Source organism: Dryobates pubescens, chromosome 16 (assembly GCF_014839835.1).
Source record: "Dryobates pubescens isolate bDryPub1 chromosome 16, bDryPub1.pri, whole genome shotgun sequence".
Lineage (NCBI taxonomy): Eukaryota > Metazoa > Chordata > Aves > Piciformes > Picidae > Dryobates > Dryobates pubescens.
The window spans coordinates 15,495,888-15,567,976 of NC_071627.1; the positions used below are offsets into that span (position 1 = coordinate 15,495,888).

At 39.7% G+C, this 72,089-nt stretch overlaps 1 protein-coding gene across 2 annotated transcripts; it reads right to left on the reverse strand.

Moving 5' to 3' along the window:
- Positions 1 to 2,766: 2,766 nt before the first annotated feature.
- On the reverse strand, positions 2,767 to 32,616 carry ADRA1B (adrenoceptor alpha 1B). Of its 2 annotated transcripts, XM_054168480.1 has the most exons (3): positions 32,512 to 32,616; positions 17,404 to 18,684; positions 2,767 to 3,874 (listed from the first exon to the last, which is right to left on the reverse strand). In XM_054168480.1, the coding sequence occupies exons 2-3, from the start codon at positions 18,374 to 18,376 to the stop codon at positions 3,312 to 3,314; spliced, it is 1,536 nt and encodes a 511-aa protein (XP_054024455.1). In that variant the 5' UTR covers positions 18,377 to 18,684; positions 32,512 to 32,616; the 3' UTR covers positions 2,767 to 3,311. The 2 variants fall into 2 exon arrangements, with proteins under 2 accessions (XP_054024455.1, XP_009902955.1); XM_009904653.2 differs by lacking the exon at positions 32,512 to 32,616 and having other exon boundaries at positions 17,404 to 18,835.
- Between the last annotated feature and the right edge of the window lie 39,473 nt (positions 32,617 to 72,089).

A 72,089-nucleotide genomic window follows, 5' to 3' on the forward strand; every position in this document is an offset into this window, starting at 1 on the left:
CCTAATAGGACAAGGTATATACATGACCTGGAAAAAGCTTGGACAACAGACATATATATTTGAGAAATGTTAGGAATCCTTCCATCTTGGATTTGTAACAGCTACAAGTTGTAGGCTCTCCAGTCTTAAAATGTAATTGAGTAATGATTAAGAATGAGACATAGTTTGTTAGAATTCTTTCTGAATTATATCTCAGATTTTGCCCAAACTTGTTCTCACTTCTTTCTATTATGGTTGGTCTGCTACAGTTTGTCATTTCTTCATCTCTCTGATGCCAGGGAGTGTAAGAGATGATCTCTTAGGATGTAGTTTAATGAACATTCTAAGAGAAATGAGCCTGATGTGTCTGTCTTAAAAACAATGGAGTATATTTGTTTTGATTGCTTGTGATTATTTCCAACTTTCTTGTTTTCCAACTTCAATGTTATGAATAAACTCTTTTCCCCCTTCTTGTTTTCCCTAGTGTCAGAAATCCCCAAGCAGAGTTTCTCTAAGTTTCCTGTTTTCTTGTCAAGGCAGTGTAACCTAGTCATGTCCCTGGGGAGATTGCCTTTAGCATACTTTCAGGACTTGGGCTTGAGGAAGGGAAGAACTACAGAGATCCTGTGGCTCTTGAGCCATATATGTTTTGCGTGCAGTTCAAATATGATTCCTGTGCTAGGCAGGACACAGGAAGAGCTGCAGTGCTGGGGCTGGCTGTGAGGGAAAGCAAGCTAGCATGGATGGGTTGAATCAATGCTGCTGTCCCTGCAGGGTCCAGCAGCCTTCCCAGCTCAAGCTCACAAAAGATCAGTGTAACTCCTGGGAAAAATATTACTGTCTGCCTGTGGAATGCCTTCTCTTCTGTACTCTTAAAGGCTTGTGGGACACTTGTCTTGGGGATTTTGGCTCTCTGAGGATTTTGGTATATGATTGATAAGGTTAGAGGCACTGGATATTCTAAATGTCTTGTGCTACCTTGATACTAATGCTCATCTCCTCCTCCTGATCAGTTACAGTGATTAGAGAAAGCTGCTTTTTTGGTGCTAAAAAGGCTGAAATTATAGAATCATTGAATAGAATCATTGAATCAATAAGGTTGAAAAAGACCTCAAAGATCATCAAGTCCAGCCTGTCACCCAAGACCTCATGACTACTAAACTATGGCACCAAGTGCCACGTCCAATCCTCTTTTGAACAACTCCAGGGATGGTGACTCCACCACCTTCCTGGGCCGCACAGTCCAGTGGCTAACAACTCTCTCTGTGAAGAACTTTCTCCTCCCCTTGAGCCTGAACTTCCTCTGGTGCAGCTTGAGGCTATGTCCTCTTGTTCTGGTGCTGATTGCCTGGGAGAAGAGACCAACTCCTTCCTGTAGATTAAAGATAAAGCAGCAAGGAAACTTTCTTTGCAGTTTTTGCTAAACTGTGTAAAATTGTACAAAGAATGTAAGCACTCATAGGTCACTTCAGCCCAAAAGTGTCTAACAGGCCACTGTAGGTTCCCTCCAAAAATTATAACAATGGGTTAGAAATACAGTTCTCTGCTATTTAGAGACCCAAAGAGGACAGCTTCATGCTGGTATGTCATGGTTAGGTCGAATGTTCTTTATGGCAGCATCAATATATGAGCAACAACAGCTTGTTTGTCTGTTTTATAATACTACATTTTATAAGTGCTTTCCTTTCAAGAGGAAATTATGGCCTGTCCCAGAATCAAAGTACAATTATTAAAAAGGGACATTGGCCATAACTTCAATCAGGATAAGACTTAAAATATGCTGATGTGGTTCATACCATAGCATAGGACCATGGGAAGACTTTGGAACATGACTTTCCTCTTGTTGCTCACTGAGCTGGGGGATAGTTCATCTAACCACAAGTCACATCCACCCTGTCAATTTAATGAGAGAATACACTTTAAGGGAAACGAGAGGAAGTGGCTCTCCCTTGGGGCCTAGCATTGTTAAATTGCCCCCTCATGTTTTTAGTACATCTGTTTATGGCTCATGCTGTCTTTCAAGCTCTAAAAAAAATGACAGTAAAATTCCTAATAAGGAAAGTCTCAGTTGGAGGAAGGAGAAAATACCAATTTCCACGGTTTGTACCACTTCATGTAAAAAAAAATCAGTCACTAGTTTCATGATTCACACTTAATTGAAAGATATGAAAATAACATCCAAACATGACCTAAAATGTCCTAGAAGATATTCTTAGTAATTCTGTTTCAGTGCTGTATTACTGAGCTAAAACGTAGTAATGACAGTGAAACTTACACTACTCCATTGTTTTGACTTTCTCTTCTCATCTGAGTGGCAAAGTAAAATATCTTTAAATGTGTGACACAATGCTCAAAGTGTGCTGATAGAACCACAGGCTCAGCCTATTTGTTCTAACACTGGCTTTTGGGCTTCCAGTGGTCAGTGCTCTTTTGTGCTCTGCCCATGACACTGTTTGTGAGGTATTTGGAGTGATTTATTGTTGCTTTCAGAAATCAGATCCTCTGGCAGCCTGTATGTTTGCAGGGCACTTACTAACATTTTGAAACATAGATTATGAACTCTCTTCACTGCTCGTATTTCCAAACTTTCAAAAAGAGAATATGGTGAAGGATAGAGGAGTTACAGGTGTTGGTGATAGGAGGATCATGGAAGTGAAGCAGCTGCAGAGAGATACAAGAGCGTCCTAGGAGTTACAATGGCTAGGTTAAATGCTATGAGTGTTTTATTTGGAAGTGAAAACTGCAGTGAAGGAAGCAGCTGAATTCCAGTCCTATAGTAAAAGTGCAAGTGTTTAAATTGTTGCAAAATTACTTTAATCTTTGACGATGTTTTCCATTTCTAAAGTGCTAATGTACAGTGAAGTACAACAACAGAAAGAGTTTACAGGAAAAATCAATGGCAACCAGTATCCTGGAGAGGTACAAACAACACTTCATTGCTCATTTCCATTCTCAGCATCCATACATGTGTCTAGCACATGTGAACACACACAGAGCCCATACACGGTGCCCCTGCCCACCCCCATGCTTATACACTCTGTCTATATACAGATTGGTTGGCTTCCACAGCTCTTCCACAACAGCTAAATAATTGTATGTACACTTCCCTGGATTTATGCAGCACCTTCCCTGCATTCTGTTTTTGCTTCAGGAGCCTCTCTAGCAATTGTCTGGGAGCATGGTTAGCCCCTACACTGACATTCTTGTGACATAAATCTGCCTGTTCCTCAGTGGCTTCTTTCTAGTGCCATATGGAGAAACCGTGCAAGAGTCCATTTCTTCCAGTGGGCTGAACATCAAACAGTTCAGAGAGCAGACCATTGAGCATCTGTTCATTCCAGTGTCATGTTTGCTCTACAGTTGGTTTTGCCATTCAGTGTGTCACAGATGGCTTCAGGGTCCCCGTTGCTGGAAACCTGGCTGCTAGCAGGAACATGGCCGTTGCGCTCTGTTAAGAGATTGAAAGTAAAGAACTGGCATGGGTCCTTTTGTCTGCTGCCTTCCTGTAAGGGAGACAAAAAAGAGCTGGAATTTTTCCATTCCTGTAATGTGCACATCTCCATGTGTGGATGAGAGATTTTGCTCAGGTAGCCAGGGCTGGGAGATGCTGAAGACAATGTTCTTTGACTGCCACTTAGGAAACTCCCGCTGTCTTCCAGAGAGTCTTTCCTATGGTGTTCAAAGGAACAACGATTCCAGTTTCTGTAGCTGTAGGTCCAGCACCCAAACTGCTTTCGACGGTGGCATTGGCATTTTAGGATCTGTATAAAAGCCCTCTTGAACTCTTTGCTTGAGCAAGGGTAGATGATTGGATTCAAGCAGCTGTTAAAGTAGCCAAGCCAAAAAATCACCTTGAAGATTGTTTCAGGGGGCTTCAGAGCTGAGAACAGAGATCCTGTCCAGAAAAAAAAACAAGCAAAGACAATAGCTGAGGTAATTGGTTTGTCTTCCTTTAGGAAGAATAAAAGTCCCATCAGATCACTGTTAGAATCTGTTTATTAAAAATGTTTAGTGCCTGTTACTTTAATTTTTGATCTTTTGGTAATAAAACATTACATTTATTTTTTTTTATTTTTAAAGCTAATAAGGAAATGCCTTCTAAGATCTGAAAGCTAAAGGAACACATAAATAATGTAGAATTAAAAAAATAAAAGGCAGTCCTTATGTCTACATGTACATAGCTGCTGCATTAACATGTATTGATCCTAATGAAAAATCAAACTTCCATTGCCCAATCTGCTGCACAAAGCACACATGGAGTAAGGTTGTTCCTTCTTCAAAGGGCCTTCAAATGTCATTTGGGAAGAAAAATACCTAACTGTTCCTTGGCTGCTTGGGAGAGGTATGTTCAGACAGACCGTATAACTTCTAATACATTCTTTGGCAGCTCCTAAACATCACCCCATCTATCTAAATGATTGCGATAGAGCAAATCTCTTGAAACCTATTCTCAGGCATTCATAAAAGTGGTGTAACCCAAACAGGTTACTTTATGAATACTTCCTCAAACAGGTTATTTTATGAATACTTCCTCCTCTGCTCACAACCAAGTAATTTCCCTAAAGAGGCTGCCCAAATAAAAAACTCATACTGGGAAATCCATTTCCTGTACTTTTAGTATTATAAACATGCAATCGATCAGCTAAATTTAGCAATTGGGCTTTATAAAACACTGTATGACATTTTAAAAGCAAAGCAGGCATTCAACAGTTATCCAGCTGGGAAAACACCTTTGTGTCAGGCTCAAGTAGTCAAAGAGTAGGGATTCAGGGGAGAATTCTTATGTGAAGAACTGTAGTGGGGTTTGAAGGGTTTTTCAAATGGAAGGTGAGACTCAAGCCTGAATCTCACATTTCTGAGAAGAATGTCTTTTTAATTGGAGTGGTTTCAGATTCCTTGGGCTGTAAAAGCAGCTGAGTCAGTTGTGGCTGTTAGGATGCCTTAGTGGGGAGGAATATCATTCTAGGCATATTTCCCATCCCATAGCAATGTAGAGGGCATGGCTTGGGCCTCAGAACTATGCAAAAGGTGTCCTAGGTTCTTGGGTAAATATAGCTCTTATGGGATGCAGCAGATACTGCTGTTTATCTAGATGACAGTACTGGACTGGTGCTGACTGTAGGAGTCTGAGACTCCTTAGATCACAAAAAAGGGAAAGCTATCTTAGAATAGAAAGTAAGATTCTGAGATGGCATCAGCTATATGGAGAGACTCATCTTCCCCCTCGGTTGGGCAATAGGAGTCAGGAAAGATCCTGTGAATCCACTAAAAATAGACTTTATTTCCATAGTAGTGTTTTGGGATGCTGCCAGCTAGAGACAGCTCTACCATTATCTCAGAGCTAAACCCTTAAGGTTAAATTTGAGATTTTAAGTTACAAGGCTCATAGTGTTTCTTTCATGACTCCTGCACTTTACTGACTTTTACTCCATACACAAGACTCTTGTAAGTTGCTCCCATGTCCCTTAATTATTTTTTGCTGCTGATGATTTGCAGGGTTTGACTGATGCCTGTTCTGTCCATCTGATGGAGATCCTATGTCTGTCCTAACTGATGCTGCAGAAAGTACAGAGTACAATGTCTGACTTCAGAGAAACTATGAATTGCATTTGATAAATTTCCAACAGCACTAAAAACTGTTTTGTGAGTGTTGCATACTGCTTGATGACAACTCATACGATTCTATATAATAAGCAGGTGTCAAATTCCTATAAACATTCAGGGAAAAGTTGATCTAAGTTTATAACAGCAGCCAAGATGAGGAAGATGCTCCAAAATCTAGATGCATAGTTACAAACATTTTCAAGATTCATTTTCTAATTAATAATCCTTCAGATTAGGGAAAATACAATCTTTGTGACATTACAAAATAAAAACCAAACATTATTCTGTACTATAAGGAACATTTTAGAGCTTGTTCTGAAAAATTTCTTGTTTTGTTTTCTGCAACTCCTTTAAAATGTGAATTATGGAACATACTGCCTAAGAAAGGGTGTAAAAATCCAACCCTGGAGGCTCTTAAAAACAGAGTAGGCACACATTACTGATTTATGTATAGCTAATCCAGTCTTTGACTTGGAGGATGGCCTGAATGACCTCTTCAGATTCCTTCTAGTCCTTTCTCTGATTAACTCTGCAGAATTTAACTGTGATTGTCAGGAAAACATTATGGCTTAAGTTTTGGCAGCTCAGCAGTGTTTTACATTTGGAATAGTGGAATCTCACTGCCACTATGGTCTTAGGTCCCTTAGTAAGTATACCTACTATGTAGGTTGAGGATTAACTGTTACCAAAATGCAATGTTCAAGATAGATATTTATTTTGGTTTTCTTCTCAGATCTTTAGAAAGTTTCTGAGTTTTTGTGTTCAGTCCCTCCTCACTAGGTGAAATCCCAGCTCAAGTTTTCTACAGTGGGAAAAGAGCTGTTAATTATTATCCAGAAGGTGGTTTAGATAGATGTCACCAAGTCACCATACCTGCCCATACTTCTACGTATGGTTTAGCTTGGTGACTGTTATGCAAAGCTCCAACTAGATTTCACTATATAAAGTTACAAAAAATATATTGATAATACTTACTATTTTTAAGATTGTTACCTTTTCCCCTACCTTGTTCTTTGAATTAACAATATCTTTTATTTATGCACACATGCTTTACCCCACAATTAACCCATCAGGAGCACACAGCTGCAGTCTATTTTGGTACCTTGATAAAATGATAAAGCAAAGCCTACTAGACACAGTCTCTAAACATCACACTAATATTTCCTCCCCTAGTCTCTGACTACTTTCCCATTGCAGTCTGATAAACAGATTAACTATTTCCCTGTACTGATTTAGATTGCCTTTCAAAATGGCTGGAAATATTTTGCATGGGATTATCTCCTCAGTGATTTATTTGTGATGGGGGCAGCCCGAGTGACTTCCCTACTCAAACTGATCATCTGCTGATCCTTTATGGCTTCACTCTAAGAGAATGTGTATTTTCTATTCTCTTTTATTTTTCTGCACTAAACTGTGATTTCCTAAATGTAGCCCCACAACTTTGCCCCTAATTGCACCATTGACACTAATGAAGCTCTTGCAAGGCCTATGTCCAGCACAAATGGAGAAGAGGAAATATTTCAGAAACTCAATCAACTTGATCAGTTGTGATTGGCTTTTGACCATGCTCACCAGACCTCATGGAGTTATTCAGTTTGGAAATGCACTGAGCAACAACAAATATCATAAAAAGAAATTCAGTCTTTTACTCAGTAAAAGCTAATTTCATTTAGGGGCTGACTGGTTCTTTATAATGAAGGCTTAATTACACAGAAAGTAGATAAAGCACCCCCAGTGAAATTAGGGAGCATTGTGGGAAACAATTTGCCATATTAATTGTCTTCACATATTCTGCAGAGTATCTGGCCAGAACACCACTGAGACATTGAAATTCAGAGTCCACTAGAGTCAGTGGGAGTCTATGAAAGCCTTTGTAAAGGACAAAGCCTCATAAGGACTTCAGTGAATTTTGGGAGTCCTTAAAATAGAAGGGTGAGCAGCAGGAAAATCTTCTGGACTGGCTTAGTCCCAATACTCTTAATTAAGAAAAACTCTTCACTGAAGAAAGTTTTGAGGTAGCCCTCTGCAGAGGAGAAACACAAAACTCAGATTCTTTTCTGTTCTTTTATTTTTCTTCCATCTCGTTACCTGCTCCTTTGCCACCTCTCATCACTGACTGCTGTATTTGTGGGGAAGGAAGGATGGGAAAGTTAGGACCTTCTATTTGTTATTCTTAATATAATAGTTGGCAAGCTTATTAACAAAAGTGCAATACACAAGACATGTTTGAATTTTGACTTCCCCTTTATGGAAGAAAGAACTTAGCAGCAAATTTAGATCTGCCAGTACAACCAACCAACTGGACCAAACTTCCCAATCTACTTCCAGGAGGAGGGAGAAAACTTAACTGCTCTTGATTATTTTGGTTGTCTCCACTGAATACACTCCAGTTTATCGTTGTTTTCCCTGCATGTATGCAGTGCGCCAGACACAGTCTAATGAGTATTGAGTAAAACAGCATAATGGCTTCACTCCATCTGCTGGCTCTGTTCCTGTTATACAGCCCAAGATGCTCCAGCTTACATCTGGTAGGGACATTTGAAGAGGTTCACAACCTATGTTAATGTTTGCGTGAGCTATCTTCATGGGTGAAGGTTTCTTGGATGTATGCATTTTCAAGAATGCCATTTATGTATTATTTGTACCCCGTGGAAAAATAATTTACACTATTACTGGTTTTAAAATCTAAAATTAATTGCATTCTTCTCTGCTGTCTGCCTTCTTTCTAATAGCTCTGCTTTTCCTTTTTTTGCAGCCAAGCATGTTCACTTTACAGTTACTCATTTCCTCTCTTCTTCTTAACGTTTAAATATTTGTTTCTACTCTCCTTATGTCTTCTTTGGTTTTTAACTCCAACTGCTAATCTCTTTTCTAGTCATTTTTGTTATTATCATTCACTTCCAATTAATGAACAATTGTGTTGTAGTAAGTTGTGTATTTGATACCAGCTAAGTACCTAAATAACTCATAGAATCACCACTTCTGTTCAGAATTGAGTATTTGATACTTAGATAATAGTTGGGCAGAAGTGCTGTGAGTTTCCTGGAAGTAAGGAGGAAAATTTTGAGTGGCTGAGTTTTGGGTTCACAGGTGGTGTGTTTTTCTGCCCGTTACAAAAAAAAACATGTTTCAAAATCTTCTAATTTCAGTCTTGCTTAGACAAGAGCCGACCTAGAGTGAGTGTATGTTCCTGTTTACTGGGACAAATACATGGTTACTTTTTATTGAAACAAACTGCTCTGGAGTTACTTAAACACATCGCAATGTGTCAGTTGATATTCCAGTAATAGTGATCTAGCTACAATAAGTTACGTTGTGGAACAGTGATGGGGTAGAAGGAGAGCTTTGCTGCACAGATTTTTGTCATTGTCTTGAGATGAAAGAAAATCCATAGAATCTGAATCTACTTGTCTTTATATGCAACAGGCAGAAAATGAATGGTTTTAAAACTTGCAACACCGAGTGGGGGTATTCATAGATTCACAGACTTGTAGAATGGTTTGGATTGGAAGGGACCTTAAAGACCATCTAGTTCCAACCTCCCTGACAAGGGCAGGGACACCTTCCACTAGACCAGGTTGCTCCAGGCCTCATCCAACATGGCCTCGAACACCTAGTTTGAATACATAAAAATGAGAAATAGAGAATTTCTAAGTATTTGTAAGTTTCTTAGAATCTGGTCACATTAAAATAATTGATGTAACCTTGGAAGACAAACATGAAATCTTTCATTCAGAGGAGGTAATTATTCCCTTTTAGTGCAGATTGGAGTAATTCTGACTGGAGTTAAACTGGAACTGTTCGACATTCCACACAAGAGAAAATTCCAGTGTTTTAAAATTGTGCTGATGGAAACCACTGCAAAATGCACAATGCTAACAAATGAATGCTGCACCATGGAAAACAGGAAGCTTCAACAATATCAACCCCTGTCTTTCCATTTGTTCTTGAGAAGACAGCTTTTGTAAAAACAATTATTGCTTTGTGAGACTTTTTTTTTTTTTTTTTTTTTTTTATGATGGAGCTCATCCTTTCTGTGAAAAATGACTTGATCTGATTTGTGATGTGAGCAGTGAGAGACTTTCCAACAGCTAAGCAGTGGATAACTGCTAATGGCCTGGCCATCAAACCTGCGCTTCTCTCCTGCAGCTCATGCTGTAATTCCTGCTGCAGCCATAACTGCTGGTAGCTGCTAATGGCTGAGTTATGACCACGTCCTATCAGCAAGGAAACCTCAAATGCTAGATGTGTATAGCTAGTAAAATTCTCCCTGTAAAAGTCATAAGCTGCCTCTGGCCCGAGCTGTTGAGTTTACAGAATGCAGAAAGGATGTGTTTGTCTTTTATTTAAGCTTTCTTTCTGCGGTCCTTTTAACTACATGCTTAGCCAAGTCAGCGTGCCAAGGTTTTAAAGCTAATTGGATTTCTAAAGCTTCTGATTTCTTTCCTTCCAGCATTCAATGTTTGTTTACATTCCCCTGGACTTATTTAATACGGAAAAAAAACCCCACAGTTTACAAACAGTAAAGGATGAAATAGAGACTATGATTATAAAACTAGGAGTTGATCAAGCTAGGAAGGACTGCAGGCTTTCTGGAGAAGAGAATTAAGACAACAGTGAAAAAACATCTTAAGAAATAGGGAAAGCTTCCAAAACCAACAGGATAAAATTAAATAAAGAAAATTAAAGGAAAGATGGTTAAATTATAACTACTACAAACACTAAATGATAGCTAGCATTTGGTTCTGGCTTTAGAGCATGTTGTCTCTGTGGGATGTCTAGGGCTGCATATTCCAGTGGTAATATTGCAGGCTAGAGCACACCGTCGGAATCGCAGGAACCCCACAGACATCAACACAGTGCAGATCTGCACTTCTGTGTTTGGGATCAACTTGTGTGTGTGTTGGGGAAAGAGCACTTTGCAGTTGAGGAAGAAGAAGTATGAAATAAGGAATAACTGGCTAGATAATGGTATTGCAGAAAATAATGTGGGCAAAACAGAAATATAAAATGTTGCTGCTGCAAGTAAGGAGTTCTCATTCTTCATTGTATTAACAGGTGTGTTACATGTATATCTGAGGATCTAGGCCAGCTGTGAGGAAAAATGTCCTAGAATTGAAGTCCTAGAAGTGATCACCTATTTATTTTGCTGAAGCCTTCTAGCCTATGGTGAGCAGACACTTGTAAGGGGTCACTCAGCCAGTCTTTAGCCCCTGAATTTTTCATTTCCCTCTTTTCTATTTGAGTCAAGGAAGTAATACAGAGAAATCTCCCCTAACTGTCCTGAGCCATTCATAGACTGAAATAAATGCCTGCAAATCAATACGGTATTGGTATTAACTAGACTCAATAACTCATACCAGTCTAAGACCTGACCCTGTGTAACAACTTCTTAAGCAGTCAGATGAAAATAGCAGACATAAACAAATTCAGATTCTGACCACAAAGTGTACATCTCCATATGGATATGTTATGAGTAAGAGAAAAGCCTAAGGAAAACATTTTTCTTCCTATCTCATAGACTGGGAAAGATTATTGTTTCTATTTTCTTATCCTAATTAAGATAATTTCTCGCCATCCACACTTTCTGTCCCTGATAAAGGATGCCTCATATTTCAGATGAACAAATCACTCTCTGAGACCTACATGAATTTCATACGCAATGGCTCAAATCTGAGAACCTTTTAAGGGCTTGAAAAATAGACACTTATCTAGAATGTCCAAAATAAAAACAGGACTTTATCTCCCTTGACACTTTGCTGATGGAAGTTGTAGTTGTAGTACATATAGGTATTAGATATTTTTACTAAACCCCAGAGCTGCTACACCATGTACTACAAGCAACTGCAAACCAGAACAGCTATATTTGTATTTTCCAAAAGACAGTGCCTGTCGCTGTACAGGGACAAGTAAGACACGTATAGACAAGTATAGCTGTATAGAGCTAAGTCCAGGTTTTTAATTCTTGCAGTTTTCTCAGCCTCAAACAAACTACACATTCATTTCAGGGACTTTAAAGATATTCTAAGGTACATGACAATGTATTCATTCACGGGTACGTAACAATATTTTCTCACGGATACACAGCAATAGTTTCGAGGTCAATCTCTTCTTGGCCTATCAAAGGGTCCACAGATTCATCACCGTTTCCCACAAGTACCTACATATTTAACCAAAGAACTACTAACGTTAGCATTCCTGGCACTGTAAGATTGTCTCTGATTTATAGACAGAAGAGATAATCTGTCAGTTCCAGAGATCCTGCGCTGGTCTGCAGTCCATCACTCTTCTTTCTGTAGCATCACAGAAAAGATGATTTTAATGCTCTAAATTATTGAGTGTTTAAAATTATTTTTAAAAACTTATGGCACAACAGACCATTTGCAAATTGCTGTTTAGAAGAGCTATAAAAAATAGAAATAGGACCTTTATTTATAGGGCCCAGGAAGAAAAAGAAAGAGGAAAGATGTATGAACTTCCATTATGTTTTTCCTCTTGTGTTACTCAGAGACTTAGCTTTTAGTTTCTGGTTGTCACTTGGAAGCCCATCGAAACAGTTCAAAATCTTGCAGTGGGCTATGGAGGAGTATTTTAGTGAGGATATTAAAAATCTCATAACTTTTTTGTTCATGTCTACATTTCTCAGGTAAGTACACTAAAGAATATGCAGCTGAGATCCTGAGATATGGCCTCAATGCTGTAGAACGCTATGCACATGTACAAGTTTAGTCAGACTACCAACCTGAGCAACAGCACGTATTTGCAGTGTTTCCTCTGAAATGATTACTTCTCTCCTGTCTTTGATTTCAGTAGTTTTGAGATTTCCTATTGCTGCCCAGTGGCTCAGTCCTGAGGGTTATTTTTTCCCTTGGAGCTTTCTGATGACCTGAGATAGGAGTTGCTCCCATCCCTAAGGTTGAATAGTCAATGAGTTGATTCCTTTGTATTTTTCCTGTATTTCTCTACATATTTGTTTTTCTAATACTGAACACTTTAAGATTTCCCTTTGTTCCTCTGACCTGCAAATCAAAAATCTCCATAGGCAGTACTCCAGAATTTGTGCAGTTTCATCTACTTCAATAACAAACAACTCTTGTTCTAACAAATAGAAGTGTGCAAGTAGATGACCACTGGCATTCTTTGCAAACCAAAATGTTTAAACCAGGGCTTAAGCAAGACTATTTTAGTTGTCAAAGAATAATCTTGAAATAATCTAGTCCTCCACTTGTGATGAAATGTGCTGTACTGGTCATGAAATGCCCTTATGATGTTTAATTTTATAGGAATTGGCTAGAACATAGGGGGGAAAGGTTCCTGCTATCACCTGTGCAATTGAACATTGTACAAAAGATTGACCTGCAAGTGGGCAAAGGGTCATATTGCCACACACATCATTAATTTGTTCAAATTTTGTATAACTATTAACCTGAGAGCATCAAATCTAGTGAGCTAGGCTAGTTAGGGTGGGAAGAGGGGACAAGACCAAAATGAGATGAATGACAACCAGATCTAAAGCCTTGCAGAAAGCAGAAACCAGTAACATTGACAGCACTGGACTTAATGCCTTCAAGTGTTTCCCATGGGAAACTGAGTGGCCTAATTTGGTATGTTTGGTGCAGAGATTCAGAGGCTGGCCTGATGTAACATAAATCTACATACTGTACTTGAATAGCATTTTATTTTAAGAATAATTTTGTGTTGCCAGACCGAGAGCATGCAGAATATTTTTATGTTCCTTTTTAAATTATTTTAGAGAGGTTTCAAAAACTTAATATATTTAAGGGTAGTCAAAACAGTTGTGGGACCTTATCCCACTGCCAGTTAAGTTACAAGAATTTTGTTTCTGACTTCAGTGTATAAGGTCACAGGTTTTGTTGGAAGAGAAGGACTTATGCTCTAAACTGGGAAGTGAATAATGCTCTGCTGATTCAACCCCCACAGATCTCCACTGAAGCTGAGCAATAGCCTGGGGAAGTTAATACACTTTGCTTAAAGTACCAGAGGTGGCTAGTTTTCTCTTTGCAGAGGGGGGTCTGTGGGTGTGAGAAGACTGGTAAGCCCACTCTGATATCTCAGTTAACAGGAGTGAGACTAAACTTGTACGTAGAAGATAGGGGAAAACATATGATCCTTCCTTCTATTTCACTCAGCATTTTTCAGCAATGCATGTTTAATATAGTCCTGATGCCTAAGAATGGATCTGTATGAGGGGGGCAGAAACAGTTGTTTTTAAGAAGCAAGATATTTACTCTTCAAAGCTGAGTCACTGGATTTATGGTACAAGAAGTTGTCTCAAAGACACATCTCTTAATTTGATATTTTGTGCTGCACCACAAATAATTCTGAGTGGCAACACAACTGCGTACAAAGCCTGTGGAGCATTTACCAATGTTCACAAGGATATTCTATAGCTCTTTTGCTGTCTGGAAAGAGCATCTGGTAACTACTGGAAGAAGAACAAATTTCTCACATGAGGCTCTTTGATGCAAGTTTTGCTGCATCATCAGGTGCTCAACACTAAAGGCAGCATGGTTCAGTCCTACAAAAAGAGATTGTGGATATTCTTTGTGCTGATCATTTCACAGTGCTCAGTGTGTCATAGTGTCAGTGCTGTAATTCCTCTCTACAGCTGTATGCAGGGTGCTGTCAGAAAGCTTTCCTTGCAAAGCCTTTTGATTCTTGCTTGAAAAACACTCTGTGTCAGTATTATTTCTTTTTCTTTGCCATGGAATTTTTCTTCAAGCAATATCCCTGCTTTCAGCACTGCGTCAGCTCCCAGTCTATATCTGCTGCCTGATGCAGTAAACCTTTGTCTGGGATATCAAAATGAGTAGCTGTGGAATATATTAAAATATCAGAGTAGAAGAGTTATCATTTTGTCTGGGAAAGTGGTAAAAGAGCTGAGAACACATCTAATGTGAAGGAAGCTCCTCTAAATATAAGCAGATTTTCTAAGACATAGTTTCAGGGTGTTGCAGAAATAACACTGACTTGTCAGATGTTTTGTGGTTGCATCCTCAAAAATCCAGAACTGCTCTGCTAACTGCATTCTGCAGAGTCATGGTATTACTGAGTGAAACACCACAGAGCGAAATAAAATGGTAAAGATGCTGATTTGAAGGTATGATTTGGGTTAATGGTGCAAATAGAAGGTGTGGGAAATACAGACTAAGGAAGAAGCCTAGCCTTCCAGTATAGAGAAGGGAAATATCTAGTCTGCACTCAGTAACAGAAAAGGTATTGTAGTTTGCAGGCTTACACTAATGAGCGAGTAGGTTGTGACTAAAGCAGCCCAGGGCACCTATGCAGAGTTTTGCAAATCATCAATCTCTTTGGATTTCATACCATTGTGTGATTTTTGTAGGGTTTTATCAGCATTTCATTTAATTTTGTGATTTCTGGTATGAGGAATGCAGCACACAGCAAGGTCCTCAAGAAGTCTTACTTCAGTGATCCACCCTCTTCTCCAGTTAAGATTGGCTTCATTGTGCACGTCAGGAAAAGGTCTTTTCCCCTCTTGTTTTAGTGAGCAATGCTTTAGTCATCCCTATCATTAATTAACTTTACACTGACGCCCAGAGGTGAAATATACAAGGGTTTGGAGCACGTTAAATACATTTCAAAGAGGGATCAGGGACAAGGAGCAAACCTAGCTCTATTTAATGTCAGCAACAAAAAGGGAAAGTACCTACTATTTAGATGCATTTGGATACTTTAGACTAAAGGCTATTTGTTGATCAAGAGTTGGGCCCTGGGAGGGTTTCTAGACAGAGAACAGGAGATCCAGCAGACTGTGTAATGGCAAGGTGGGTTTTTTTCACTCTTCTAAGTCACACAATGGCAACTTTTTCTGAACCTCATCTCTGTGGGTCACCAAGTACTCACAGCACTGAAATGAGCATCTTGGGGGTTACAGGCACTCAGATGCAGGTCAGTGGTTTAGCCTCTCAGCCCACCCAGGACCTCTGCCAGTAGACAACATGCTGTAGTGAAGGCACTCAGCCTGTCACCTCACTACTGCCTTCGGCACAATTTATATGAGAGACAAAATCTTATTGTGACAAGCAATAAATTCTCCACTCCAGTGTCTCGAGCAGCAACTCATTAAACCTCTCAAAAAACCCAGGGATTTTGAAATAACTTCTCAAAGGGAAAACTGACACTCTTTCAAGAAACTTAATTGGTTCTCACATTGCTTCTGCCCTGTGACCATAATGTTTTGAAAGGTCTGGTCTGCTCTCTTGTTTGTTCAATAGTGTCAGTAGCTATACTGGCTTCTGTGAGCTAAAGATATTCTCTGCTGCATTCCCATTCATTCACATTTGCCTTTTTTTTTTTTCTTTCCCCCAAAGTTCTTTACTTAACTCAAAATTGAGGACAGAGTCTCCCTTATCAAGGGTGATCCTAGTTGCATAGTGACCTACTAGCTGCATATCCAGTACTACTGCTGATACCACATGGTGAAATCATATTTATATCCACAAGTATTTTTGCAACAGGTGGAAACTTGCTCTATGTTATAAACTTTCTTAAAGAGCCAGCAGAAGGTTTTAAACATTAATAGATGAGAACTTTGCTTACAATTTTCCTTCCATTTGGAATTCTTCATATCCCTATCATTACCTTTATGCAGATCTTGAATCATAAAGGTTTTGAAGTTTACAATACTTTGGTATCATAAACCACCCTGCAATAGCTTTAAGGAGTTGTCTTGCAGATAAGAGTCTAATCTAAATATCACATTTCAGTATGAAATTCACATTTCAGTAACCAGGTTGCTGAACTCTGTTTTCTACATTAGTCTGTAAAAATATTTGTTTACTACTCAAAAATGTTTTGGTAGGGTAACTAAGTAAACAGAATACAGAAAATTAATAAATGCTTTTCCTCCCTTTCCCCACCTCTTTCCATATTTAGGTTTCCAGATTGTCTGTGTCTGGACACATATTTTTGAAAGCTTAGCAATTCAATGTCTTTAGCTGTTTCACTTCAGAGGTAGTGCTGCTGTTGAAGGTAATACAAACAAAATTCACAAGGACTTGGGAACACAGAGCAAATTAAAAAAAAGCAAACAAAAAGCCACATCAAATGCTTCAATAGTGTTTTAAATTTGAAAGTGAACAAAGTGGCTGCCAAAAGCTCACATGGCAATCTCCTGAGATGCCTGAACCTGTTGAAACCAATGAGAACCTTTCTGAGGGGATCAGTAGGCTTCTTGTGTTTGCTTTTGGGATTTGATCAATGATGTTTGAACTGAGAATTATAACTTTTTCATCTTCCCAAAGCTCAGGGAAGTTTTACACCTCATCATTAGAGCAGATTCACTTCCATTTAAGACACCTAATAATGCCAGAAGACCTACTATATTATAGTCCAAATATTTAACAGTAAACTAAGCCAAGAAGATTTCAGTGCTGGAACTGTTTTTGTGTTCTTATCTAGATTTTTGTTAAAGTGTTCTATTAAAATGCTTCTGAAACCAAATTAAATTCAAACAAAGACCACAAAGGAGGATGTAATATATAAAAGCTCTGAAGATAATTGTCCCCTGATTTGACTGACATCTGCCCAGTCACTGATAAGGACTACCAGATGAGCAGGCTTTCTGCAAGCTGGACACTTTACAAAGTTTCAGCATGACTCTTTGATAAAACCAACAGCAGAAGTAAATTACTTTCACTTCCCTTCCTTTCACTGCAGCTCTCAAAATGATATCTACTTAGCATTCATCTGATTTTTTTTTTTTCTGTGATATTTCTGTAGTAAACAACTAACCTTCTTCCTCCCCCTCCCCTCACAACCCCTGAATGACCAACTTACCTAGTGGCAGAACAATGAAGAAAGGTAGCCAGCACAAGATAAACATGCCAACCACGATTCCCAGCGTCTTGGCTGCCTTTTTTTCTCTAGAGAATTTAAAAAGTTTGAAAGCTAAGGAGCTCCTGGGATTGTGACCCTTGGGTTTGGTGCTGTTTAGTGTGTCCTCATGGATGTTCTTGTAATGAATCCGTAAAGTCAGCTCCTTAGAGTTGGACATTTCTTTCATAACCCCAGCTTCCAGGTTTTTAGTAGTCCTTTTTGCCACTATGTAGACCCGACAGTACATCACAAGGATGACGATTAAAGGAATGTAAAATGACCCCAAGGAGGAAAATAAAGCATAGAATGGTTCTTCAGTGATACGACACTCTTTATCATCCTTGGGTGCTGGCTCTTTCCAGCCCAAAAGAGGCCCAATAGAAATTACCATGGAAAGGACCCAGACACCTATGAGAGCTAAAATTGCCCTTCTCCTTGTTACCAAAGTTGGATACTGGAGGGAATAACGCACCCCTATATATCTATCTATAGAAATTGCACACAGACTTAAAATAGAAGCTGTACAGCACAGCACATCAACTGCTGCCCAGATATCACAAAATATCCTCCCCAAAACCCAGTAGCCAAGGATTTCCAGTGTGGCAGAGAATGGAAGGACAGTAAAACTCAGCAACAAATCTGCTATTGCGAGGTTAATTATGAAATAGTTTGTAGGGATTCTTAAATGTCTATTGCAAGCAACAGAGAGAATTACCAAGATATTACCTATAATAGCAAATAGTATAAAGGCACCTAGGATAAGTCCCACAATTATTGCCCTACTGATATCCAAGGCAGGTGAATCCAGATTGCTTGCTGTCTCGTTGGAGTTGTTTGCAGAGAGGTTGCCATTATTTAGTGCAGACACTTTCAAATATCCAGGTATTGATGAATTCGATTTATCACCAAGGTAGGTAGTCATCTTAAAAATCATCCTCCATAGCAAGCTGTGATTGGATCCCTTGCACAGCACGCAGATGGTTTGAGTTCTGTTGAGAGTTATCTCTCTACCCAAGAAGTTGCTGCAAAGCCCCGGACAGGTTTAGATTGAGAACTCATCTCTCCAGCAAGCTGTCAGCCACGAGCTTGTGAAACTTGCACAGCGTGAAGTCCTCTGAAGCCTGTCAGAAATAATAGGCTGTGCAAACTTGCTTAATTTCTCATACGAACTCATTTAAACAGAAATTAGCAGGCAGGAGTCTTGGCTGGAGTCCGAAAGTAGCTGTTTCGATCATGACGTCCCTGGAATAGAAGACAGGTTTACTGGTTTCCCTTGTGCACTTGTGGTTCTGTTGGAAGGGTGCCCCTGTCTAGCTGCTGTGACATGCGTCTCCAAGAAGGGTTTGTCAGCATTTAGGCAGCTCTGCATGAGCTGGCTGCCTGTGCTCACACTGCATGTGCTAGTGACATCACTGCGGCCGGCCCCGTCACAGCGCTAGAGGGCAATGCAGTTCAAGTTAAAACTTCCCGTATCAAAATCTCAAAGCTAAACGAATGGAATATATCAATCTTAATTAAAGCATTTGCCACATAAATCTGGATTGGAAACCTTTAAAAAACCAATTTCATTATCTGAGGAAAATATACTCGGTGGGATACGGTGACAAAAGCAATTTCAGTACAAAATGATCTAGCACCCTTAGCCTCTTGCTCACCAAAGAAATGTATTTATTTTGTAATTGAAGTGAATCACATGCATTTTAGAGAACCGATCATCTCCCACCTTCTAAGGACATATAGATAGGTTCTAAAAATCCACAGTTTATTGACAGATTCAGTATTTAGTGATGCCATATATGGAGTAGTTTGTTTCTAATTGTAAATAAAGAGAAATTAACAGATGATCAAAATCAAAATTTCTATTAAGATCTTTATGTTTGTCTTCTTCTCCTGTGCAGCAGACACATCTCTCTGTGGCTCTGGGAAGAGCTGCCCTCTTACAGTATCCTATAATGGAAAAAATAAGTAACAACTGAATTATTTTTCAGAGAATAGCCTTTAATGTTGAAAATAGAGATTTCTTAGTTTCTTCATTTTGTGTAGCTTTGAGTCACCAGGTAGGGAGAAATCTCATGTTTTTGTAGTTTGGTGCCATTAAAAACAAAAATGAAAGATTAGCTGAACATATAACTGCCAAAATACTGTTCTCGACTTTTTGTCATCACATTATGTCCTGCAGCTGTTGTCTGCAGGACTCTGGGTTACTGTATATTGATTTTCCTGTTACAAAATGTACTATGTTTAAAATAAAAGGTTCACTTTTAATGAGGCAGCTATGGCTGGAAGTTGCAGCTGAGTGCAAGTTTTAAGGACAAACCATGTAAACAAAAGCTCTGGTTGAATTTTATTTGAGTGTATGGCTGATGTTTGTATAGCCCTGTCTAGCAGCAGGGACTAGAGCAAAGGACTATAATTCAAAAACTTTTCTTTGAAACATTTACAAGAATGACATGATGCCATGTCATGGAGTCACTGAAGGGAAGAGGAACAAACACTCAGTTTATGAGCTTAGTCTCAGCTTTTCTGCCTCCACTCTCTTCAAGGCAGAGCTTTCACTGCTAATAAAAGCAGTTAGCAGCCTTTGATTTTGGATGTGTACCCTTCACACTTACCGGTCTTGCTATCCTCCACATAAACACTCTTGAGCTTTGTTTGTAATTTCTGATTTTGTTCCTCTGCCTTGTCTGTCTAAAGCATGAATTCCTCAGGCTAGAGGACAAAGAGGGAGACAAAGGTACTGCTCCTCTCTTACAGCCATACCAAGAAGTGATGTGTTTTCACATCTCTGTTTACCAGTCTGTATAATAACATACTGGCTGAATAGTCAAGAGGCTCAGCTGATTAATGTTCACAAATTGCTCTGAGTTCTTCACTGGCAGGTGCTACAATAAAGCAGAGAGTATTGAAACCCAGACATGAATGTTAACTCTTCACCTACCTTTGGATGATTGAGAATAGGTACTGTGAAAAATAGGCTGCTTTTTCTGCCAAGTTCAAGGCAGCACTTCAAGCTAATGCAATCAAAAACATCTCATCAGGGAAGTACAGATAGTGTTCAATGCAAAGTTGCTTTTGTTCAGATGAACAACTTTCAATGAAAAAGTAAATTTTAATAGCCTGGAGATTCTACTTCATATTATTTCAATAATGATGTACAGCAAGATAGGATATCCTGTAGCTAGTTAGTGTACTTCTGCTGGGAGCTTGCTGAAGCAGCAGAAGACTGGACACAGAATGTACATTTGAGGAGACATGGAGAACATCTTCATGTGTTAAAAAACTGAAATATGCTGAACTTTTAAAAGGTATTTTGTTGTATCATGTAAATGATACAAAAGGAGCCCTGTTGTCATGGCTCAGTTTTGTACAGAGCTGTGTTCCTTTTCTTCTTTTACCAAGTGATGTTAAAAATATGTACTGGCATTTTGATATGATTTCAGAAACACAGCACAAGTGCTTCCAGAGCACTTTTGCAACACCAGTGAATAACAGCACAGCCTGCTCATAATTGGGTGTGGGAGGATGAGCCAATATAGAATTTAAATGAGTCTATCTGCGTATAGTTTTATATCATTCCTCTTAATTATTTGATTTAATTAGAAACTCTGATAACTCACAGAAATAAACAAATTACTGAATTAAAACAAGGATATAGTGTCAGAAATAGTTTAGTTTATTCCCTCTGACTTGAAGAGTATCATGAACATGCTATCATATTTGATACAAGTGTTCTTGTCATACCAGCACAAACCAGCAAGCCTTCCTCCCATGACAGTAATATGAAAAGCAAGAATCAATGGAAAGGACATTGGATGCAGCTACAGAAACATCTAACTTCTCTGACTTTATCTCTGATACTAAAACATTCCCAAGTAGAGTGAGGAGGTGGGCTAGGGGAAGGTTTTCATATGATTATGGGTGCATATGTAGGTTCATGTGCATAAAATGCATGTGCAGCTCAGGAAAAATGTAAGACTGATTCTTTGGTACTAGATTATTTGCTTCTCAATGCAGCTACTTTGTAGATAGTGTTAGTCATTAAAAACAAACTGATAACATGATGAAACTCTTGTCTGGTTTTGTAAGAAACTTAGCTACATAGCTACACTTATTTTATTGCTTTTGTTATCAGTTACAGATGATGCAAAATGTTACTACGGTTTTGGCACAAGTATTTGTTCTGAAGTCTTCTTTCTTTTTCTAAGAACCACTGGGCAATGCTTAAAATCCAGAGACAATGTGATCTGCAAAATTTTGTCCTTTCTTTTCCATTACTGCTGATTTTGTCCTTCATAGAAAACCTATTTCATTTAGGCAGAATTGTGAAAAATTTCCATGGACTTTGGAAATACACAGGGTTAGAGTTTCATAATTAGGCAGAAGCTAGTTTCCTGTGAGTGTGCACAACACAAACCCTGAACCTCAGGAAAGAGTCAATGTCTATGATGAGAAAAGAAAAAATGCATTTAAAATGCTAATTTTCAGCTGTCCAGTGATGATATTTAAAAACTTGTGGGTTGTTTTTTTGGTTTTTTTTTGGTTTGTTTTTTTTGAGTAAGAAAAATGTATCATAGGATTGGATTAAAAGCTAAGGTTGTCAGCTTGAACTTGCCAAAAGAAGGTTGCAAACATTTGCTGTTTTGTGCAATCTTTTTTCTCTTGTGATTCAGTGCTTGTCATTTTTGTGTAAATAGAATTTAAAGAGCATTTTCTAAGTCAAATGTAGTGAAGGAACTAAAATATTATGCTTTTTATGTTGTCACTGGCTCTTAAACCCTCTTCCAGATTTAAGTTTTGCAGGCTCATTTCCCACAACAAAACATGCTTTTTCTTGCACTGCTTTGGCTATACAGCTCTGCTAGAGCTGTGCTGAAGGCTCCCAGAATTACTGGTTACTGATACCCATCTCAAAAGCAGAACTGATGAGACTGTTCAACTTTTTTTTGAGCACAGATTAATGGACTATGTGTTTTAAGTCTGTTAAAAATCAGTGTTTGGACATCTGGAAAAAAGTATGTCCCTGTCTTAAAGAGAGAGAAAATAACATAGTCTCTTTGTCTCCAGCAGTGGGAGGAATAAGTGCATGTCTCTGTGTGTGTAGTTCTCAGCTTAAAAATGCTTGAGAAGAAGATGGACCCACTTCATGCTGTCTCTCTACAAAAATGTCACTGAGCAATTGAATTGTAAAAACAACTTATGACAGTACTGCAGATTGCATCCTCTCTAAAGGCAAACCTAGGTGTCTGGGACAGTTTTGGGACATGCTGCTCTTCAAATGCAAACTGCGCTTATCAAAAACCATGGGGCCACTTTAGTGCACAGGTTCCCCTCAGGTTGCCATCCTGCACAGCTCCTGTCAGAGTCACTCCACAGGTGCACTGAAGGGAGGAGCTTTAGATAGGCAGATGCTGTTTTGTGTCTTCTGCTCTGAATAATCTTGCTTGTCTTTCACAACATACACATTTTGCAACCGAACACTGCACTAAACAGACCCACAAAGAGCAGACAGGGGCATAACCTGCTAATCTTTTTCTTAATCTGTTTTTTCCTTTGTGTATCACAACATCATAGTAGCATCCTGGAGGGCCACAGATGACTGCAGGCTGGTCCATCCTTCCCAAAACAAGAAAAACAAGAGTATGGAGGTGTTACATCTGAGTCTCTGCCCTTTCTCTGTATTTTATCTAAGCTAGGCATTTTTTCTGCTTATCTGCCTCTGTTTTCATCACATGATCCATGACCATTTGCTCTCTTTTGCCACCTGTCCTCTGCTTCCTGGAGCTGTGAAGAGAGGGCAGAACACTACTGTTCATAAGACAGTCTCATCACCTTCCTGAAGCTCCAGAAATTACTTTAGCCTGCACACTTTCCTGCTCCAAAAGTAAAGCATCCCCAGACAGTAACACCAAGGAACAGATGTAAACAGGCTCCTTCAAGCTGCTTGAACAAGGTTTGCTGCTTGAACAAGGATTGCTGATATTAAAAAAAAAAAGCTCAGCACTTTTCTGTGCTCCAAGCTAATGTTGTTAGCATCTTCCCAGGAGAAAAGCAGAACTAGTGGAGAAGGAACTATCACAGAGTTAGATAAATATCAGGCAAAATCACCAGAGGATGAGTTAAAAAGTGAGAACTCATGAAGTTCTGACTTTTCTTCATGGTCTGCTGGCAGGCTAGCATACATGTTATAATTTTCTTATTATTTATGATCCTCTTATCAATTCATGCAGGCAGCTTATTTTCTGCTTGTGGTTACACTGGGACTATCAGTGGGATAAAACACATGGTTCCATCCTGTAACATCACCTAACAGCAAAAAAGAAAACGTCTCTTCTTAAGCATTGCCACCTACTGGCATTTCTTGTAGTTTATCTCTTCTCCCAAGCAACCAGCACCAGAACAAGAGGACAGAGTCTCAGGTTGCACCAGGAGAGGTTTAGGCTGGATGTTAGGAAGAAGTTCTTCACAGAAAGAGTGATTGGCCATTGGAATGTGCTGCCTGGGGCAGGGGTGGAGTCACCATCACTGGAGGTGTTTAAGAAGAGACTGGATGGGGCGCTTGGTGCCATGGTTTAGTTGATTAGATAGTGTTGGGTGATAGGTTGGACTTGATGATCTCAAAGGTCTCTTCCAACCTGGTCTATTCTATTCTATTCTATTCTATTCTATTCTATTCTATTCTATTCCAAAATTTCATTTAACTGAGTCTACTTTGACTTTTTTCAGGAAGTCGTGCTGGCCTGGAACTGGTTCCTAACTATGGGGAACTCACAGAGCTGTTGTAAGATAGTATTAGCTGACAAGATGTTCTGACAAATATAATGCAGTAAAAAAATAATCTTACTAAGATACTCATATAAAGTGTAGAGTATTTTTACTGAGAATAATGAAAAGCCATGAAGCTGTGTTTGACATGTGCAGAATGATGGAGTTGGGCTCATCTTTTGTGTGAATGTGAAATAGTGAAAATCTAATATAGAATATCATTGTAAAGGAGCTTGCTTAAATAGCCCTGTTCCTGGTGAGCTGGTGAGATGGAAGTGCCCCTGCACTGCCTGCCCTGGCTGCAAATGTGCAGTCTCCATCCTTTTTGTCTCTATCGAGTAATTTGGTCACTTAGTTGCTGTTACACTGCAGTGCGACTAACCAGAACAACAGGGATTAAAGCCATAAACACAGGAGGAGAAAGGGAAACTCTTCAAAGGGTTTTCTTGTGCCCTCTTGATTGTTGCTTGAGATATGTATCCTTTGTAGAAAATACAGTCTCCACTCCAAAACAGAGACCACAGTCCTTATTAACTATGCCTTCAAAATAAAAGGGATGAAAGTAAACTGGGTTGGATGAGGCCTTGAGCACCCTAGTTTAGTGGAAAATGTCCCTCACAATGCCGGGGGGCAGTTGGAACTAGAATATCTTTTAAGGTCTCTTTCAATCCAAACCATTCTCTGAATCTATGAATTTATGAAAGGAAAGTGTGTGTTAGATTTAGGAATCTCTCTTTAATTCCACAAGACTCAGTTAGTTAAGACCTAATTCACTTTCTCCAAGCACTGAGACAATCTAAGAATTCTCTACTGGGCAGTGGGAGGTAGCAGTGACTTAGCTTAATTTTCAGGAGTCATTCCTACAGGAATCAAACTTTTGGGTTCATAAGCTAAATGGCTTTAATTATGGCCATGGACTTGCCATGGTGAATACTGGCTAACTGTCCATGCAGTGCTCCCTGCAAAGAATTTCTAACAATGGCTGATGGTTTAGATTACCAGAAGTCCTGCTTTATTTCTTCTCAGCTTTCATTATTCCTTAATAGTCAGATTTGACCTCCATCCTAACTGTGACCTTTTAAAGTATATTTAGATTATTTCATAAACCTATTGCTTACAAAAGCAAAGAATGAATCTGAGCTCCAGCAGTCTAACCATTATGTACTCCAGAATTTTTCATGGCTCAGATGCCTGAAAGAAACCCTGGCTGTTAGTCAGTTACCAGATCATGACAGACATCACTTGGTGCGCAAGTGACTGAAAACTTGGGCCATTTGAAATATTCACACTTTAAATAAAACACAGCAGAACAGACAATAAGTACTCTATGAGGAAATTTTTATAAAAAGAATGATTTTATCTTTAGTGACTGTAATAAAATAGACAGCAAAATTGTGCTGGTTGGGTTGGGCTGGCCTGTATCCCAACTGCATGATAGCCTGGACAGAAGCTGCCCAAAAGAATGTTTAAATCCCTTGCAATGCTGTGCTAAACTGCACTGAGGAAAAGAGGATTTCTACCTGATGGAGGTTAGTCCTAAACCTTGGTAAATCTTTGACATGGGCAGTCTTTCTAAATTTTAATCCAATAAGGAGATCTTTATGGGAACCAGATGAGTTTCAGTGTTTGTGTTTCACATGGGCGAACTGTTGGCTAGCTCAGCCCAGCAGTGGAACAGCTGTGACAGCGGAACTGGGCCACTGCTTCTCCCAGGAAGCCTTCTGACACTGACCACTGAGCTCCAGGAGATGGCTGTGTGGCTTCCTGGCAAAATGTGGCTAAAGCCTGGCCAACGTGAAGTAGGAGTGGAATGAAACAAGTCTGTCCATGACTGCTCAGAAGTCACCATGTTAAATGCCATTATGATTTATTTAGCAAGTGTCACACTTTATTTGAACTGTTCTGCAAGGCTCAGAGCACCTTCACCTCTCATTAAAGTCTTACTGGTGTGCAAGAGGGCTTGTCAGCTGCTGGCCTGGGCTTCTTAGGTAAAGCAGTTAACGTGTGGTGGTGAGGCAGGAGGGAAACACCAGGCTCTCCTGAAAGAATCCTTTCTATTCTTATGCATTTAAGCTGCCTCTTAAACTTGACACTTTTCAAACAGAATTACAGTGAAATGTACTTGAGGTTTTAATGTCCATATTATAGCTTGTTCTAGATCATAAACATAAATTAATACAAATTGCACAGTCATTTAAAAGAAAGGCACATGCCTGGATATATTTATTTACATTCAATAAACCCAACCTCATTTACTAAAATATTTAATGTGGCATTAAAAGGACAGTAATTAAATACTGAAAAAAGAAAAAAAGCATTTTAAACACAACACATAACTCATGTTACTCACTGTCATAAAACAACATTGTGGCAAGAGCTGTGCAAGATTAGAAGTAGATTACACATTTATGTGGCTAATGAAACAATCACTCATAAACTAGCAAAGATGACTGCAGCATTATAAATCTCCATGCCTCCAGAAATAAACTTGAAGGTAAATTCAGGCTGGATAGAAACTTCTCATACTGGCAGATTATGTCATAAGCAATTAGTCTCATTTCTATGCCTTTTTCAGAGCCATTTCTTCATTCTAGTAATTCTGTGCTGAGCCTAAAGTACTATTTTTAACAGAACAGAAATGTGGCTAGGAGAGAGGTTCTTTGAAGATATCTAGGGTGGCTCAATGCTCTAGCTGCACCAAAAGGGAATTCTGATGCTTGATATTTTTGACCTTCATCTTTAAACACCAGAATACCTTATGGCCCTTGGAGACTTCTGAAAGCTTCCCTTGATCTGTGCACGAGAGCTAGGATTGCTTCTGAGCCTGATGGTAGCCCTCCCTTTGTTTTTAAATACTGAGATGGTTTATTCTGCCTCTAGCAGATCATAGCAATTTGGGTCCAAAGTGCTGGGGCATTTGAAATCTATACTTGAATTGTACAAGCTGGGGCATTTTAGTGAAAGACCAGTATTTCCTTTTTAAAATAAATAACATAAACTTATTCTTTGCCACTCTCTATTTCATTAAGGTCTGGTCATGGTGTGCACAGTACTTCATTACATCTTTATGACATTCAGAATTTGCAATTGCAGCATAAATATCTTTTTGTCAGTAAGTGGGCAGGGACCCACTGCTGATAAACACTGAAATTCATTTTGCTGTGGTGATATACCAACCCATGCTGATATTTTGCCTTGATAAAAATGCCTGGGAGAGCCAGTAGCTAAATTTTATGTGTGCAGTAATAACAGGACTTAAAATATAGATCCTGGATCTTCCTTCAAAGAAATGGATGTCAATTTATAATCTAATTTGATCTGTTCCTTTCCAGAAATTGGTATTTAGACATATTCCAAAATATCTTTATTGAATCAAGGCAATCTTTTTTTTTTTTTTTTAAATCTATCTATCAATCAATCAATCTATCAATCTATCTATCAATCTGTTTAATTCTTGAAGTATTTTGTGAAAATGTGGATATTTTATTGCTGTCTACAACTACCTGAAGGGTGGTTGTAGCCAGGAGGGGGTTGGTCTTTCCTCCCAGGCAACCAGAACCAGAACAAGAGGACACAGTCTCAAGCTGCACCAGGGGAAGTTTAGGCTCGAGGTGAGGAGAAAGTTCTTCATATAGAGAGTTGTAAGCTGTTGGAGTGTGCTGCCCAGGGAGGTGGTGGAGTCACCATCCCTGGAGGTGTTCAAGAGGGGATTGGATGTGGCACTTGGTGCCATGGTTTAGTTAGTCATGAGGTGGTGGGTGACAGGTTGGACTTGATGATCCAACCTTATTGATTCTGTGATTCTATATCTCTGAGGAAAGAAAACCAGTCTAGGTTTTCTGTCTTACTGGTTCCCTGTTCTAGCAGAAAATCCCAGAAAAAATTGAAAGTAGTATTTCTCCTCCATATCTCAATAATCATCCAGTCTTTCCATTGCTAAACTCATTGCAGTGAAAATGTCAATGTTACATGGTGTAATAGCTTGGAGGAGGATTGTATATGGATATAATGTTTATTTGGTCCATGTTGAAAACATTGAGATAATAAAGAGGTAAAGGACAAAGGGGCCCTCTTTAGTGTGCAGGAGGGATTGAAAGAAAGAGAACTTAGAAAACATAGAAAAAGAACTGAAACAGTGACCTATGTTGTATCTTCTAATGTGCTACTTCCAATAGTCTGTTCATCTAAGCAGGAGGAAGAAAACTTTGCACCATGCCATAGTCTGGAACTTGCTGAGAGAAACTGTGCCTTTTTTTAATAAGGACAATTAGAGACTGCTGCTTGAGCAGTGAACCAAGATATTCCCTCTTCCATATTACTTTATTAAGCCTCAGCTTGTGAGCCAGGTGTTTGTTACAGATTCTCCTTCTTCTCAAGAGTATTTTGAATGCATATAAACATTTCATAATACTTCAAAATATACCCTAGTGGTTTCACACTACTCAGAGTAAATAAAAGAAGTCCATGCTACTCCATCTTTTAAAGGTGGCTTAAGAGGAGAAATAAATTATTTTTTCAGTATTACTCAGTGCCTCAGTGATAGTCAACCACTCAGTAGTTAGAGCATGTACTTGCAGGTGGAACTGTGAGCGTTTCAAAGAAAAGAATTAGAGTTTGGCTTGTATGTTCTGTTAAAATGAGCATTGAACTCTTCTTTAAGCTGATGTTAATTATTCATGAATCTGCTACTTTCCCCCTATTTTGTTCTTGTGAGAAGCCATAAAAATCTATAACCACTCTTTATTTCTCCAGAGAAAAATTAGTTGAAAGGAAGCATCTGTTTCTTGCCTTTTTCCTGTCGAGATTTGAAATAATTATATTGACTATTAAAGCAACTGGGAAAGACCTAATTCTGTTCAATTCTAATTAAGTATGCATTAGATATAAAAGTGAGCTGCACTGAGTATTGTCTAATAGCTGATGGTAGTGTAAGAGAACAGTGAGAACAGCTTTATCTTTTAGAATTGAAATAATCTCTACTGCTTTTATATTCCTGTGGTTTAACAGAGGGACATGCAACATCTGGCTGCTGCTTATCCACACATGTCATGTGGCAGAACAAGTCAAGTGAGTGCAGATGGGTTTAAAATCATTGCATGAATGGATTCAAGCCAGATCCCTCCAGATGCAAAGAGGAGAAAGAATAAAATCCACAAATCACCTTTGCAGGTCCCACTTCGATTATTTAACTACATTGACAGGTGCCTAAGCAGTTTATTATGGATTGCAAAAGCATGTTGTGCCCAGCAATGCAGAGCCCAGATTTGTTACATGTGATTTAGAGTCAGAAGCATTCACCATTATATGGAGTTTATGCTCTGTAATCATTTTATAGCATCAGCAACTAAAACCAGACAGCAACAAGAAATACTCTCCAATAGGAGAAAACCCATCTGATCACTGTCAAGAAGCATGAACAATGCTCCCTATCGCCAGCTCTTCCACCAGGCAGAGAGGGCTGGCTTCTGTGATCAGCCTGACCCTATGTGCTGACCCTCTAAAGTCTCATCACTGGCAAAGTTGCCTGAAACATTTTAGTGCTGAATGTACAGGAGGACAGAGAAGGAAAGCTGATGGAATTCAAGCTGTTAAGAACTTTATAGTCTGTAACCAGAACCTTGACTCTAACCTGGAGGGTTACTGGCAGCAGTGTAGAGCTCAGTGTAGAGCAGAGATTGCGTACTTCAGTAGCACTAGCACTCCACTCTGGGTTCCTCACAGAGCTATCAATAATTTATTAGAGGTAAACACAGTGACTGATTTGTTGTTTTCTTGCATAAACAGTGTAGCTGTAACACCAGGCATATAAGATAAGGGCCTGTTCCCAAAAAGGCCTATAACCGCAGGAATATTTACTCTTGGATTTATTTACCAAAAGCAAAGCAGTGTGGTGCTGCAGAATGCAGCTGCTTCGTGATATTGCTTAACTGAGATAATAAGCAGGATTTTGATGGAATTCACATTTTTTACAGACTCATTGCAAGAGAGATTCTTGAAAGTGTCAGAAGTTACTGTGAGTCAGAAATAAAAGGGAGCTAAAGGCAGCAGTTTTGGTCCATCAGCAATGGTTTCAGAGTTTTCACAAGATCACTCTACAAGCTATCACCCACTGGCAGTGCATGATCCACAGCCAGTCACCTGTTCTGGAGAACATCTCATTATCTTGCCAGTGACAAAGGAAGACCATGAGTAGTACCTGAGAGCTCTGAGTAAAATACCTGAGAGCTCTGTGAGTGACGCCATCTGTGTGAATCTGTCAGAAGTAGTTGAAAAGATGCAACAGGAGTCTTTTGAATAAGCTGAATGCACCAAGGGATATGGCCCACTGCAACATATGGATAAAAAGACCAGACACTTAATATCAGCCTCAGAAATATGTGCTTTGAGTTATGGCCAGTGATTTCTGGTCGCTGACTTTTTTAATTGTACAAAATTTAGGTTTCAAACAAAGAGGAAGTTATCCTTTAGAAATAATGTGTTGATGAGCAGAGATATGGAATATCTTCTGGATAGTGTGTGTCCCAAGAGGCAGTGCCTCTGCAGGCTTTGTCCATTCCAATTCTATTACTCAGGTTAATATTAGTTGTAATTAAGAATGACATTCTTGACTTCAGCACCATACATATCCAATGACTTGGATATAAGGCGTCAACTAGCTTACAAGTAAGTGATGCCAAATGAAGTCATTAGACTTGTCAGTCAGTCTGGCACCACCCTTCTGACTAGCAACTTTCCTTTTGGGGCAGGAATCACCCAATATCACTGTGGCTTCAGAAGATTTACTTGTAACCAGAGAGTACTCAAACAGTCTCTGGTTAATAAATAACTCACCTTTATTTAAGGACATATAAGGAAAGAGCATTCTGACCTACTTCTGACAGGAAACTGGTAATAACTTCTTTTCTTCTGACCTTTTGGAATGAGCATGAACATTTGCCCATTATGAAGATAATGGGAGAAAATATGTATGAGAATGAGTCACTGAAATTTTTTGTTCAAAAGGCAAGATCCAGTAACCCAAGGGATCTGTATTTATAGCTTAAGTGATCTCAATGGAGTGTTGCAGGAGGACAAATGAAACTGTAGAAAAAGCTAAAATAATGAGTAATGATAACTGAAACAGCTATTTCTGTCACAAATTAAATGAGCACATTATGGTAGTGAAACTGGAAAAGAGCTAAACCAGTTTTAATTCTGTGGAGTCCTTCAAGACTTCTTGGAATACATGTTGGAGAAAAGGTTGCATTTCACTTGTTGCCTTTATCTCTGTCTAAGCAGTGCAGCAGATGTCTAAAATAGAAACAACCACAAATCTGGAGAGTGTTCAGAATACTACTATGGTCTGCATCTCATATTTGTGTCTGTCAGTCTTCAATGCTACCACCTTAGGGTGTGCTACTACTCTAAATGTATCGGAATATATTCAGGGATAAAAGTATTTACAATAGCAAGGATAAAATGTAACATGTCTGTCAGACTCATTTGACTGTGATCATAAAGTAACTGCAGTCAGAAAATAGATTCTGGACTTCTCCAGAGCTGATAAAGGAGACAAAAGATCCTGTAATGCATGCTATTTAGTAAAAACAGAGACTCACATGGCTCCATGGGAATTATTTGCCTATATATATGTGCGTGTGTGTGTGTGCATATATGTAACAGAAAGGTACTATCAAGTTAATAGCAGTACAGTGTCACAATACTATTCCTCGACCTTTGGGCTATGGTCTCTTCTGACAAGACTTATTCTCTGATACACCACACTGATGGGGTCTGGTATGCAGAAGCAATGTTGCTATGAGGTAGGGCACTGGCCTGAGCAAGAGGAGATGGTAATTGTAGTCTGAGGTCTTCTAATAGGCTGCTGAGTGAATTTAAACAGTCAGTGCTGAGTTTCTCTGTCTTTCCCACGGAAATTATGATGCCTGTCTTTTAGGTAAAATACTTTCAGACATTTAGCTCAAAAGCAGTGTAGCAGAAAGACTCTATTGCTAGCTAGGAGGAAAATACAATTCTCTGAACACCCAAGCTTGCCCCCTTCCCACATGCATATAGATATAGATATATATGTATATATTCAGAACAACTTTAGTACAAGTGTGATTTTCTTCCTGTTATACTTACAATCATGATTCCTGTGTCTCTGCTTCTGCTAGAGTGATTTTGTTCACAGAGCCTCTGTAGCCTTTTACGCATACTAACAGGGTGAGTGCCTGTTCGTCTGTTGTGTGACTCTGAGGCTATTACAGAGAGAAATAACATCAATGTTTAAAAATAAATGAGCAGCTAGGAACTTTAGTGATGTACCTGTCTCTGTGGTGTCCTTCAGCCTTGGAAAAATGGAGCAGGTGGAAACACACCTTGGGTCTTTTTGATGGTGGATGGATCGGCTGCAGGCGTGCTCTTGCCGGCTGTAAGAGGAGTATTTTTGGAATGGATGAAGGGGTGATTCTCTCGCCTTGCTTTGCACGTCACTGTGATCTCAGTGCTGCCGAATATATGATGCGGCTCAAACTGCAAATCTTGCTTGCAGCAGCTGCATGATGAATGTAAACTGCCACTAGAAGAAATGAAGGTGGCTCCCACGTAGGAGATAATAGCTGTTTTTTTTCCCCTCTCTGTTTATTACTGGTTTGTACTGCAAGAGGTTTCCATATGTATGAAGCTTAAACTGTGTCTCTGTTAAGCAGAGACATTTTACAGATGCTGAGCAGAATTTTCCAGTGAAACAGATTTTCATCATAAATTCTTCGAAATCTTTTTGAAATCTTTTAAATTCTTTGCAATCTGAAGTTTCCATAAGAACATGGAGATTTTGCTGGAGTTTCACTTACTTTGTATGGCAGCATGGAAATTCTGATCAGTATCAGAGAGATAAAGGCCCATCATGAGATAGCTCTGTGACAGTTATTTATCTGAATGCTAAGTCAGCATTCAAATTCCTCTTCTACCTGTCTCAGATTTAACATCCAACTGCTCACCTGTATGGTTCTCATATTTCACTTACTCTCCATGGCTGTCAAGAGATTTTCCTTCCATCAGTTTTCTCCTTTTTGCCTGCCTGTTCCTGACTGACATTGTTCTTTGGAAGCTTTCAGTTGAGTACCCGCCTGGATGTGTACCTGTGTGATCTGGTATAGGTGATCCTTCTCTGGCAGGGGGATTGGACTGGATGATCTTTTGAGGTCCCTTCCAGCTCCTGACATTCTGTGATTCTGTGATACCTGGCTAGTAGATGCACTCTCCAGCATGCCTGCAGAAGGACTGGCTAAATGTTGAAGTGTCAAGTAGATAAGAAGTAGCTCAGCATTTAGCTGCACCTGGAGCAGGGTGAAAACTAGGGATTTTTTTTTTTTTTCTGTTTAGACTGAAGAAATCACAAATCTTGCTTGATAACTAGGTGTCCCCAGGGATATGGGAAGGTGTGTACTAGAAGGGAGCTGTCGGAGACTTCCAGAGATGGTGAAGGCTGCTGATCTGTAATCATGGCAAGAGTTAGAGTAGAGGTCACTGCTAGTGCACAGACTGATTTTGCCACAATTGTCCTGATGTGTCTGCCAAGTGAGGCAAAGCCATGGGCTGTGGAGGGCAAGCAACAGATGGGAAGCAACAGGGTGTGGGGAGACTGTAATGGGTGAAGTCTATGGGATGGAGGCTTGGAAACTCCCACTACAGGATAGTGTTTGAGAGTATTCTTTACTTTTTTGATGGGAAACTTCAGCTGGACAGTTAATGTGTTTTGCTGTTGCTGAAAGTCTAACAGCTATGCTTCTACTATCTCCACTGTGTTCTGCTGTCATCCTTAAAAGGTTGGCTAAGGCACCATTCCTGCAATAGCAAGGGAAGTCCCAGAGGAAGCAACTGTGATCATGTGTTCAGCAAATTAAGATTGGTGGGATATTTGTCTAAAAAGTTCCATATTATAAAGGGAGAAGTAGAAAGCAGAAACAGTCTATAATTTACAGATCTATGAACTTGCATTAAAAAAGTAACATAAAAGACCATTAAAATTGTACAAGGAGCCTTATTGATTTTGAGATTTTTCCTAAGTGGTAATAAGGAACCTCATTAATTTTTCATGACTTAAGGCATATTCCAATTTTCTGAAGCTTCACATTTTCCAAGTTCTTACATGCCATTATTATTAGTCAAGAGTCTGAAAGTATGTTGCAAATATTAATAAGAATATATTCACAAAACATCAAAAAACATTTTTGAGAGTGATTTCTTTATTCACACAAGTGAAAAAAGCCAGATGAAATATATTCTGAACATACAGGAATGCATGAGCCTGAAGTTATTACAGACTTAGAAAGCAATATGCAGGGACACAGACAGGAACAGAGAGGCCCATGGGATAGCATAATGAACTTATTTTGATTGACTTATTATTTATTCAGGTAGAAGTAAAAGTAGCAATGCTTGTAAAATTCTCCTTCTTGGCATTTAGTCAGAGTTAGACTGATTAAAACTGCTAAGGTGAGTGCTAGAGATCTCAGACTAGTTATAATTTACTGCTCTTCCCTCTTCGGTGAGGGAAAGCTTAGCTGAAAGGCTGAAGCTGTTTGCTTAGCTGGCCATGGAGGTCCAGAGCTGTGGCAGTGATGATTTAAAGCAGCCTGGCTCCAAATAATCTTCCAAAACTGACAAAGTCTCAGTTCTTGGCATTCTGACAAACGGTAGTACAATTCCATAGGGTTCATTTTGCTTTGAGATGTAGAGTTGTATTTAGAGAATTTATGCCAGAGCCTGTACATTCTTTAATCTTGGGATTATGGACACTCTTCATACAATACATTCTTTGTCTTCTTTAGGACTTTTTAACTGCATAATCTAGCTCCACCTTTCCAGGTGAAATATTTGCCCTGTAAGTAAATGGTAATTTAATGGAATTTATTGGAAAAAAAAAAAAAAAAAAAAGAGAACTAAACAGGTCAGAAAGAAAAGGTTTCATTGAAGAGCCTTTTTTATCAGCCATTTCATTTTTGTTGTGATGCTGTCATTCCATGCATTTTTCCTTTTATATATTGCCATGCTTTCCATCAGTCAAACTCAACCTTTGTTTCAGAAGACAGGAAACTATCTTACACACCTTTGATCTTTTGTATGTTGACTGGAAACACTTGCATAAGAAAAGTGGATCTTATGAGTGTACTTGCATCTCTTAGAAAGAAGAGCGTTTTCTACAGTAAAGGGATTATGCCTGTTTATTGAAAATCATTTATTTAGGTCTGTGCAAATGAAATCACTGAATTGAACACAGTGTCTTCAACTAAAATAACTGGTCTGCATTTGTAACTGTTCTACTTCTAAATGTTATCTCTCCATACTCAAAACATATTTTAGTGTAACCCTTTCATGTAAGCTACATTTTAAGGAGAAAGGTGTGACTGCTGCTTGTTAACTGCTTTTCTTGTTGCCTTATCTAGAAAAAATATAATGTTTGGTTAGTAGAATGAAGGTAAGCTCCACAAAATTAATAATGGTAAACCTATTTTCTTATGACTATCTTTCATGTCATACCAAAGTCTTCTTAATTCCTTTATTCTTTATTGCCACCTATGTGAGTGCAATTGGCTAGCTGGAATAGTGGTTATTAAATATAAGAGGAACAGACCCTACCAATAAAATTTTTTAAAAGCTGTGTGAGACAAAGACCACGATGCTATAATTTTTATGACATGCAAACCTTGCATTCTGACTAGAGTCACTTTCTCTACAGCTGCCTAAATAGGAAGCATCTTTAACCAGTACCTTCAATAAGCATATGTAGTGTTTTATTGGCATAAGATGATTTCAGTATTGCTTCTAAGTACTGCATAGGTAGATTACAAGCCAAAAAGAAACCGTACGAGTGAGTGAACCAGTGTACCTCAATGCTCCTGTTCTTATAAGTATCAAGGAAATGGGATTACTCTGTGTGAAAGCAGATAGGATAATAAGCATAAAGACCTGCAAGCAATATTCAGATGTAACGTTATACTACACCAAATATAGGGTAGCTTCTTTTCTGTATGTCAGAATGCTTTCAGATTTATTTTGCAGTGCAGCATTCAATGGATACAGGAAGTCTATTCCCTGTCCTGTCTGTTTTATCATGCCTGCTACTTTTTGTTACTGAGTTTATCCTTTCATCCTCTAACAGATATACATATATCTTTCCTGCCTGCTAGACTGGGATGAATATATGCAAGGCATTACTCATGTTCATAGATAAGAATCAATGTTAGCATTTCATGTCATAATATTTATTTCTTTTAAGCACTGAGCCAGCTGTCCCATGTTTTATGAAGGTTTAAGTAATGACAACATGCTGTGTCATCTGTAGATGTGCTTTTGACCTACTTGGTTTGATAGAAACAGAAATTATACTAGACTGGATATCTTCAAAATGGTCTGCTTCATTTGTGTTGATCCAAACGATATGATGTAGACTGCTTTTTGCTTCTTTTGCTTATGAGCTGCCCACATTTCAGAGTTTTGCTAAGCATGCTTCTTGAATCAGGCCAGGGATTTCAGCTGACTGACCTGCAGAGCTGCTGAGAAAGCCCAGCCAAAAATGAGAAGTATTTTCAAGAGCTTTGCCAGTGCTGCTGGGAGAGGTACCCTGCAAAAGCATTTGGACTTCTAATTCACAGGCTTGTAAGATATAATTGTAGCACTTCTGATACAGAGCATCTGGACAGAGAAAATCTTGGCACCTGGCTAGGTCAGTGCCCTGAAAAACATGACCCTCTGAAATGTCACCTCTGTCTCATCATGAGTAGAACCCATTCCCATGACCTGCACAGATATGTTGAGGCCACGTAAGGGTGTACCAAATTCTGGAGCTACTGAGGAAAAATGTGAGCCCTGGACCTCTCCGTCTCTCTCCACGCACACTGATGGTGTGGAAGCTAACAAAATCAGATGCACTTTGAGTGAAATCATCAGAGGCTCATCATATCCTAAAACTAGGAGAACTGGAAGTGTTGGTGTTAAAAGTATGGAGTTGTGAGGCATGACAGCTTTCTGAGCTCATGTGGAAAGACTGGCAATGACTAAGGCTCTCTGAGAGCTGGTGCCAGAAAATGAAAGAAAAGAGATTGTTCTTGTAACATATAAACTGTCTCTTGCACCCTTTCCTAAAGCTCCAAACTCTATTGAAATTAGTTCATTACCCGCCCTGAGGCTGATCTTCTCCAGACATTGTTTCTTTCATGTGCTTTACCCATTCTGTGCTGTAATGACTCTTTTTCCCCCTATTGCTTCAGTCAAACCATGGCTACCTCAAGCTGGTTTAACACAGCAGTGATTTACGTCTGATGAGGAGGCTACTGGTGCAACTCACAGCTTGAGCACTGCTACTTCCGACTTCTGTTTCCGACTCATCATTCTCCTTCACTGTTTATTTAGACATTTATGGATTGAATAACGAGGATGATGGATTTTTGCTTAGATGCAATTTCAGCAGAATTATGGCAGATATTTTAAGTATGTATGTTCTGGGTTATATTTAATAGCAGCTTAATGAACATTTTATTAAAATAAACTTAGTTACTGTTTTGTGCTTGTATGGAGCAGTAACTCCCTACAAATTTGCAGTCAGGATAGCTTAAAGTTCATTGCCTATTTCCCTTTTCTAGAATAGGATCTTCTTTCTTAGCACCATGACATAAGGCTAGAAGGATAAAAATGTAGTTAAATGCTTGTTTTACAAGTGAGAATATAGCACAGAATTGTAGCCAGTTGTGAGGAATGATGTCTGGTATCTACTGTTGATCAGTTAAGAATGATAAATGAAATTTCAGCACACCCAAAATCTGGTGCTGATGCCAAGACAGTATCTGGGAAAAGTCAAAATTATTCCAAGATTTTGGGTCTTTCAGAAAATGACAAAAGTAAGAGTCAGTGTTATGGGCAAACAGCATACTGGTGATGCAGAACTGCAGTTTGGGAGAGAGGTTATGTTTGTCTCTTTCTAAACAGAGATGCCTGGGTTATACTTGACTCTGTCCAGTGTCTGAGCTGGGCTAGATCTCCCAAAGCAACTGAGCCAAGTGACGGCTATGCTGCTGGCTGCCCTTCATCTTGAGGACTTTCCAGAGCAGGCCTGTGATGAGGGCATGGGAAAAAGAGTAACCCATGGAAATTCCTTCAATGTCCTACCAGTTTTTCAGTGCTGGCTTCTTTGCTGAGGCCCCAGGTGGTGCCTGTAGCATGTAACTAGATGTGCAAGAGTCAGTGGAGTGGATTACACCATTGTGTGTATTCATGTGCATCCCAAGGTTCCTTCAGGACAGGCTGCATGACTGATCCTTGTACAGTTATTCACCAGTGCTCTCCAACCATCTTCCTGAGGCAGTGCTGCATCATGCTCTCAGAATCTAAGTGTCTGGCAGTCCTGATTCTTCTTCTTATTATTGAATATTTCTTTGGTATTTTAAAGGTTTTCTAGTATCTCCATTGTTTGCAGAAGAGGCTTGACCCATGCCTGGATTTTCAAAAGAAATTTAAGTGGAAGAAAGTAAAACTTCTAACTTTGTTCTTGTTTGTGGCTAACAGTTACTGGATGTTTCTTCTTTATCCAGCAGAACTGTCTGCCTGCAAGCTGGCTGTATTTGAATGAATGAAATCTCTAGAGACTAAAAGACTATAAAAATTCTATATAAAATTGGGAGGCTGTGTGGGGGAAAGGGTACAACTAGAGGTGGATTAATAGTACAAGTAAATAGCTCCAGGCAACACGTCTGTCATTTCCTTTGGGATATGCTCGACCCTTGTTGAATAGGAAAAGAAGCTGGCTTTTGCCTGTAAACCCACAGATATCTCATGACCTTTGTGTAAGTTTGTTGGCTCAATACTATTTCTCAGACGCAGTGGCAGCAATAAACCTACAAAAGCTTTGCTGATGATGTGTTTCTATGGACCGCTGCTTCTGAACCTTCACCCCAGGAAAGAAAGAGGGCTTACTGCTTATGATAGGCAACATAATGTCATTTTTCATAGCACTCTGCATTTGACAGAGTTGAATAGGAAAATGATCTGTTAGCTTGTTAAAGCACTTGGATTCAATGCAAATGTCACTAAGAGACAGACTTTGCAGTTTTACCACATGCAAGTATTTTGTATCTAACAAATAAGCCAAAAAGTAAAATACCTGCTTTTAAAACTTAGCTGTACTTGAAACATTTGTGGTCATTACAAGGAAATAGTGAGTAATCTTAGCCTTTTCTTTACCCAAACTTAGATAAGGTATCAGAGAGTTAGCTGCCAGAAATAATTCTGGGTATATAAGGAAGAAACCTAAAGAGTGAAAAGCTTTCTTTAAGCCATCCTTTTATAAGGTGTTTCCCCCTATTACTATATCTGCTGCTACAGATAACCTTAGTTTACATTTGTTCTTGGAAGAACTGGAAATAGCTAGAGTGTCTTTGCCTTGTTTCAGTGATCAGTGCAAGCTTCTCTTGGAGCACGTCTCTAAAGTGAGGTACAGTCATTGAAATGGTTTCAGCTTGCGTCTGTGGAAATATATTTATTTTTGTATCCCTTGACCTGTGGGAAAATATGAGGTCATGGGACTGGATAGAGGACAACATCACAGAAAGAATTAGTTTGGTTTTCAAACTAATCAAGATGTATTTTTCAATATCATGAGTCAGATGTATTATGACTGTGCTAGATTTTCTAAATAAGCTACTTACAGAATACAAAATATAGTAGAAACGATTTATTGGCAAAGTACCACGTGGACATCTATTTGCTTTTGTTTTCATAGACAGTAATTTATCTTCTCCAAGAGTATGAAACAGCCTAAGCCAACAGGAACAATGTAAGTTAACAGGCTCAAAACATGAGAGTTTATTATGACATATTGCTAGTAAGACTGCTTTTTTATAGAATCATAGAATGGTCTGGGTTGGAAGGGATTCCAAAGGTCATCTAGTCCAACCCCCTCTGCAGTAAGCAGAGGCATCCTCAAGTAGATCATGTTGCCCTGACCCCCTGTCAAGCCTCACTTTGAATATGTCCAGGTATGGGGCCCCAACCTCTTCCCTGTGCAACCTGTTCCAATGTTATGGCATTGTTATATCAGCTTTAGGGTCCTTAGTCTCTGGTAAGGTTACATCATCACTCAGACACATCTTGTTTCAATCAGGAATGCTTCTACAATTGTAGGAGACACTGAATTTCACTGAGAATCTTTTCCATAAACTAATTGAGTTACACATAATTTTTCAAAAAGAAAATATAGAAGGTCATCAACAATATGCCTAATAGAATCTCTCTTCTCCCAGGACAGAAAAGATCCTTCCAAAATGTTTGTATTAGCACTAGAAATCATTTGGTTCTGGTAGCTAAGCTGTTTTCAATATCATTGTATAGGATATCTACTTGTAACGGTGATAAGACAGTTTTCCATAATAGTATAGTATTAAGGATGCCATTGTCATCTGCCACTGAAACTATTAAACATGATTTACTGGCTTTAAAGCAAAAACAGTGGAGTTGCCACAAGTTTGCATCAGTTTGTTCCAAAAGTTGTATCACTGAAAGGAATCTTACTCCTCAAGAAATCATGACAAAACTCTTCAGAGCAAGCCTGTGCTAATTTCTCCATCCATGCCACACTTCAGTGTGTTTTCAACTTAATTATCCACAGCATGGACCAGATCTAGTGTACTGATATAGGAGCTAAACACAAATCCTAAGCTTTGTGCAGCATGGTTAATTGGAGGCTGTACTATTTATTCTAATTTTTTATTCATGGATGAGAAAGAGGTTGAGGGAAAGTGGTTGGTTTTTTTTTTCCTCCTCTGAACATTTTGTCAATATTATTTTAACAATGGACAGTGGATCAATATTTCCATCAATAGTCACAAGAATAAAATTAAAGTGATTTTATTACTCACAAAGATGCATTCTAGTCTCATGGTCCTGTAGCATAAAGAGTTTCACATTTTTGTGTTTATATTACAGGTAGTTACCAGTAATGTGGAAAGTCTTAGAAGACAGTTAATTCCTGGGTTTATATGAAATTTACCACTTTTAGTCTATGCAGCCATGGGATGACTTTTGTTGAAAAATGACAGGTTGACTTTGTCATAACTAGGAAAATAAAATGTTTTCCTTGGCTTCTATATATACACCTCTTTCTTCTCAGAGGTTCAGACTGGAGCACTGAGTTTTCTAAGAGCTAGGATTAACTTGTCAGGAGGTAACTCAAATAAGGATGCACTCATGTTTTATAAAAAAACAGTGATCTGAAATTCCTTTTCATATATATGGGACTGAATCTTTCATTGAGCAGATTCAATTCAGAAATGCAGCTATTTCCTGGAAAAACATTCAGGAAAGCAAATGGTGCCCAGTGTGGAGGAGAACGTGAGAGACCTGCATCAGTGGACTGAAGTCGTTCACTAAAAGCCAGCAAATTTTAGCTTGTTTTCTCAGCAAAACAGGCAAATCTAGCTGTAGTTGCTCTCATGCCTGGGAGCTGCTCTTGGATTTCCTCCCATCAGAACTGCCTGCCCTGCCCTCCCTTTTGTGTGGAAAGGCCTTCAGTCTGCTGAGGCAGCCTGAGCTTTTGTGTGTTTCAAGAAAACTTATTTATTGAACCAGAGGGAGACTGGCTAAGATAGCCTATTACTGGGAATGTTTACTGGGGAAATGAAAACACATCTTCACTGCAGTAAGTCTGGCAAGATGAAGATAACGATGAGTATTAGTCATTACCACTTAGAGCTGAAACAAGGAGAAGATCACTGAGAAACTGCTTTGCTTTCAGCATTGACTCTACCACCATGGTGTTTTTGCTGCTCGTGGTTAAGACCTTGGAGCTTCCCAGGCCTGCTACCAGGTCTCTATTGTAAAGGGAAGGCAAACAATATACGTTTTTCACAGGCAAAGTATCAGGATAATCATCTTAGAAAAACTTCACTGGGTAAAGAATTTTATTCAAGTATTTTTATTATGAAAGAAATGTTACCAGCAGTCTCCTCTCTAGAGGAGCCATCCATATTGTTTAATTTCAGAGCAGTTTTATGTTTCAGCAACTGGGATTTAATTACTGTCTCCTTTCCTAATTCATTTCAATAACTTTAATTATAACTTCCTTCAGTGGTCAATGCTTTGGACACTTCATATAATTATAAGGAATTGCTAAGTGATTTTGCTTTAATGAATATGCACCGATTATACGAATCTCAATATTTGTTATTATTAAAATGTTCCAACCAGAATAAAATTCAGTGATATCTTAAAGACAGGGTGCAAGTCCATAATATTTTGGGTAATTGAATAAGTGAGAAGATCATACTGTTCTTCAGCTTCATGTCTAGGAAGAAGATGGGCAGATCAATGGTCTGTTTTGCTCAGTGAAATGGAAAATGGTAAAACAGATATTAATGAGAAATGGGCTGAGACACAAGAATGAGACTTGAATTTTAAATGTATCAAGTTTTAGGGAGTTATTTTTTTTTATTAATATATTAGCTTCAGATAAAGAGGGGGAGGAGAAAGGAGAGCGAGGAATTTGAGTTTGGGTATGGATTAGTGGTGCTTGGCAGTGAGAGCTTGGCTCAGACCCCCTGTGTTTGTTTCTGAATACAACCAGCGATTGATGTTCCTCCAGTTGCACAAATGTTCTGCCTCATTATGCTGTTCAAATCAGTAGCATAGCACAGGGTACCTGTCTGTATTTAAGTGTACATAAAATAACTTCTTGATGCACCTTCATTGCTGCTTATCCTTTTGGTACTATGAAATGACCTAAAACTGTATTTGGAAAGAACACTAAAATGGCAAGCTAAGCTCCTGTTAAAGTCTCTGGAAGTTGCAGGAGTTTGTTTTGGTTTGTGGTTGGATTTTCTTTTTTTTTTTTTTTTAATGTATGGGAGGTCAAGAATGATATATAGTTTAGATTTGCTTATCTTAATCACAAGCCTTAGCTGTATCTCAGGGGTATTGCATATTGCGTGGGCAAAGTTTTGTTTGTTTAAAATCTGTAAATAAGTACAAGGAGTCTCATTCATCAAACAGGAAAGGGAAGACCCCACAACACTGGGAAAAGTAGTGAAAACTGAGGTTCTCAAAGATTCCTCTTACCATTTGGCCTTGGAGGTATTGAAATTGTGCTCTTCATACTAATTTACAGAACTCAAGGCTTTCAAAGCAGAGCTGAAGTTTTGGGTTTGATAATCATCAGCTAGGTTTCCACCCCTTCTCTCCCAAATCACGTCATCTTTTTAGTGGTGGTTCCACAGAAGAACAACTGCTCTGATTGGTATAAACTATGAATACAAATATGTTTGTTCTAAGTCACAAACATGAGTTCATCTGACTACTGCATTTTGTAAAATGGAGAGTCTACACTGTGAGAACAACCTCATAAATATGAGGTTGTTTTCCTGTCTAAATATTGAAGATTTTCTGATAACAGTAAATGTATGGTGCGTGCATCTTAGAGTTTCATCAGCTGCTTTTTGAACGGTCAGAAGCTCAGCTAACTTTGTAGCAGATCCTACAGATAATTTGTTGGCATTGCAGTCATCTTGTGCTCAATTTTATGACTCCCTCATGTCATTCAGTAACTACTTTTTCCAAGTCGTAGTGGAATACCAACAAAACTAAATATGTCAGAACCCAAGTTTGGCATGTACTGTGAAAGGGTGTGAGAACAAAGTTATGTTTTCATGAGAACAAGTGTTCTGTTATGAAATGAAGATAAATAATGAGAACAAACATTGCATTGAAAAAAAAAAAAAAGAAGAGGAGGAGGATTTAATGAGGCTGGAAACGTGGTCAGTCCCAGGGAAAGTTCTCCCTTCAACCCCCATTTTTTTAATGTTCTGTTCATGCTAGTAAAAGACTGCTTGAAAGCATAACCCAAATTTATATCAGACTTCTTGTGAGCATGCACCAAACTGACATTTGTCAGATCACAAACTTTGCTTAAAATAGATTTTGAGTTTGTGTGGAAATTTACAGCTAATTTCCAGACAGAATAGTGGTTGCTTTTTATAAAGCATTATGATTATGATTACAGACATGTATTTATAAAGTCATGATCCACATTCTTTCTAATGAGCAAGGAGGTTAACATTCCACTAATGGAAAATCAATCATATCAACTCTTCCCATTCCTTTCTCAAGTGTATACAAGTTTGGTCACGAAAGTTTTCAGGGAGGAGGCCACCATTCCTGTTTGGACCCCACTTTCTGGAACAGAGAGTATTTGAATTTTGTGAGGAAGGCTTGTTTTATAATGCCTCTGGGTATGTGCTAACCTGGGAGCATCCACCAGTCAGGATAAATTACTGCAACAAACTGCTAAAGCTTATTTCAATTTGGTGTTGTGGTGTGGTTTTTTAAATTATTATTATTATTAACAGCTAACACTATTTTTGTACTCTGGTTTAAAACTTAAACAGAGAAATTTGGGGTCCAGTTCTGGTAGCCTGGAACTTTGGAGGAGATTAGCTTCAGGGAAATCATCTTTGGACTCCTTTTCACCTAGGGAGATATTTGGGATGCAATGTAAAACATAGTCTCTTGTCCCTTGTATTTGTTTGACCTCTTCAGAGTGACAGAAGGAGAGCTCTTTACAGCTGTTTTCAAACAGTGGTTGTTCAGCTCTCCTTGAAAAACTCCTTATGATTCATAGAACCATAGCTTTAACGGGCAGATAGACAATTAGATCACTGAGCCCAACCTCCAGCCTACAGCCTTCAGATCATCGGTCTGTTAAACAATAAAATGCTTGTTTTACAACTTGAAGAAGCAAACAAAACGTACTTTGCTTTAGTGAAAGCATCTGTGTGACTGGTTTGTTTGTTAGCCTTGTTTATGGAGCCCATTCACATTTCCTGTCCCCTCCCAGACACCAGTCCCCTTCTAGCTCATAATACTATAGAGAAGCATAAATTTGGCATAAATTGTCCTTCTATATTGAAAAACTACCACGCTGGGCAGGAAGCTTTCTTTTATCTCAGCTGGTGAGAATGTGTTTGGCTGTTACATGAGAACTTGTCAGAAGTTTCAGCTTTGAGTGGCTCAGCTGGGACTGGAGCAGGTGAGCTAGGAGCACAGCTCTGCAAGCAGAGCACTGCTTTCCCCAGTTCAGGCAGCCCTGCGCAAAAGCTGTGGTCCAGGCTGGCAACCACATTGCTTTTAGCACCCAGGTCTCCCTGCAGGAGGGTATCAACAGTTGTTCACAAGCTGAAGCACCAGAAGGCATGCACACAAAGCCTGGAAATGTAACACTAGAAGAAAACTTTGAAGCTGTTAAGGAAGAAAATCTGCTTCACCAAACTGAAATCCTTTAGTGAACTAACAAATGCTATCTGCTACAAGTCAGAGCCCTAGCACAGGGAGAGAGCATGGTATAATTGGATACCGCTAGTCAGTGGAAGACTATCTCAGCATTGAAGCAAGCTGATAATTTTCAGATAAATATTTCTGCCAAAGTAAGACTTTTACTCATCATTCATGAATTTACAGTATCTTAGCAAAGGGACGGAATGTACTGCAGTGGCTGACAAGAAAATAGTTTCATAAATAACCCTCTTGACATGTGTAAGATGTTAACATTTTTTTGAGGTTTAGGCATTATTTGGGGCAGCAGAGAATTTATTTGCTTGTTTCAGTTTTAAGGCAACTGAGTCTTTTATTTTACCTCTCACCAATGGGTAAAATATTTCTGTTGGCTTCTGTGGTCTTTCCCTCTTGAAAGCAAGTATTCCACAATATCTGACATTTAGCTATAGGTGAGAAGTTCCAAAAACATGTTATTTAATTTCAGTAAGGCAGATATTATTTAACTGAAAACATAAAGTGATTATGAAACAGGGAAAATACCCTGAGCTGTAATTAAGATTTAAGTTTGCTCAATAGTTTTGTGCCATAAATCTATACATACAGTAAATGCATATCTACAATTGATGAAATATAGTAAGTGTTCTTGAACAGAAAAACAATGAGTCAGTCTTTGCAATAAGAAAACTTGCAATCTAAGAGGCATGGAGACAAAACAAATATTTGTAGTAGGAGACCTGGAGTGAACTGTCAGCTGCAGCAAAAGACAAATAAAATAAAGTCTATGGGTTTGAAGCAGCATCCTTCGTCAGACAAGAAACGTAAGGTTATTCAAAGGCCTCTATTTGGTTTTGTTTTAATAGTCAAGAGGGAAGAGCAGAAAGGATAGGATGACAATATGGCAAGGAATTTGCACAATGCAGACACATATGGTGCAAAAGGAAGATACTGGTCTTTGGTGTGCCCTTGATGCTAATGAAACTATTTACATTTGGATGCTTACCTGACTTACAAGCAGCAAGCTAAAGTAGAAGCTAGAAGTGCTATCTGAATTATCTCAGGGAAGTGCAGTCTGAGTATCTCTATGTGGCACTGTGCTGCCCAAGCTGGGTCCCTGGATGAGAGAAGGCAGTGTGCATGTGGATTTCCTGCTCCCAAGATGTCCAGGAAGAAAATCTGCATCCATGAGGATGAGTGGGTACTGCACAACTTAAAGATTCAGTGTGCTGCTGGTGATGATCCTAAGTTAAAACTACTGACTCTTCTTTGATAAAATAAGCTTTCAGGAAAAAAAAAAAATCAGCTTGCCTTTTCAGGCAGTTTTTCAATGACAGTAAACCCTACATTTTCCATATAGAGCAGATGCTTTTGGAGATGGATTATTAAGGTATTGACTACCCAAGAATATAATTTTCCTCGAGGACCAATTTTTACATTGTCTCTGCTGAAGCTTCAACAGTCTTCCAAAGTCTTACCTTGCTCCTTTTTTATTTAGCAATCAGATGAGGTTTTGGGCCCCTCCTAATTATTAATTATCACACAGAAATGCCTATCAATGATCTGCATTTTTCTTCAGGCCAGTGACTCTTCCTTTCATTGAAGAAATGTATAATGAATACAGTTCAGTGAGGCAGCAGTGATATGTCCAGCAATGTCAGGGAAAATCTTACCTATTTGATAGTTTAAAAAGAGATACCTGAACATCCATTGCATGTCCAGTACCCACAAGGTACAGAAATTACATGCATGGATTTGGCTTTAAGTGGTGTGTCTGTACCCACAAAGGATACCCAGAGATATGTGTCATCCCTAGGCAAATTTCTCTTTCCCCATCATCTACTCTGCTGACAGCTGAAGATAATATTCTGTTCGTGTTGTTGTGCATTTCTGACTTCACCATCCCTTGTGACTGTCTCCAGTGATACTTTACAACTTTTTTTTCCCAATCTTTGCTTGGGTTTTTTGATTGGGGTTGGGGGTGTGGTGTTATTTGATATTTTTTTTGGCATGTATGATTTTTGCTTCTAGGCTAGGTTTATCTATTGTTTACTTTTATGGCTTTTAAGCACTGTTGTTTTCTCCTCAGCTATATTTAGAACATCTGTTGCAGTCTGATTCAAAAGAAATAATCTGTGTCTCTGTGTTAGGAGCTCTCTCAGCTCCTTTTAATGAAAGAATACTGCATATCAACAATTTTTGAGTGACCATGTGATCATCCCAGGAGAACTGAAATAGAACACAGTGTCTTGGTGAAATGAATTTTTTGGGAATTTAATCACCAGCTGCATACTGTAGATCAGTGAGGATGCATGTCCTTTTAAGCTACAAAATTTAATTACATTAATAAGAGTGGCTCTGCTTCCAACTGCAGGAATCAGCTCGGCTGACAGTGGCTGTTTGGCCTGTTGTACCGCTGTTTTTACCAGAGGGAATGTTCATCAGAGGGCAAAACATAGTTCAGGAACTGTGCACTAAATAACATAAATAAGAAATGTGAAATGAAATTGCAAGTTAAAATATATAACACAAAGAGACAGAGCGATTAAATAACGTGTGTGCCTGTGTACATTTTGTCTGTAAATAGACAGGGTTTTTTAGGGAAGCATGTTGCACATATTAAACTGCAACCTTGAAGAATGAAAAGAGAGGTAATAGTCCAGTTAGGAAAGACAAGAAGCTATTAACTACGTAAAGCTAAAGCCGCACAGTGGTTGCTAGAAGACGTAGGAAAATTTGTATCCCAATGTGTAATATCTATAGTGTGCTGTGTGTGCACACAGTGACAAAAGGTATTTATTCCATCCAATGCTGATGAGACAAGATGACCTCCCCAGCTCAAGTAAACTGAGAGTTAAAGTGAAATCCATTCCTCTTCCTATCCATGTATGCCGATGCAAGCAGTAACAGTCTTCCTTGGGGCCTCAGTCAGGCACAAGATGCAGTCAAATTGGGAGCAGATGAAGCTTTCCCCCTAAACTCTGCTATTCCCTCTGCATGCAGTGCTGTCCCTGCAGTGGTTCATCTCTTACTCTCCCTGTCTGCAGGCTGCTGGGGAAGTATCTGCAGGAGGAGGCTTTGTTCAGCACCCACTCTTTTGCTTCTTTTCCTTTGGTGAATGCATGCACAGGTCCCCTCTGCTGTGCAGGTCCCCACAGGGACAGCAACAGCAGCTCCTCTTCCAAAGGACTTGAGAAGAAAAGACTCATCCTGTCCTATCTTGTATACTCCCAAACACACACAATGGATTCAATCTTTGAACCTGTCACTTCTTAGTGTCTCTGTAAGTATCCTGAGATCTGTTCTGCCCAATCTATAAATGGGACTTTGAGAATGATAGCTGCATTTATGAAACAAGTTTTACTAGTCCACAATGTTAATTGTGTAATAGAAAGCCACCCTGTCACTGTTTGTTTCTCAACCGAGTTGTAAGAATATATGCAAATAAGAATATCTGTAGCTGTGCATGAGCTAAAGACATGCTGATAATGCTCCTGCAACTGGGAAGAGTCTTCCTCTGTTCTTTCTGGTACTAATATTCCTTTCCTAAGCATCCGCTATGGTCTGTGGTTGGGAGATGCTGAATGCAATGGATCTTTGGTTTCATTCATTATGGCAGTCCTTTGGAGAAGTCATCTGTTTCCCTGTTACAGATTTGTTTTGTGATCTTGGACAAGATTCCAATAGCAGACTGAATGACAAGGCCTATAAGAGACAGGTAGAAGAGGACAGGGATGAAATTGGGAGCTACAAGTGGAGATTGAAGCATACTGGCTTGGATTGCGTGGGGGGCAGGATCAGATCCTCAGCAGGGGAGCATGTGAGTGCTTGTCTACCACTTTCAACACTGGTCGGTGCTGTCAACTACTGAAAAGCAAATAGTAAGAAAAAAGGAACAAACCAGGAAATCTCAAGCCACTCTAAATAGCCTGGAGAAGAGAAGGATCAGAGGCGACCTCATTGCCCTCTACAACTACCTGAAGGGTGGTTGTAGACAGGAGGGGGTTGGTCTCTTCTCCCAGGCAACCAGCACCAGAACAAGGGGACACAGTCTCAAGTTGTGTCAGGGGAGGTTTAGACTCGAGGTGAGGAAAAAGTTCTTCACTGAGCGAGTCATTCGTCATTGGAATGGGCTGCCCAGGGAGGTGGTGGAGTCGCCGTCCCTGGAGGTGTTCAAGGGGAGATTGGACGTGGCACTCGGTGCTATGATCTAGTTGTGAGGTCTGTTGGAACAGGTTGGACTTGATGATCCTTGGGGTCTCTTCCAACCTTAGTTACTGTGATACTGTGTGATACTGTGTGACAATGATTAACAAAATGTGCATGAAATCTTACTATTTCTTCTGATAAATTCTTAGGTTTCAGAGTCTATATTTAAAGTCATGAGGTCACCAAATCTATGCAGTTCCAAGAACACATAACATATTTTCCAAACCAAATACCTTTTTTGGAATTGTCCTTTTAAAACCTTGACAACTAGCATTAACAACAATGTCATTTGAACCAAATGACAGCAGGACATAGGGAAGAAGGGAGGGTGCATCAGAATGGAGGACTCTTAGAAATGAGTGAAATGTTTTACTGTTGTTGGCATACAGCAGGGAGATGACAAAACTTTAGAGGAACTGTCTTGAGCCCGCCTGGCTTAATCTACTGCCTCCAGTAATGCAGGGAAAAGCTCTGTTTACAACAACTTAAATTGGCTTCTTAAAGTGATGCAAATTGCCTTGAAACTGCTGAGTGCTGTTATGCCACATTGTGCAGAAGACGTTCACCAACCTTTCCTGACAGCTTATCATTTTAGGTTTCAGCAAACATGTCTCGTCTTGAAATTACCTAGTGCCTTGTAAATGCTCTTAATATACAGAGGGTCACATTTTGGTTTGGATGACTGTCAGAGTCACATTTTCATTAAGAAGCAGAAGATGGCAACTAGTCTGCTTTTGTACATGTAGATAGGTGCACATTTTCCTTTCTGTAAATTCTAGACAGCCAGGCAAGAAATTGCTAGCAATGAAGGTCAGGAACTGAAGATCTACTGTTCATATAAACATACCATAAATAAGAATAGGTTTCTTCTGTGAGTTCTTATATTAATCATAATAGCTTCTGTAAGTGCCATGTAGTGACAGAATAAAAGATCTTCCTTATGGCACACTGCCCACATCTGAGTTCAGTATACTTAGACTTCCTTCCCTGTGTATTCCTGCTTTCTGCCCTGAACATAACTGCTAACTTGACTGCTCTGGCTTGGACCTGCAACTAGCATGTTGAAACGTCCCAGAAGAGGTTCTAGTGCTCTCAGCTGAGACGGTTTGTGCTACCTGTTTGTCGTCCTGGCCAGGCCTCCATCTGCACTGTGCTGGTGATTGTGCCTTAGTGAAAGACACCTGAAGAAAGGGAATAGCTGGTGAACATGTAACAAGATGTAAGTGGATTAAATGTAATCACTCCTATGAATGCAAAGGAATCTTTCTATCAACTTTCAGCTTGTAATTCAGCTGTGTATCTGTGAAAGCACAGTGATTTCAATTTCAGTATGAAGTGCCACACTGAACCCACATTACTGCCTCAGCTGAAATGGATGGGATTGATACTTCTCATTTAAAATGCTTTTTCATTTTAATGTGTGCAAGAAACTGCCATTACCACACAATTAATTATTTATCTTTCAAAACGTGAACAGAGTTAAACTGAAGTCAGAGTGACCTCTCAATGTGACTGAAGTCAGCTACTTGTAACCCATAGCATATGCCCTGGGAGCAGTCCCACTTAGAGACTGGGGTGAGAATCATAGTATCATAGTATCAGTCAGGGTTGGAAAGGACCACAAGGATCATCTAGTTCCAACCCCCCTGCCATGGGCAGGGACACCCCACACTAGATCAGGCTGACCAGAGCCTCATCCAGCCTGGTCTTAAACACCTCCAGGGATGACGCCCCAACCACCTCCCTGGACAACCCATTCCAGGGCTTCACCACTCTCATGGTGAAGAACTTTCTCCTCACATCCAGCCTGAATCTCCCCACCTCCAGCTTCATTCCATTCCCCCTAGTCCTATCCCTACCTGAGATCCTGAGAAGTCCCTCCCTAGCCTTCTTGTAGGCCCTCTTCAGATACTGGAAGGCCACAATTAGGTCACCTCGGAGCCTTCTCTTCTCCAGACTGAACAGCCCCAACTCTTTCAGTCTGTCCTCAAAGGAGAGGTGCTCCAGCCCTCTGATCATCCTCGTGGCCCTTCTCTGGATGCGTTCTAGCATGTCCATATCCCTCTTGTAATAGGGGCTCCAGAACTGGATGCAGTATTCCAGGTGGGTCTCACCCCACCCTGACCTGCAGGAATGGAGGTCTCGTACAGTGTGTGTCCTCATTGCTTGCAGGGAGTGCCCAGATAATGCACTAATTGTATAACTTATGATAACCAATATTAGATGGCTAAATCTGACTTCCAAAGTATAAAGCTGTAGGCTGGCTTTTAACCATGCTTGTTTCCTGTTGTTGGTCAGTCATGTTGCAGTAGACACCCTTAAATTTCAACATAACAGATTTGATAAGAAGACAAGTATTAAAGCCATAATTAGCTGTTAAGGAAATAGGATATTGTTATGATGAACGTCTCCTGGACATGACCACGATGTGCTATGTGGAAATTCCTAGAGATGCATGAATTCAGTGAGTCCACAGTGTGCTCTTGTGTGTCACAATCAGGCTGTTTTGATGTGGTGACTTGCAAGCTGTTTAACCTCCTTGTTCTTCTGTGATTTGAGGAACATGTGAAAAACATTCAAGCAGGCCAAAGCAATAATTTTTCCTGTCATTCAGATGTGTGTTAGTGGGATCTCAGCTGTCATAATGGGTTATAGTTCAGAGTCCCTGCTTAGAAAGTGTCCATATACTGACAGTGCTTAATGTGTGCCCACCTCTAGCTGCACTTCAGCCCACAGTTCAGTGGCAAAGGAACTGTAGCTGTGTACAAAGGAGCTGATTGGATCAAATGCAACAAAACAGATTCCTTTTTGGAGACTTCTAGAATCCCAGTCAGAGCAGTGCCCACCAACTGGAGGGGAAACTTCTAGACACAAGAATGCACATAGAGTTGACATTTTGGTTCAGATATATGTACAAAAATATGTACCCAACATCTAAAGCCAGACACAGAATTTTGATGGGAATTATTATGAATTTTTCAGGATAATTCTACAGCGAATAATGTTGGTAGATGTAAGATAATGTGAAGTATAAATTGAGAAGATAGATTTCTCCCTAAGGCTTCACTTGTATGATATCTGCTAGCAGGCAGAAGAGGAGAGAATGATGATAAATCTGTGGTTTCCTAGATAATTGCAGAAGTATTGTCCTACCATGCAGGGGAGATAAAGCAGAAAACCACCTTTTTTTCTGCTTGAAACAGACTGGCCTAAGAGGAATCAGTTCAATTATTTCACCTCAGTCTACAATGCATAGTGGTTAATATCTTGGAATTATAATTACATGGTAATATGAATTGCAATTTCTCTCTGTATTAATACAAAATAACAAATAAATATGAAAAATGACAATGCATCAGTGTTTGAGACTAGTTTCTAGGCATCTGAAAAATCCACTTAGCCACAATGGATCTTCAAGCATTACCTGACCTGACTTCATTATTATTAATATAGTGCTTTGCCCTGAAAATATATAAGATTGATCTTGTTATTTGAGAGCCTGCAATACTGATACAGCATCTAGTGTAGTAGCACACAAAGACTCTTTTACACTGGGAAATACTTGTCATAACTAAGTGACTTACTGGATCCCAAAATAAAGGGACACTTTGTGCTAATTACTGAGTATTTACATTAGCAATGCCAAACCCATGCACTAAAAAGTGAGTTCAGAGCCCAGAAAATTCATGAAATGAACTTGTAAGTCTTGAAGAAGAAAGAAAACAACGTAGGATCTTTTACACTTTGCCTTTTTTGGAGTCTTAGGGTATAAGGCTCCTTGTGTTTTCAAACCTTTCACCACAAACATGTATCCTAGAAACTTTCTTTTTAACTGCTGCTGGCTTTCTTGCATAATTACACAGCTGGGGCCTTAAGGAGGTACTATGCAACTTGCAAGAAAATAACTGGATTTGGCACCATAGTGAAGGCAGACACATACATCATTAATCCAAGGAAGCTGAGAAGTGGTTGTGTCAATAACATTCAGAGCCCAGCTATCTTATTTTTAGTTGTCTTTTAAATATCATGGGATGAGACCAGAAAAGAGGTGGGGTAAGGAGACAAGACAGCTGTGAAATCAGCTTTGTAAGTGATAGCCTGCTGCCAAACTAGGAGACAGCCCAGTCCACAGCATTAGCTAACAGGGCATCGACAGGGTTTGGGTACAGACTGCAGGTTACCAGGACATGGCAGAGGGGGAGGCTGGAGAAAGCACAAATTTGAATGAAAGGGAGATGAAAAATAACCCATGAAGTACTTGGGTAGTTGCTTAGAATGTCAGTCTGACCTGGAGATAGTGTAAAGAGTAGTTGTATATGACATCAGTCAACACACACACTTCTGATCAAACTATAATGCATTCCTGTCCTGTTAAAGCAGTTTTGCCTGACAGCCACTCCAGAATTCAATTTTCACTCAGGTTTGTGTGGGTGATTGTATAAACACAATAATTACTGAGAAGTAAGTGGATTTGGAAAAAATACAGATTCATCTCTTTGCTCCCCTTAGTGTGTCTTCCTCTTTGTGCTTCTAAGAATCACAGAATCACCAAGGTTGGAAGAGACCTCAAAGATCACCAAGTCCAACCTGTCACCACAGACCCCATGACTAAACCATGGCACCAAGTGCCACGTCCAATCCCCTCTTGAACACCTCCAGGGATGGTGACTCCACCACCTCCCTGGGCAGCCCATTCCAATGGTGAACGACTCTCTCAGTGAAGAACTTTCTCCTCACCTCGAGCTTTTCTCAGGACACAGAATAAATTATGGGTGGGGGTCTAGGGGTGTGTGGAAATCTTATAGTACTCTGAGTCTGCCACAAAGCAGGACTAGGAACCTAACATCATTGTGATTGCAGATTGAAGCTCCAGGAGAGCAGAGATGCTTGAACTACAAGGCACTTGAGAAAGACTTTGCAAATATAAAGTTTAATGAATCTTAAGGGTTAACACAGATACAAAAATGTATCTGTATACAAACATTTTCTGTCCTTTCTTTCACATTCTTTCAGGAAAACAACTGCTCCCAAAACCTATGAAAAAATGCACATTTTTCAGCAGATTAGAGCATGTAAACAGACATTTCATTAAAGTTTCATATTGAGCAAGGGATAGATATGGGGATTATAAAGTCATCCAAGATAGCAGAAGTTTATCAGGAAATATAACTGCTGAAATTTCTGTAGTTGTATAATTATCCAGTTATCTTTGCTAGTATTGGCTCAAGGGTAAACAATTAATTTAATATTGTCTGTGATATTTGTTCTGGTGCAGTGTACATGTGCAGTTTTTTTAACATAATGAAGAAGAAAGCATGAATTGTACAGTCAGTGATTGCTTCTCAGCTGCCAGTACCTTATGTCAAAAAGCTGCACGCTTTTGTTAAAATATTTTATTAAGCACAAAAAAATCTCTACATGAAAACACTTGGATTCTGTTCAGTTCATTTTCCTGCTGACCATAACTGCTTTAGAACTCTCTCTCTATTAGAGAGGTGTTAGGCTATTTTTTCCAACCCCTCTCCTCTCCTTTGAACACATTTGGAGAAGTGTGCTGATCGTTGCTGGTTTGCCTGTCCTCAGGCCTTGGTAGCTGTGGCTCGGGAGCATGGTGCCAGTGCCATGCAAGGCTGATACAGCTTTTGGACTTAGTGTCAGTACACAGAACTGCATGTTCAAAACGAGCTTTCAGTGGCACTTCTGCAGCTTGCTTTAATGTTATTTTGGAAAAATGTTCCTTTCACTGAGTGAGTTCATCTCAGCTATGATGGGCAGAGAATGCATTTGGAAAAGGGAAACCAGATGTGTTCAATCTACTTGATTTAAAACATTAACATTACACAAAGAGTTTTGTGCCCATCCACAGCAGGATGTAGAGAATGGGGACGCTGATCAAAATAACTCACTCAAGAAAATGGAATTTTACAAACTGGAATTCCGAAAACATGCAGACATAAGGATAGGCAAACAACTAAATTATGTTTAACAATGAAAACAACTTGATGGCCTAATTAGAATAGAAAACACTCAGGTTCCACTCAACTTACATACTGCTCAGGGCTCTGCCAGGAAGTTTGACATGATGTGTTTTTGGCACATGCTTGGGAGAGTTGTCCAGGAGCACCGGGAATTTTTCAAGAGCAGAATTTTAAGTACATTGGCCTTTTCCAGAGCAGAATTAGTGACTCCTGGGCATTACGGCTTAGCAGTTTATTTCACATAACCTATCAAACATTTGTGGGGAATTCAGAAAAAACAGTTTTATCATCTATATTAAATACTTGTATCCAGACCCCACCTGGAGTACTGCGTCCAGTTCTGGAGCCCCTATTACAAGAGGGATATGGACGTGCTGGACCGTGTCCAGAGAAGGGCCCCGAGGATGATCACAGGGCTGGAGCACCTCTCCTATGAGGACAGACTGAAGGAGTTGGGGCTGTTCAGTCTGGAGAAGAGAAGGCTCCGAGGTGACCTAATTGTGGCTTTCCAGTATCTGAAGGGGGCCTACAAGAAGGCTGGGGAGGGATTTCTCAGGATCTCAGGTAGGGATAGGACTAGGGGGAATGGAATGAAGCTGGAGGTGGGGAGATTCAGGCTGGATGTGAGGAGGAAGTTCTTCACCATGAGAGTGGTGAAGCCCTGGAATGGGTTGTCCAGGGAGGTGGTTGGGGCGCCATCCCAGGAGGTGTTTAAGACCAGGCTGGATGAGACTCTGGTCAGCCTGATCTAGTGTGGGGTGTCCCTGCCCATGGCAGGGGGGTTGACACTATGATACCATGATTTGTACATCAAGGTAAAATATTTTTAAGTCAGGTATGTCAGATGCTCATAATGGCAAATTCAGTCTACATTTCAAAGAAAATGTTTATATCTGTAATGGAACAGCCTAACCTTGTCATGCAAATATCTTTCAAGACAACTTCATAATGGGTAATAATAATTATATTTATTGCATGAAAATGTCTGGGAATCTGTGTCAATGTTAGAAAACTTGGGCAAATTGAGTTCTGTGAATTGGGAAGTGCCCTGGAAATGTTATGGCTCAAATACTCATAGAACCTGTAATTTTTTTTCCTATTCTATAATAAATCTACCTGACACCTGGAAAATTTGATTACTGCAGAAATACTTTGTTGTGTAATTCTGCCAGACTGAAATTTGTTCATGCTGAATCAATAGCACGATCAGGCCTCTAAGTTTTTTATACTAGACTAGTTAAAACAAGGCTGAGGTAAACCCACACTGTTTCTGTGTCTAACTTGAGGGAGTTTGGAAAAGGCAACTCATCAGCTGGATGCACTGATGCTCTTTTGATTGATGTTTACAGCTGACTCCTCAATATGAAATAATGATGCAAGTTTCCCAACTTTTACAGTACATTTTAATTATCAGATCTGTTACCTATTAAATATGCAGTGCAAGCAAACAGGAATGCTGCTTAGTCACAAAACATCTTAGAAGATAACCATGTCTGTTTGTTTTCCCTTTTATTACTGCTGGCTGAAAAATACCCCAACAGCACAACTTCTTCTTTCAAGTTGATTAGTTTATATACCAAGCCACTGTGTAAACTGAGTTAATAGCCAAGTATACTAAGTCAATATGGACAGGAGCTTGACTCTGATGCAGTATTGAAACGGAGATACTTCATCACCCGTGACCACAGAATGCATCCACAAAGCTACAGTGAACTTGTTAATATCTCCAAATTCACAATCCAATTCTGGAAAACAAAGCTGTCTTTTGTAAAGCTGATTTTTCCCCATTAAAATTAGTGTCACTAGGTGTCTCAGCACACTTTTATTTTAAAAGATGCAAAAGATAGCATTTAAAAAGTATGAAGTACACAAATAACACCAGCGCTGAACATTACATTTTGTGATTTCATGGCAAATTAATAGCTCTTTTAATTCCCAGGTTTTTAATATTAATGAGTGCCTTTCCCACTCTAATTCCAGTGCAGTGAGTATGTAGATTTAGAGCATTAATAATATATTTTTTAAATGGTTATCCCTCCAAACCCAGCACACTGTCTAGTGCTGAAACACTGATGAGTGAGTTCTTTGCTTTTAAAACAAGATCATTTGGAATAATATGCTAAGGCAAAAGAGGGTTAAGTATTTCTGGCTCATGAGGTTTTTTTAACTGCTGTTTTCAGACAATTCCATGCTGGAGCAGTAAGACCAGGAACTTGAGAGACCTTGTATTACAGAACAGCAGGGACCATATGCTGCCCTCTGTCTTGGGTAAGACCTTCTTGTGCTAATACAGCAGCTCACTGACAGCTTGTGAACGCATAGTACCAAACACTGCTTTTTGCTTCTTAATCGCTTTCTTTCAACACCTCTTCGGTCAGACTTGTATCACTAGAAAACATAGATTTCCTGGCAAATCATGTTGTTTAATGCATTACCAACATGATTCAAGCAAAAATCACTGATTTATGAAACAGTCCTCTATTTAAAGTCAAGTGACCAAAATATAAAACAGGAAGCATCTCAGTGATGCAAGTAGTTGACATGGAAACGTGCTCAGGCCAACAACTGTTATTTTCCAGCAAATCTTTCAAAAAACCATAAATATTTAGTGTTGTGAATGGAAAAGACTCAAGTTCTGCTCTTAAGGAAGCATCTGGCATTTTTCTTTCCTGTGAAGAGGTTTTGGAGATTTGGAGCTCGGTCCTCTGCTGGTGACAGGGAAGGGATTTTCTGCTATTAAAATTACCTTGATCTTTATGAAACCCTAACACTGTTTTCTTGAATGCATCTTCTTCTGTAGTCACAGAAATATAAAACTTGTAAATTCCACTCTACACTATGTTTTCTAAGGGAAATGAGAAGGAGCTATTTTTGTGCCATTTATGGCACACTGAACTTGCCTCACTATATATGTAGACTTCAAATCAAAATGCAACATGAGAAAAAGTGTATTGTGAAGAGACTGTATCTATGCTTCAGTTTTTTACTGTGAAACCAAATATTACAGAGTCAGAAACAAGGTCCATCATCTGACAGGAACTACTTGTGTGAAAGATGCCTCTGTGTAGAAGGACCTAGTAATTTACTGGTTATTTAGAAGGATACTGATAAAAGCCATTTTCCCAGTTCTGTGCTCAAAGCACACTGTGAACATAATGAAAGAGGTGACTGCATTTCTAAGTAATTTCTGAGTGCAATTTCTTAATGTCAGCTATAGCATAGAAGATCCCATGACTCTGAATGGGATGCATGGCACACTGAACTACACTACCTGTCCTTGGAAGCATGAAGGGGCAGGAGGGTGAATTCCTGCACAAGCTGTCTCCTGCCATCCTGCCAGCCCCATGCAGACAGAATACAAGAGTAAGTCTGCCTTGTGAAATGCCATCCTCAGCTAAGCTCAGGTGTTTGATCTAATAGAAACATTCTGTATTCAAATATTGGATGCTAGGACTAGTTAAATCCTAGTCTAATTCTTCACTTTTATTTCCCAGCCACCCATGTAAGACAATGTCGACCAAAGCACCTTTTGAATCTGCGGTTTCACTTAGCGCGCTTGACAGTGTGCAGAGTCTGTACTGCCCCAACTTCTGCTAGCATATTAGATACAAACAAGTTATTTTCCTGTCAGTAGCACAGAACAAGGACAGAAAGATGATCTACACAAATAGATCAGAGATGGATGAATAAATCAATTTTCACTGCAAACTTATGCTTCCTGGCAAAGAAAGACTCTGGGAATATTCCAGATTGCTGCCCTAAAACAAGCAATGAGAGAGAAAGAACAACTTTGAAGGCAAAAGTTGCTGTGTGAGCACAAGCTGAATTACATGCATCCTATCAAGTTAATCTGATTGTACCTTGAACTGTTTACAAAACTACAGGAGAACATACTCAAATAAGATCAAGTTCCATGAAGATGCCTTTGTAAATTAAGGGTTATAAAATATTTATTGTGGTTCTAATCAATTTTAAAAGATACTAGCTTGTAACAGCAGGTGTTGTGGAAACCCCTCTCACCTCATCATTGCCATTTCTAATATAAACATTTTCAAAGACAAGCTCCACTTTTTATAACTCCCCCCACTCCCTCAGGGCTAAGTAGCTCTTTTTGGTCACTGTGCTGCATTATTCTGCACTGGGTTAAGAACTGGCTGGGCGGCCGAGCCCAGAGAGTTGTGGTGAATGGTGCTACATCCAGTTGGCGGCCAGTCACTAGTGGTGTCCTCCGGGGATCAGTGCTGGACCCCATCCTGTTCAATATCTCTATTGATGATATGGATGAAGAGATAAAGTCTACCATTAATAAGTTTGCAGATGACACCAAGCTGGGGACAGGATTCGATCTGTTAGAAGGTAGAAGAGCTCTGCAGAGGGACCTTGACAAGCTGGACAGATGGGCAGAGTCCAACATGATGGCATTTAACAAGTCCAAGTGCTGGGTTCTGTGCTTTGGCCACAACAACCCCATGCAGCGCTACAGGCTGGGGTCAGAGTGGCTGGAGAGCAGCCAGGAAGAAAGGGACCTGGGGGGTACTGGTTGACAGCAGCTGAACATGAGCCAGCAGTGTGCCCAGGTGGCCAAGAAGGCCAATGGCATCCTGGCCTGTATCAGAAATAGTGTGGCCAGCAGGAGCAGAGAAGTCATTCTTCCCCCATACTCAGCACTAGGTAGACTGCACCTTGAGTACTGTCTCCAGTTCTGGGCTCCTCAGTTTAAGAAGGACATTGCGATACTTGAACATGTCCAGAGAAGGGCAGTGACACTGGTGAGAGGTCTCGAGCAAAAGCCCTATGAGGAGAGGTTGAGGGAGCTGGGGTTGTTTAGCCTGGAGAAGAGAAGGCTCAGGGGAGACCTCATTGCTTTCTACAACTACCTGGAAGGAGGTTGTAGCCAGGTGGGAGTTGGGTCTCTTCTCCCAGGCAACCATAGAATAGAATACATAGAATAAACCAGGTTGGAAGAGACCTTCAAGATCATCGTGTCCAACCCATCAACCAATCCAACCCACCTAAACAACTAACCCATGGCACCAAACAACCAGTGACAGAACAAGAGGACATAGTCTCAAACTGCACCAGGGGACGTTTAGGTTCAAGGTGAGGAGAAAGTTCTTCACAGAAAGATTGGGGATTGGAATGTGCTGCCCAGGGAGGTGGTGGAGTCACCATCCTTGGAGGTGTTCAAAAGAAGATTGGATGTGCCACTTGGAGCCATTGTCAGGAGGTGTAGGTGATAGGCTGGACATGATCTCTGAGGTCTTTTCCAACCTGGTTGATTCTGTGATTCTGTGATTTTTGTTGAGTGTCAGACAGAAAACATGGCAGGCACAGGTTAAAAGAAATGGGTATACCTGCTTGCTGAAGGGTACAGATCCCAAGCATACTTCTTACGTACCTTACATACATAGCTGCAGAGGTTGCTCACTCAAAAGTTGTTTTCAGAATAAACCTGAAAAATAGGAGATGCTCACTCTCCTTAATTTAAACTGAAACTCAATGAATCCTAATTCAGGCAGCCTCTTGGGAGGTACTGTTATCTAGTGAAAACAAAATAAGCTGCTATCCAGCAAACTGCATTCTGGGAACTTCAGGATGTCAGATTATGTTTGTATCTTTTGTTACCCCTGGGATGACATCACTCAATTAAACACAAAGCTGAGCTCATAAAAGAGAACACTTAGAGTTTTCCATGTAAGTCTTTATTGTGTGCTCACATCTGGGTTAACACAGAATTAAAAAGCAAAATCATCACGTCATAATTTTTGATTAAGGAAGCGTATTGTGCACATATTATTCTGGTTACCTAATGGAAAAGGTTTGGAGTTGATTTTAGCACTGTCAGACACAATGTCCAAAGGTTTGACTTATTACTATATTTCATATGAATAATTATCATACTAAACCAAATGAATATGAGTTTGAAAAAGCAGTTAACCCTCATGCTTCATGATACATGTTCTAACTTGAGAAGAAGAAAATTGTCCATTTAAGATTTCTCATGCCTTTCTCTGTAGTAGCAGGAGGGTTTTATCAGCTCATATATTATTAAAACACTAGTTTCAGAGCTAAGCATTCTTCTTCACCACTTCTTGGATTGATAAAATCAAAGCTTGAAATAAAATCTTGAAAATCAAAGCTCACTGAAGGCTTAGAGTCCATGATTCACTCTTTACAAGCATGACAGAAAGTTGAAATATAGCTTCACCAGTGATTCCAGAACAACTTGTGTAACCTTTGGCTCAACTAAAGTGTTGTTTTTCCTCTAGTCAGTTGTGTAATAAATAAAGGATCAAGAAGTGAAGAAATGCAAATAATGTTATCAGTGAGAGTAGTGAGACCCTGAAACAGCTTTTGAGAGTTCTGGTACTTTCTTCATCTTAGTAGGCTATTAATTACAAATTAATACCTATAGTCTTAAGTCTAGGTTGAGTCTGTTGAGTTCTCTTCAGGGATCACTGGAGAAAATATAATGAGCTTGAGTGTGCTGGAGTCTAAACACATGCTCTGAAATGTGTTTCCTAGTTTAAAAATTTCTGAGGCAATATGTACCCAAAGGAGGTTTATATATTAACAAAATTACCTCTGGAGGTGTTTCACAACCACTGGGAGGTAACCCTCAAAGGGCAGAATAAAAGATAATTGGCACTGGAAAAAGGAGTCACCATAGACTGTTTCACTCCAAAGCTGAAAAAACCTCATCCTCTTTCATCCTCCTCCCATCTGTCTCAGGGTTAACTATTTTCTGTAAACCTTTAAAGTCGATCACAAAAATAAATGTTGCAGCTTTATTGTTTTTATCAGCTGCACTTCATCTTGGTCTTTCTTTTGTAGTAAATACTAGGGCATAGGGTCACCAGAAAACACGATTCTGGAAAAGTCTAGTCAACAGAAGAGATGCATAAACATTACTTTGAAGGAAAGCCTCCAAGAAAATAACTGGGACAGAAGCCAGAATCTCTACATTCTTCCTGGCATGTTTGTTCACAGACAGTTTAATTAAATCTAATGGGATTCATGAATGATCCCAGTGCTTCTGTCTCTGCTATCTCAATCAGATAAAGCCTTCACATAAGTAAAGCCCCATTTGAAAGTGATTTTTGTAATTAATTTTCTAAAATCAATGTAATTAATTTGCACAACATTTACTCCACTTCCTTATTTTCTGATGAAATAGAAAAATACAACTTCAGTTGAAATGATCTTCCTAGTCATTGTCACTATTTCTTCAATGCCGAGTCTAGAGTCCTTCACCTGGGGAGGAATAAGTTCATGCATCAGTACGGGTTAGGGGTTGACCTTTTGGAAGGCAGCTATGAAGAGAAGTATCTGGGAGTGCTGGTGGTTTACCATGGAATGTGGCCTTGTGGCTAAGAAGGCAAATGGTCTTCTGGGGAGCATGAAGAAGAGTGCAGCCAGCAGCAGGTTGAAGGAAATTCTTGTACCCCTCTACTCTGCCACAGGGAGGCCACAGGGAGTTCTGAGTCCAGTTCTGGGCAGAGATCATGAGAGTGGGGCTGGGCTCTTTTCAGTAGTGGCCAGTGATGGGACAGGAGGCAACAGGTACAAACTAGAACACAGGAGGTTTCACTTGAACTTAAGGAGAATCTTCTTCACTTTGAGGGTGATAGAGCCCTGGAAAAGGCTCTCCAGAGAGGTTGTGGAATCTCCTCTGAAAACTTTCAAAACCTGCCTTGATGTGTTCCTGTGCAACCTGATCTAGGCAATCCTATGTTAACAAGAGGGCTGGACTAGATGTTCTCCAGTGGTCCCTTCTGACCCTCACCATTCTATGATTCTTTGATTCATTACATATTCCTCTGATAAAAGTGGTTTTATTTGGCTTGTCTTAATAAATCTTGCTATTTGCATTTTGGTTTAACCTTGCTGGTTTGCCACACAGTGGGAGAGCATAACAGAACAAGTAGTCTGTTGCACCTGGTGGAAGCTCCTGTGACTTTAGAGATACTGCAAAGAACTCTCCCTTTTCATTACCATTAGCCTTCAAGGACTGAGTAGTCCGTATAATATGAAATTATTTATATGCACAAGCTGATTAAGCTTTATTTGGATTGTCTTCTGTTAAGTACTTTACTAGTTTGCATATTTATATTATATTAATTAAAAGGAAGTTGCTGCCCCTCAACCCCCTTGTTAAATGCTAAGCCTCTTCATCTGATGGATGACTGTTTTCCCAGGTCTCCTAAGACAAATATATCTGGAACATGCGCTGCTCTTGGGAAAGGCAAAAGACTGAATAAAGCCAGAGGCTTGCATTGCCAAGGTAAGCCAGAGCTGGCAATTCAGCTTCCTGCCAAGACATCACAGCACCTGAGCTTCTTCTCACTATTTATAGCTGTAACTGTAGTACTGCTCTGCTCTTCCAGAAGCCCTGTGTTATCTTTTTAACTGAGATGTGCACATAGATACAGTTCCACATAACTGACATTTAAATTAGAACTGTCTGCCCAGAGAAGAAGAATTTTCATCCTCAGTGATATTCACACCTGAAACAGCCATGGCCCTGAGATATGTTCTGACCTCAAAGCCAGTTCTAGCAATTAAGGTTGATCCTTCTTTGAGTGAGGGGTGTGGATCAGAGACATCCAGAGCTTCTTTCCAATTACACAGTTATTCTCTACCTGTGGCACTTGTGTATTTGTTCTGGGCACAGGGAATTCCCTTCTATCATATGAAGCACTGTTACTTTAAAAAATGTTTTTTCTTCTGGGCGGTTTCATCTCTCTTTGAAATACCTTGTCTGTGTCTGGAAGAGAGGCCTTTTATGGCTTTGGAGGAGACTGGATTCACTGCAAGCAATGCTACATTGTAGAAAATATATCACTGGCACAAAATCACAGTTGATTGTCTTTGCCAATTACCCAATGAACTCTGTATCTGAATACTCAAGAGCTTTTTCCGTTCTGTCTAACTTTGCACTTTCTGTGATTTTATTTATTAGTAGAAAACGCTTGTTTAGAGATGCCATCTTCTAGGATATGTTCAACAACAAACAGCTCCCTTCTCTCCCTTGCCCTTTCCTCAGATGCCTGAGTTCATATTAGAGCTATTTCCTTTTCCCTGAAGCACATACATTTTCTATCCACAATTACAGCCAGTGGAAGAATTTCCTCCTCCCGCTCCGAGTGATTTTGAGCATTTGCAAATGACAGTTATACAGTGTTTGGGATGCAAGCAAATTGTCTCCTGCTTTTCTTTAGCCACTTCAAATGTTTCTGCAGAAATTATGTATTAGCTGCATACAGAGAAAGGCCAAATATAATTTTTGTATTGGAATTAGTGTTGTGTGTGTGTGTATACATGTGAATCTAACAAACAACAATCTAGCATGACAGAAGCACCCTACTTTAAAGCTGATGAAGTACATCACAGTATCACAGTATCACAGTATTACTAAGGTAGGAAGAGACCTTGAGAATCATTGAGTCCAACCTGTCACCACAGACCTCACGACTAGACCATGGCACCAAGTGCCACATCCAATCTCCCCTTGAACACCTCCAGGGATGGTGACTCTACCACCTTCCTGGGCAGCACATTCCAATGACCAATGACTCACTCGGTGAAGAACTTTCTCCTCACCTCGAGTCTAAACCTCCCCTGGCACAGCTTGAGACTGTGTGCTGACCACTATCACCACAAAACAGAGGTAGCACATTCACGAGGAGTGTGGGGCGGTCAGTTTTCCCTCCAGAGGCTGCACAAGTCGTGCTCCGAAGGATTGTGCAAATGGGGAGCTGAAGAGCGTGACCAAGAAGACAGGACATTCCACATTGTTGTCCAACAAAGGGCATACACTATTTATATTTCATTTCATTTCACTGCTTGGAAGATGAAAATAAGTCTTCTGATCTTTGAGCGGTGACATTTTTACCTAGTGAAGTCTGGAGCAGCACTGCCTATCATGAAATTACAGAATAGGAAAGTTTTGAGATATAAAATTCATTCCAGAGTATCAGTCAGATTTTAGCAGCAAGAATAATGCTGGGGGGAAAAAAGAAGTGATACCTTCTGAAACATGTTAGATAACACTCATCCCACTGAGAGGGGACTGTGGCCAAAGCATTTTTTTCACAGCATCTCCTGTTGCCCCAGACACAGTAACATCAGAAAAGTAGAGTTGGATACCTATAATGATTGTGGATTTATTTTAAACCTTAGTCCCTTAAAACAAATGTCCACAAAAATATCTGGAAAATATGTTTGTGCATTTTGACACTGCCATTACAATTATATTTAAAAGTTGCCATTAATAATGCTTCTGATTATGTCAAATGAAGAAACTACAGTATAGCAATGTATTTCAGTTTCAACAAAATGAATTAAGAAAAATGCAATATCTGTCAGGAGTAGCTCTGGAAATAATTTTTACAATTAAAAAAAAAAAAAAGAAGAAGAAGAAGAAAGAAGAAAAAGTTGTTTCCTTATCTATCAGAGGTGTTTGAGCACAAGCCCTATGAGGAGAGGCTGAGGGAGCTGGGATTGTTTAGCCTGGAGAAGAGAAGGCTCAGTGGTAACCTCATTGCTCTCTACAACTACCTGAAGAGTGGTTGTAGCCAGGAAGGGGTTGGTCTCTTCTCTCTAGCAACCAGCACCAGAACAAGGGGACACAGTCTCAAGCTGTGCCAGGGGAGGTTTAGACTCGAGGTGAGGAGAAAGTTCTTCACCGAGCGAGTCATTTGTCATTGGAATGTGCTGCCCAGGGAGGTGGTGGAGTCACCATCCCTGGAGGTGTTCAAGAGGAGATTGGACATGGCACTTGGTGCCATGGTCTAGTCATAAGGTCTGTGGTGACAGGTTGGACTCGATTATCTTTGAGGTCTCTTCCAACCTTAGTGATACTGTGATATTGCGATACTCATCCCCTGTACTCTATGTGAGGTTTAAGAAGATCCCATGTCATGAGCTGTGTTCACAAAACAAGGCTTTACTAGGGAGCAGCTCAGGGATCATCCATTATTTTATTAGCACTTTCTAGAGTAGTATGAGCTCTTTCCTCACAGTGCAGGGAATGGAGCATATTCACTTATAGCCTGTATTTATGCACAGGAAAAGCACTGGCTGATGCCTGCTTTCTGAAACTATGTAAGGTAAAGTTCAGGCTGAGATGTGAGACCTCCCTTTTCTCCAGCTGGATTTGTCTGTCACCCTTATTCTAAATTTAAGATAAGGGTTTACAGAGTGCAAAAGAAAGAATAAAAAATATTGGCAGTGAAATTAAGCAGCTCAACATCTCATATTTATTTTTAGTTTGAAAAAGTGGATTTTCTTTTCCATATGCTGAAGTTCTGCTGTCAGAGACCGGCTGGTAATGTGCATGCTCTCAAAAACTTTGTGAACAAGTAAATGTTAGCCGTGCTTAGATAGACCTTTGACTTAGCTTCTGACCCTTTTGTGGTTATTTTTGGCAAGAAAGTTCCATAGAATAATAAGCACTGGAATTGCAATTTAGAGAAGAGCCACACTCTGCATTGATGAAAGCTCTCTCAGGCAGCTTTTCCCAAAGGAGGCTTTCCTCTTCTTAGGCTACACTTCACTGTCTGTCACCTTCTATAAGCTGAACCCAAGAGGGAACTCTCCTGTACCTGTGAACATCTGCCTGTCAAAGCCAGCAGCCTCTCAGCATTTCTTTTAGCTTACTTCATGAGTGACACCTGCCAGATCGAGAAGTCAATGACGTGCAGCTTTTCATCATCCCAGAACTCTGGTGCCTCTGAGCCAAAGCATATATTTGCTTAGAATCGCAGATGCCTCCTATCTTTATTGAACAGCTATTTCAGCCCAAAATGAAGACTGTAGTCCCAGAAGACCTTGAAAGTAGTTTTGTGAAATGTTAGATAGGAATAACACAGTACAGCACAATGTGTAATGCACATAGCTGATCTTTGACCTGCTTACTTTTCTCTCCCTGGGAGAATAGTATCTGTACATAAACACTGTGTGTTGGCCTTCTTGCCAGCTGCAAATGTTCCCTTGAGGAATTAATCATGAGCCTTCTGTACTAGGGAGATGTTGGACATAGAGGTATACAGTGGAATAAATCTCTAACTTGAGATATCTGTCATGTATCTGTCATCAGCTCTGAGTTCTTTGTCCATGTTATCCACACTGGCAAAGCACCATCTTTATGTCCATGTTATCCACACTGGCAAAGCACCATCTTTATGGGATGATTCTTCTCCTCATAAAGCAGAAATCTAAAACACTGAATGAATTGCCCTTTAGGAATGCCAGTTTTTGCCCTCTGATACTGAAGGGAGTCTAGATAACTAACTCAGATGTTGACATCTGTTTGCTAACTTCCAAATATGAACCAGATGGACAGGCTTTTACTGTTGAGATATACAAGCTGTTACTGGAGGAACTAACGATACCCAAGAATTTAACCTTCCTTTAAATTCAGAGGTTTGTTATAGCTCCATAGGCTATACTTTGTAAATATCTTGGAAGTTTGCATCAGTGAAGGTACTTAATACAGTGACAGTGTATAGAATCATAGAATCATAGAATCAATAAGGTTGGAAAAGACCTCAAAGATCATCAAGTCCAACCTGTCACCCAACACCTCATGACTACTAGACCATGGCACCTAGTGCCACATCCAATCCCCTCTTGAACACTTCCAGGGACGGTGACTCCACCACCTCCCTGGGCAGCACATTCCAATGGCTAACAACTCTCTCTGTGAAGAACTTTCTCCTCACCTCGAGGAGAGGTATGTTGGTTCTCCTCTTTCCCTAACTGTAATTTTCATTTAGCTCAACTTTTGATGTTAGCCTAGTAACACCTCTGATGATATAAAGCCAGATCTACATTTTTTTTCCACTCCTTTACTATGCTATTAGTGTAGAAATCTGCCTGTTTTCCCTCTTTCAATACAAGAGACATTTTTATCTTGGCTATCAAAGCCTCTCAGCCGTAGAGAAATAGCTATGTAGTTGCTGAGAATGTGATTAGAGGAAATTAATTCTGGATGAAATGCAGGTTTAAGTTTTGAGGCCTTAAGTTCTCCCCACCTTATCTGGTCCAGCACTGTCCAAATATCACTCTTCAATGACATAGTTTTAAATTTCTGCTCTGTTTACACCGTTTTGTATCTCGGGACTCAATCACTTTGTATTGTGCTTTTATTAGAAAAGGATGATGTCCAGATCTTGTTAAAAGAATGAGGGTGATAAATATGCCTCCTCATTTCTTGTATCTGCTTCTGATGCATTTATGGGACATGTGAAAGGAAAGTGCAATAAAGCCATCCAGATAAATTTTTAATATATGACTTTATGGTTCTGACACGGCAACTACACAATGAGTCTTGTGAAAAAGCCTTTGTTACTTCCTCAGCCTGTAACTCCCCAGTGCCACAGGTTTGTGCCCAAGAAAAACATTTTTACCACTTTGAAAATAATCTATTTATTGAGCAGTATCCAAGTGCACAAAGAGTTTTGTGGATTTCCGCAGAGTAACTTCAGTTGTGGAGTGCTGTTGAAATGATTTAGGAAGGCTTCTTAAATAGTCACAGTAATTTCATTAGGAAAAAATAAAAACCCAACAAAGCAAGGAAAAAAGTAGTTAACTTTTCTGTGTAAATTCCACTTGTTAACTATACTACAGTACAATAATTTCCATTCTTAGTAATTCTACAGATTGTGAAATTAAAATGTCGAATCTGAACTTCAGTTCCTACTCAAAGGAAATCCCCATCCCCAGTGCAGATTGTTCTGCATATGGCTGTAGGAAGGACTAATGCAGTGGAGCAGCACAGACTCATGTGCTCTTGGCTTTGACACAGAATTGGAGAGCTTTCCACACAAAGCATTCGCTCTGTCCTTCCCATCCCACACATCCTACACCCATGATCACCAGCACCTAACCCACAGCACATGGCACATGATACAGCATTTTTCTGTCAGCCTCAATTTCAATACATTATTTCCCATGGCATGGGCAAGCCTGGAGGTTTTCCTAGGATGCCCTCTGCAAAGGATGTGCTGGTAATTGGTGCCTCAAGTGGGCTGAAGGCAACTCAGCCTGCTTGTGTGCAGTGGATCTCCAACCAGAAACATTAATCTGTCCCAAGGGCAGTGCTTGTGATAGGGAACGTGGCTTTATCATATGGCTTACAGCTGCTGATTTATTCTAACCAGGGATTTAGAGTTTGTTTAATGGCTTACCACCTTCTTATCTGCTTTTCATCCACTGGTCTCCAAACAATTCCTGAACCAGGCCAGTAATACTGCCTCAGCTTCCATGTGTGCCAGTGGCAAAACTGTGATACAAACAGATGCAAAACACAGAATCTCGAGTCCCAGGCAACTACTCAAGTCTGTGACAGTATTTTGAGAAGGTCTGATTAGTCAACATTTTTTTCTGCTTTCTCAGTGTTTGGTAGTACATACAGATTCTTTCTTCCTTGTTTGTTTTAAATAGACATGTCACATCAAATTAGAGTAAGAGTAAATAAAAGCAAGGCAGTAGAATTCCCATATAAAAGAAAAAATAAACAACGGGGCATTGTTTTATGTTTAAAACTGTTTGCTTCTCCCCTCCTTCCTTTCTCCTGAACTTAAAATATCCAGCTATAATTAAATGTCCTCCTTTTAAAGTAGGGAACTATATTCACAGGATTGGAGAGGCCAAGAGGCAAAGCCAGGATGGGAGAGCACAGCTCTTTCTGAACCTTGTGGTGGGAAACACAATATTGCCTTTGCTCCAGTCTCTTCAGATAGTTTCCCATCAGAATACTAAGCTATTTGTATACACCCTGCTGCACAAGTGGAATCTATATGCTAAATTAATGTTCATGTATTCTATAAACTCCATTTAAAAACACATTTGTGTGATTAAAGAAGTCTTCACCATCTTGGACCTTCTTTCAGGACCCATATTCACTGTCTACCTCCTTTTTGATTGTTCCCTAGATCATATAATCATCAAATCTTTTGTGTTAGAAGGGACCTTTAAAGATCATCTGGTCCAACCTCTCTGCAGTCATCTCCTGCTCTATTCTCTTACTGATATAAGAAGGAGGGATTAAATTATTATCTCCTGTGCCTCTTGTATATCAAGGATTCTGACAGGGTTGATGGCCTTTTTTTGTCCTCCTGTGCAAAAGGGATTGGTTTCTGCAGAGTTCTCTGCTCCCTCATGCTTTGCACCCCAGAATTCCTCCTTTGGCCGCCACCCTGCATAAGAGGATTTCCCTGCTGCTACTTACTGCTGCTCTCTGACAGGGGAAGCCCAGCCCAGCCCTTGTGCAGCAGAACTTCACCATTTGATTTGTTGAAAGATAAAGGGTCTTGCAATGGGACCTTGAGCCAGGCTAATGCTTTGAGTGCATTATGTGTATGTCAGTCTCTCTCTGAAGAATTTGACAAATATCCTGGTGAGAAGCAGATTACCTGCTAGAAATGTGCAATTTAGATACCACTCTATTTTCTCTCCTTGGACTTTAGCAGATTCTGTACTTGCACTTAAATTAGGTGTGAGTCATAAGAGGTCTAAATACAGCTCATAACCTCTTCCCTCTCCTAGTTAGAGGCTGTCAGATGGAAGACAGCAGGAAAGACCTGGGTAAATGCATGATTATAGCATCTTGGCAAAGCCTCTTACTTCTCAAGACTAGGATATCCAAGCAGACAAAAGGCAGAGTGGGCACCTGTGTATATTGCAGCCTGCTTGGAGCAGGAATGCCAGCCTGTCACCCAGGGCAAGCATTCCTCCAGAGCAAGAGGTAATAAGAGCAGGCAGGTTAGCCTGCTGGGCTCATCCTGCTAGGTCTCAACCTTAACTTTTAGCTTTCTCAATGACAGAGAACTAAACAGGTCTAGTAACACATGATGGTAGGATTCAAAAATCCCTTTGGTTTGTTGAAGGAAGCAGTAGCTGCCTTCAGCCTTCCTTGATCTCCTCCCAAGTACATATAAATGAGGATCTGCATAGTGGCACTGCAGCAGTGGAACTTCTCTTCTGAGCTTCCAGGTCTCTACACTCAGGCTTCAGTGCCTTTTGTCTGTGGCTGTTTCTCCAAGACATGAAAAAAAAAATAGTCTGAATATTTGCAAATATGCAACGGCATGTACATGTTCCTTTGTATGCAATCAGCAAGTAAACAAGATGGGTAAAAATAAGCCTGATAAGCTAAAACAGAAAGTTTAATTTTACTTGTTTATAAATGAGTACCGTGCTGCTAATGCTGAACATGACAAATGATAGATCTTTTTCTATTTATTTGTGGGGTGGGTGTTTTTTTTTGGTAGTTTTGTGTTGGTTTTTTTTTTTTTTTGTCTTTCCTCAGAGAGAATTTTTATAGGAAAAGGTTGTGAAACATTCCTTTTTTGGGAGACTTCAAGAAATTCTGGCTCCAGATTGTGAGAGGGACCCAGGAGT

What these genes read in the sequence shown, in the direction of transcription:
- ADRA1B (XM_054168480.1), bottom strand. Translation starts at nt 18,376, where the DNA reads ATGATTTTTAAGATGACTACCTACCTTGGTGATAAATCGAATTCATCA. An exon ending in CTTCATTGTTCTGCCACTAG is followed by an intron (nt 3,875 to 17,403) that starts GTAAGTTGGTCA and finishes TTTTCTGGACAG; the next exon opens with GATCTCTGTTCTCAGCTCTG.